We start from the raw sequence: 72,089 nt of genomic DNA, 5'->3' as shown, positions 1-72,089 counted from the left end.
AGAGATAAAGAAGGTCACTATATAATGATAAAGGGAGCAATTAAACAGGAAGATATAACTATTATAAATATCTACACACCTAATATAGGAGCACCTAAATATATAAAGCAGACTTTGATGGATATAAAAGGCGAGATCAACAGCAATACTATAATAGTAGGGGATTTCAATACCCCACTAACATCAGTAGATAGATCCTCAAGAAAGAAAATTAACAAAGAAACAGCAGACTTAAAGGACACACTAGATCAACTCGATTTAATAGATATCTTCAGAACCTTTTACCCTAAAGCAGGAGAATATACATTCTTTTCAAATGCTCATGGTACATTCTCTAGAATAGACCACATGTTAGGGCACAAAAGCGGTTTCAACCAATTTAAGAAGATTGAAATCATATCAAGCATTTTCTTTGATCACAATGGCAAGAAACTAGAAATCAACCACAACAGAAAAACTGAAAAATATTCAAACACTTGGAAACAAAATAGTATGCTACTAAATAACGAATGGGTTAACAATGAGATCAAAGAAGAAGTAAAAAAAAAATTTCTAGAAACAAATGATAATGAGCATACATCAACTCAAAATTTATGGGACACAGCAAAAGCAGTACTGAGAGGGAAGTTCATAGCATTACAGGCATACCTTAAGAAGCTAGAAAATGCTCAAATAAACAACTTGACCCTGTATCTAAAAGAACTAGAAAGAGAACAGCAAGTAAAGCCTACAGGTAGTATAAGGAAGGAAATAATAAAGATCAGAGTGGAAATAAATGACATAGAGGCTAAAGAAACAATACAGAGGATCAATGAAACCAGGAGCTGGTTCTTTGAAGAGGTAAACAAGATCAATGAACCTTTAACCAGACTCACCAAAAAAAGGAAAGAGGGCTCAAATAAATAAAATTAGAAATGAGAGTGTAGAAGTAACAACTGACACAGCAGAAATTCAAAGGATTGTAAAAAATACTATGATGAACTGTATGCCCCAAAATGGAACAACCTAGATGAAAAGGATAAATTCCTTGGAAAATATAATCATTCAAAAATCAATCTGGATGAATCAGAAAACCTAAACAGACTGATTACACCAAAAGAGATTGAAACAGTTATCAAAAAACACCCAACAAACAAAAGTCGTGAGCCTGATGGCTTCACAGGTGAATTTTACCAAATATTCAAAGAAGAACTAACTCCTATCCTTCTCAATCTATTCCAAAAAAATTGAGACCAGGGAGAACTTCCAAACTCCTTTCATGAGGCGAACATAATTCTCATTCCAAAACCAGGCAAAGAGACTAGGAAGAAAGAAAACTATGGGCCAATATCTCTGATGAACTTAGATGCTAAAATTCTCAACAAATTATTAGCAAATCAAATCCAGCAATACATGAAAAAAAATCATACATCATGATAAAATGGGATTTATTCTGGGGAAGCAAGGCGGGTACAATATATGCAAATCAATCAATGTCATTCATCACATAAACACAAGGAAGGATAAAAACCACATCATAATATCAATAAATGCAGAAAAATTATTTGATAAAATCCAACAGCCATTTATGATCAAAACTGTCAGCAAAGTGGGAATATAGGGAACAAACCTCAACATGATAAAAGCCACCCTATGACAAACCCACAGCCAACATCATAGTCAATGGGAAAAAATTAAAAGCACTCCCCTTAAGAACAGGAACAAGGCAGGGGTTCCCGCTTTCACCGCTCTTATTCAATATAGTTCTAGAAGTTCTAGCTACGGCAATCACACAACAAGAAAAAATAAATTTATCGAAATTGGAAAACAAGACGTAAAACTTTCATTATTTGCTGATGACTTGATACTGTATATAGAAAACCCTAAAGTCTGACTCAGAAAACTACTGGAACTGATAAATAAATTCAGCAAGGTGACAGGATATAAAATAAATATTTGGAAATCAGTGCCATTTATATACACCAACAATGAACTGTCTGAAAGAGAAATTAAGGAAACAATCTCCTTCACTATTGCAATAAAAAAAATAAAGTACTTAGGAGTAAACTTAACCAAGGAGGTTATAGACTTGTACTAGGAAAATTATAAAACATTAAGAAAAGAAATCAAGGAAGATACAAACAAGTGGAAGCATATACCATGTTCATGGATAAGAAGAATAAACATCATTAAAATGTCTATACTACCCAAAGTAATATATAAATTAAATGTAATTCCTATTAAAATACCAATGTCATAATTCAAAGATATAGAACAAATTTTCCAAAAATTTATATGGAACCAAAAAGAACACGAATAGCCTCAGCAAACTTGAGAAAGAAAAATAAATTGAGGGTATCACACTTCCTGATATCAAGTTATACTACAAGGCATTGTACTCAAAACAGCTTGGTACTGGCATAAGAACAGGCTAACAGATCAGTGGAATAGAAGAGAGAACCCAGAAATAAACCCACACCTTTATGGCCAATTGATATTTGACAAAGGAGGTAAGAGCACACGATGGAGAAAAGAGAGTCTCTTTAAAAAATGGTGCTGGGAAAAATGGACAAATGCATGCAAAAAAGTGAAACTAGACCACCAACTTACACCATTCACAAAAATAAACTCAAATGGATAAAAGACTTGAATGTAAGTCGTGAAACCAATGTCATCTTGAAAAGAAAAACACAAGCAGTAAGCTCACTGACATCTCTTGCAGCAATACATTTGCTGATTTAACTCCATGGGCAAGCGAAATAAAGGACAGGATGAACAAATGGGACTATATCAAACTAAAAAGCTTTTGCACAACAAAAGACACCATGAACAAAATAAAAAGACAACCCACACAAAGGAAGAACATATTTGCCAACACCAGGAAAGTAAACAATCCTATCAAAAATTGGGCAAAAGAACTGAATAGACAGTTCTCCAAAGAGGACATACAGATGGCCAAAGGGCATATGAAAATATTTTCAATGTCACTAATCATTAGAGAAATGCAAATCAAAACGACAATGAGACACTACCTTACATGGGTCAGAATGGCGCTCATTAACAAAACAACACATAACAAGTGCTGGTGAGGATGTGGAGAAAAGGGAACCCGCCTGCACTGCTGGTAGGAATGCGGACTGGTGAAGCCACTGTGGAAAACAATATGGAGATTTCTCAAAATTTAAATATGAAACTGCTTTTTGACCCAGCCATCCCACTTCTAGGAATATATCCTAAGAATACCAAATCACTGATTCAAAAGAAGAAATGCACGTCCATGTTTATTGCAGTATTGTTTACAATAACCAAGATCTGGAAACAGCCCAAGTGTTCGTCAGTGAATGAGTGGATTAAAAAGCAGTGGTACATATACACACTAGAACACTATGTGGCCATGAAAAAGAAGAAAATCTTACCCTTTGCAACAACATGGATGGACCAGGAGTCTAGTATGCTAAGTGAAATAAGGCAGGCATAAAAAGAAAAATATCATATGACCTCAATCATATGAAGAATCCAATGAACAATGTGAACTGAGGAACAGAAGCGAGGCAGCGCAGGGGTCAAAGAGTCCAGAGAGAAAGCGGTAAGAGGGAAAGGGGGTGAGAAGAGGGAATCAAAAAAAGAAAAAACATTAGTGAAATTATATACACATAACACAGAGAAATATAGGACAGCATATTAAATCATTGAGGGAAGAGGGGAGGGCTGTGGAGGGAGGGGTAGAGAGGGTATCAAGAAGAACACGAGGTGGGGAGGGAAGGAGATATATTCAGGGGAACACTTGTAACTATGTAAACAACAAATTAATATCAATTTTTAAAAAGTCTGTAACGTTGGAGTATATATTCTTTGAAAGGGTTCTGGGCTTGTGTGTACTTGTAGATATGCTAACTTCCTGATTAGGCTTTTGAGATTTTATCAATTTTATTGAGGTATAATTGGTATGCAATAAACTGCATATCTTTAAATTTTTAAGTGTGGTGAAGCATATAAAACATAACACTTGACATTTTTTAAATGTACAGTTTAGTGGCATTAAGTTCATTCACAATCTTGTTCAATCATCACTTTCTATTTCCAAAATGTTTTTATTATCCCCAAATGGAAACTCTGTTTCCATGGGAAACACTAACTCCCCATTTCCCTTCTACCCAGCCTCTTGTAACCTCCATTCTACTTTCTGTCTCTATGAATGTGCCTATTCTAGATACTTCACATAAATGGAATCATACAATATTTTTCATTTTGTAACTGGTTTATCTCACTTAGCATAATGTCCTCAAGTTGCATGTGTCACAACTTCATTCCTTTTTATGGCTTAATAATATTCCATCATATGTATTTTTGTTTGTTTTTTTATTTACTTGCCTATTGATGGGCACTTGGGTTGTTTCCACCTTTTGACTATTGGCAATAATGCAGCTGTGAATATGTGTACACAAGTACTGTCTGAGTATCTGCTTTCAATTCTTTTGGTATACAACTAGGAGTGGAATTCTCAGATCATACAATAATTCTATGTTTATCTTTTTGATGAAATGCCATACTATTTTTTTTTACAATGGCTACACCATTTTACCCTCCCACAACAATATGTGATGATTTCAATTTCTTCACATCCTTGCCAATACTTGTTAACTTTTATTTTAAAAAAATTATAGCTATCTTAGAAGGTATGAAGTGTTATCTCACTGTGATTTTAATTTGCACTTACCCAATGACTGATAATGTTTAGCATCCTTTCATGTGCTTATTGGCCATTCGTATATCATCCTTGGCGAAATATCTACTTGAGTCTTTTGCTATTTTTTGACAGTAATACATTTTTATTTTTTAACATTTATACATTTCTGCAATGAATTGTTTAATAAACAGTGTACAGAATTTTTTGGTGTTTTCTTTCAGTTAAAGTAACGTGTTAAGGGCACAGGGATATGATACTTTATTAAGAAATACACATTCAAGCTTGACTTGTGGTGGTGCAGTGGATAAAGCATTGACCTGGAACGCTGAGGTCGCCGGTTCAGAACCCGGGGCTTGCCCAGTCAAGGCACATAGGGGAGTTGATGCTTCCTGCTCCTCCTCCCTTCTCTCTCTCTCCCCTCTCTCTAAAAATGAATAAATAAAAAATCTAAAAAAAAAGAAATACACATTCAATGTTGTTAACACAGGTTAGAAAATTCCATTGAAATGCTGATGCAAATACATTAAAAAAATCATGAAAGGTACTTTTAACACAACAAAATACAACCATCCTATTGGTTGAAATAATTCACACAACCCTGAATTAAACATCAACAAAAGTGAAAAAGGTAGATGTTATAGTCATTAGACAATGTTGTTAGGAGGTTTACAAGAGAGTCAGTTTTCACCTTGTTTTGTCCCTTTATTTCTCCTATGACACTAAGGACAATAGGGTGTTCAAGTCCCCTACTATGACTGTATTACTGTTGATCTCTCTCATTATGCTGATCAAAATTTGCTATATATATTTACGTGATCTTATGTTGGGTACATAAATGTATTTAAAGGTTATATCCTCTTGTTGGATTTGCTTGCTTTATCATTATGTGATATACTTCTTTGTCTCTTACTATAGCATTAGTTTTAAAGTCTATTTTGTCTGATACAAGAATTGTTATGATAGCTATTTTATTTCCATTTGCATGAAACATCCTTTTCTATCCCTTTACTTTCATTCTGTGTATGTCTTTCGATCTGAAGTGGGTCTGTAATAGACAGCATAAGTGTGGGTTTTGATTTCTTATCCATTCAGCTACCCTATGTGTTTTGATTGCAGCACTTAATCCATTTGCATTTAAAGTAATTATTGACAGATATATAGTTATTGCCATTTTATTAGTCATATTTATCTTCTTTTCTCCTTTCTTCTTAAAAAAGCCCCTTTAACATTTCTTGTAATATTGATATGGTGATGATAAACTCCTTTAGCTTTTTCTTTATTTCTTCTTGAACTTTAAATGATTGCCTTGCTAGGTAGAGTAGTCTTGGTTGTAGTTTCTTGTTTTTCATCGAATATTTTCTGTCAGTCCCTCTGTTCTGAAATATTCCTGTTGAGAAATCAGATGACAGTCTTATGGTAGCTCCCTTGTAGGTTACTAACTGCCTTTCTATTGCCACTTTTAAGATTCTTACTTTGTCTTTAACGGTTGACATTTTAATTATGATGTGTCTTGTTGTGCATTTCTTTGGGTACATCTTCTTTGGGATTCTCTGTGCTTCCTGGGCTTGTATGTCTATTTCCTTCACCAGGTTAAGAAAGTTTTCAGTCATTATTTCTTCAAATAGATTCTCAATCCCTTGCTTTCTCTTTTCTCCTGGTATTCCTGTGATGCAAATGTTGCTACAGTTGATGTCCCAAAGGTTCCTTCAATTATCCTCATTATTTTTAAAAATATTTTTCCTTTCCTGACCAGGCAGTGGCTCAGTGGATAGAGCGTTGGATTGGGATGTGGCGGACCAAGGTTGGAGACCCCAAGTTCGCCAGCTTGAGCCCAAGGTCGCTGGCTCAAGCAAGGGGTCACTCAGTCTGCTGTAGCCCCCTGGTCAAGTCACATATGAGAAATCAATCACTGAACAACTAAGGAGCCGCAACGAAGAATTGATGTTTCTCATCTCTCTCCCTTCCTGTCTTTCTGTCTCTATCTGTCCCTCTCTCTGACTCTCTCGGTCTCTGCCATAAAGAAATAAAATAAAATATTTTTTCTTCTGTGGCTGCATTATCCTGATACACAAAGGTTATAAATTCAATTCCAGGTCAGGGCACATACAGAAACAGATTGATTTTTCTGTCTGTCTCTCTCTTCTTTCTCTCTCTCTAAAATCAATCAATAAATTTTAAAAGAGAATTTTTTTTTTTTTGCTTTACGGATTGTGTATTTTCTGCTACCTTGTCTTCCAAATCACTGATTCAGTCCTCTGCTTTATCCTACTGACTGTTTATTCTTTCTAGTGTATTCTTCATTTTAGATATTGTAACCTCCATTTGTAACTGGTTCTTTTTAAAATGATTTCTATGTCATTTTTTAATATTTTTTATCTCTTAATTGAAGTGCTCAATAAGTTCTTTGAGAATCTGTATAACCATGCTTTAAACTCTGTATCTGGTAGATTGCTTGCCTCCATTTAGTTTAGTTTTCTTCTGGAGTTTTTTCTTGTTCTTTTATTTGGGACACATTCCCTTTTCTCCTCATTTTTATTGCCTCTCTATGTTTATTTTTATGTATTAGGTGGATTTTCTATGTCTCCCAGTCTTGGCAGAATGGCCTTACATAGTAAATGTCCTGTTCACCCCAATGGTACAGTCTACTTGACCACCTGAGCTGGGTGCTACTACAGTTTCATTTGTGTGGGTTGTGTGTGCCATCCTGTTCTAGTGGAACCTTGACTGCTGTTGATACTTCAGTGGAGTTTACTCTCAGGCTGACTGGCTGTGAGTATTATCCTTGCCTACAGTGTATGAGATATTATGGCAGGAGTAGACCTTATTAGCAGGATTCACCCCAGTGGGCTCTGGTATCTTTGAATGTGCTGTGTATGTTGCTATTCAGGTGGTATTCTGTTGTGGTCTGAAGCCAGCCACTGGATGTGTTGGTTCTGGAGTTTCTAGAAGGGGCTTTGGTGCTGTCCAAGGCCTGCTACTATCTGAGACCAGCATGACACTAGTTGGTAGAATCTACAAGCTGATCTGAAGTTGGTGGCTGCCTGTGCTGGGCCTAGAGGCATATGGAAGAGGCCACACTGCAAACCAAGACTGGTGGCCACCAGTACCAGGCCATGGTTACTCAACAGAAGGTCCGGAACACCAAGAGGTCTACCATCACTTGTTGGCTGCCCATCAGGTTAGCCACTGATATAACCTCAGGAGGTAAGTGAGTTGTTGAGGTGAGATCTCAGGGAATCATCGGAAAAGGGGCATAAGATGTTCACGTTTTTAATGAAGGTTCATATTTGCTTGCGTAGGAGAAGGATTCAATACAGGGACATGGTGACTATCCCTCTAGTCCTCATCTTGAAGCCACACAACTCATTTTTCCTTCTATGTTTATGGCAACCACTGAGTCACTAATTTTCCTGGTGCACAGGGGGTAGTGTCTACAAGTGAGGCTGTGCCCAGCTTTTATTTTTTATACAGGTTGCCTGCATTTCCGGCAGCTTTCTGTATCACCTAGAAGGAAGGAATACAAACTGACTGTCACAGCCAGATGCTGTGGGGACTCCTATTCCTAGCACTGGTGCTCCAGACTGGGGAGCCTGGTGTGGACTGGGATGCCCAGTGTAGGCTGGGACATCTCACTCCTCAGTGGGGAACTCTGTAGCTGAGATATCCCTTCCAGTTCACAACTGCCACATGTGGGGCTAGTCTGTTTTGCATTTCCATTTTTCTTACGTTTTGATGTGACTTCTTTATATCCTTTGTTATAGGATTTCTATTCAGCTAATCTTCAGATGGTTCTCCAGGTTGATTGATCTAGAATTTAGCTGTAATTTTTATGTAGTCATGGGAAGAGATGAGCATAGTGCTTACCTATTCTGCCTTCTTGACTGGCACCTTGGATATGTTAACTTTTAAATTTTATATCACATAGTATTATTTAGTTTCCAGAATAGTTATTTTTTGAATTACTTTCATTTCATTAAATCTGTGATATACTAGCCATTTGTTTTCATAAAGGTGGCATGGATTACTTAAGTGGCGTGTTGAGATCTGAGCTACTCACTTTGGCTAGACACAGAAAAGTGAATTCAATTTCTAGTCTTCAAACACCTTAGAGCTTCATAATAGAATTTACACAGCATCTGATACACTTACGCCATAAACAATACACCTACAGAGAAATAAATCAGCTATACTAACTCCATATTTGAAAGGTTATTTTTCCTATCATTGTCAATGCAAAAATTAACTTTTATTCAATGAATATACCATATTTTGTGCAGTATAAAATTTACTGGATATGAAAAGGCCAGTAAAATGGGGTCCTTGTTGTCAAAGATCTCACAATCTTGTAAGAGGGCAAATACTAACAGGAAACCACTAACCACTATTGCTGCTGAATTTGAAGTTTATATAGAGTGGTGAGCAGTGAAGAAAAAAGAGAAAGAGGAGACAATGAAATAAACTGAGTGAGTGGCCAAAGAAGAAGGAAGAAAATGAGGATATATGTCACATTATGAATGTTAAAGCTCTAAATATACTTACTAATTTTATGAATCATTGAGTTTATATCTTGCATTCCGACCTTTAAGGAATGGCCCTGTCATGGTGCCCTGGTGCCCTTGCATGCATCCATATAGGCAAAGGCATTAACTACAGCTAATCTGAATCCTATAAGAACACCTTATAATTCTCATGGGACACAAGAGATCGCAAAATTGGTACAAAGCTGCTACAAGGATATCTCTTACTCACAGTCCTCTCTTCCGTAAGAGGCTGTCAGGGGAAAGTTTCTCATCTAGTCCTTGGTTCTAAGGAAATAGAAAGTCCCTTGGTCCTTAGAGTATAACTGTGGAATGTAAAATCACTTAACTTCTGTATAGATGTGGCTCCTCAGCAACAAGGTACCTCACAACTTGTGCTGTAGTCTTCTGGCCCTTTTTTTCTGTTACCCTTTCTGTGTGAGACAAAGAGTACATGTTGCTGACACATATTCACTGTCTATGTAGTAATAAACTGTCTAAATCTCTAAATAGTTTATCAAATCAGTTCTGGTCAAGTCCATCAAGCCTTGACCTTGTCCTTGACTTGTTTTTATTAGTGAGTTTGACAAATTCTATGTCTAATATGAGTTAGTAAATTTATGATGCCCTCTTAGAAAATATGGTGCTACACAGGCCAGATTAAGGCAGAAGATAGATTGCATGTTATCTGGTAGTACATACTCTAGTCTTTGTGGTGGCAAGAGGGGAAGTAGAGTCCTCCCACTAAGGGATTACACGGGCCATGTTAGGAAAGATAAGAATCCCCACATCTAGTAGGGCAGTCTTACCTAAGAGGTGAGAAGGAAGAGAGGATTAAGGGTCCATCCACAGGGGCTATGTGAGCCTGTCAGGGTACAAGACTCCTAGGGATCAGTACCTGTTGATAAACATTTGGAAATGAAGTGGCTAGAAGTCGTATTAAAACCAGTTTCTCAAATGATATTTTGTTTTCATTTAAAGTGCATTTGTGGTGTCCCAGTAAATGGCTCCTTAAAATCAAAATTAAATGTGAAGGTACACTTATAGTAAATTTCTCCCCCTGTGCTACCCTCTTCCCCTGTTCCCTAAGCTTCTAGCTACAGTGTAAGTCCCAAAGTACTTATGTTAACAGTCGTAGTTCTGGGCCCTGGCCATTTGCGTCAGTCGGTTAAGGATATCATCCTGAAATGGCAAGGTTGAAGGTTCAATCCCCAGTCAGGGCACACATAGGGTGCAACCAAAGAATGCATGAGTGAGTGGAACAAGACTGAGTGGAGCAATGAATGAATGCTTCCCTTTCCTCTCCCCTCTCCCACCTCTTTCTCTCTGTCTCTCTAAAAAAATTCAATAAAATTAAGCCTTGGCCTGATATGGAGCATCATCCCAGAGCACAGAGGTTGCTGGTTTGATTACCCTGTCAGGTCATATACTGAAACAGCTCAATGTTCCTCTCTCTCTCTTCTCACCCTGCCTCCCTTTCAAAAAAGGTCTCTGTTCTGTTTCTCCAAAAAATAAAAAAGTGTCTAGTACACTGTGGTAAAACTTTCCTTTTGAGAGAAAAAAAAGGTTAAATTAGCTTTTGAGTGAGATTCAAAATGATTATGCATTCAGTTATGAAATATATAATTGGTTTGAACTGTGACACAAGTTTGAAATTTGAATGTGTATAAAGTATTTAAATTACCATGATATTCATAATTTTTGCTCTATAATGATGCTTTGTTGGTTGGCAAATTAAAGGTCTCATTCTCAGTGTCCTTCGCTGCCCACCAGCAGCAGTGACTAATAAGCTCCAACAAAATTCAAGGCCTGTTTGCTAAGTAAAGTTCCTTGAAATAATGTGAGTTTCACTGAATTACTGTGAAAGTCAAAGATAATTTGTTGTCTTTTACAGACTTAAAAACAGTATGTTCCTGATAGCAAATTAGTAACACCTACAAAACTTGGCCAATTATCTCACAGTAAAAGAAGTTGATTACAGGAAACTTTGGCTGCACCTGTTTCTGACAGAGTCTATAGGATTGCAATGCCCTTTTAGAAAAAAGATATGTAAGATCCCTCAGGTTGACTAGCCAGGTATGGAATAAGATTTTGGAGAGAAGTAGCAGACCTAACTATTGAAATGTTCAGTGATAAGGGAGACAACTAGTCCTTGAACATTATCCTTGAAAACCTTGGTAAGTTGCATCAATAGCTATAGTTAGAGATAAGAGTAGGGGACACCATAAAGCCAAAAAAAAAAAAAAAAAAAAAAAAAAGTATTCCATGGTTGTTGCTCACCTTTCTGTGTCATTTAGAAAAGAAAATAGTACCCTTTGATAAATGATCATAAGCACAGATAAAATATTCCCTAGTAATCAAGAGTAGTTATTTACTGAGGGACATGCTAAGTTCTATTGTTACAATGACGAGGAAATGTGGGATATTAGGTAAGTTTGAGCAAAATCCCAGTGAGACTACAGAGGCTTAGCCATTCTGACTATCAGGTGAGGGAGTCATGCTAGATTTCATGGACTAACCCTAGGCCTTGGCCGGTTGGCTCAGCGGTAGAACGTCGGCCTGGCGTGTAGGAGTCCCGGGTTCGATTCCAGGCCAGGGCACACAGGAGAAGTGCCCATCTGCTTCTCCACTCCTCCCCCTTTCCTTTCTCTCTGTCGCTCTCTTCCCCTCCCACAGCTGAGGCTCCATTGGCGGAAAGATGGCCCAGGCGCTGGGGATGGCTCTGTGGCCTCTGCCTCAAGCGCTAGAATTGCTCTGGATGCAACAGAGCGACACCCCAGAGGGGCGAAGCGTCACCCCCTGGTGGGCATGCCGGGTGGATCTCGGTCAGGCGCATGTGGGAGTCTGTCTGACTGCCTCCCCCGTTTCCAGCTTCGGAAAAATGAAAAAAAAAAAAAAAAAAAAGACTAACCCTATATGCTGAGATGGCCACATGCACTTTGGCTGATGACATAAGCATGGAAGAGTAACATGTAACAACCAATCAGGGCTTGTTGCAGTAGGTTTTTACATTAATAATAAAACAGTGGTCTATCTGAGATGAGTTTCTGTCATCTAATAAACACATGGATGGAAGCAGGGAAAGCTATAACTTCCCTTCAGGCCATTGTAACCTGAGCTTGGATTTATAGTGGAGAACATGAGCACTCAGGAGATGAGACAGTCATACAAGGTCAGATTGACCGGTTTGTAGATGATACGACCATGCTATCAAAGATGATGAAATCTTCTCTTGTGGCACAGAGATAGTCTCCACATTCTGTCCAACAAACAGAATCGAAGCCTGGACACACACAACTGGGAAAATTTCCTTCTGGCTAATGAGGAGGGAAACAACAACAACAACAATTGACGTTCTAGACCATAGGACCATGTGGACCTGACTATTATGCCAGGGGGAGAGGTTCCAAAGAAGAGATTGGTCATTTGCCCATTGCCATGAACTGGGTGGCTTAAACAATAGAAATTTATTTCTTGCAGTTCTGGATATTGGGAAGTTCAAGATCAAAGTGCTACCACATTTGGAGTCTGGTAATATCCTGTTTCTTAGTTTATAGATGGCTAACTTCTTGCTATGTCTTCACACGGTGGAAGGGTCAAAGGAACTCTCTGGGGTCTCTTTTGTAAGGACACTAGTCCCATTCATGAGGGCTCTACTCTAATGACTTAATCACCTCCCCAAATCTTCACCTCTAAATGCTATCCTATTGAAGAGTAAGGATTTCAACATATGAATTTCATGGGGACATAACCATTCAGTTCATTGCATCCATGAAGATAACTCTATCAGACTAAGAAGGACTACCAAAATCAAAGATCCTGACTGTAGCAGGGAGAGATCCCTGGCCAACTTTGATATCTACTATGCACAAACAGGAGAATGACCAAGAGGACCTTGCTGAAGTCTGTGCTATTTAAATTAGTGATGATACAAGAGCTTCAACATCATCTTTTTATCTAGATCTTGTCCCATTCAAAAACAAAAAGGACTCAGACAGAGGCTGAGGACCTCCTTCCCTAAGAAGGACTAATACCTGGAGCACTGGTCAAGGTATCTTGGGGCCTTAATGGCAAGTAAGTTTGCCAAAACATTTCGACTCTTCTGAACATTGTCACGCAAGCCACTGCGGTATTGGGCAGCACCTGCTGGCATGCACAGTACGATATATATATATATAATGCTGATCTCCCCAAAGATGTTTACATCCTAATCCCTAGAACCTGTGAATACGGACTAAATCCGTTGTTTCAACTGAAAGATTCTCTTTTTTTATTTGATTAGAATTTGATTAATTTTATTGAATTTACCAGTATGACATTAGTTAATAAAATTATATATGTTCCAGGGGTACAATTCTACAACCTCATCTGTACATTGTATTGTGTGTTTACCACATAAAGTCAAGTAAGATTGAAGGATTCTGATGTGCAGTGTTGAATATTACTGATGCTTTCTTCAGCATTCTATTGGATCTATATGGTGAAAGCCAGTTTTCCTTCACGTGAGTCAAATTAAAATGTTACTGTGCTGCCACAGGCGATCTAAACTGTCCCATGGTTTCACACAATGGATAGGCTAAGACCTAAAAAAGACTGTAACCTCACCAGAAATATTCTAGTAACATTATATGGATTACGTTATTCTGATGGGAAGGGATAAGGACAGCATACGGACTGCCCTAAATGGATGATACAGTATGTAAGTAACCAGAGTTGAAGGATTAACCCTAACAAGAACCAGTGGCTAGAAACTCAGGTAATGTTTCTGGTAACCATGTAGGCTGATGCCTAGAGAAGATCTTTGAACCTGATAAAGAAAAGCTGATGACCTTAAAACCTCCAGCAAACAAAAAGGGGGCACAACATCTGATTGACTTGTTCTGTATTTGAGGTACATCCTACCTCACATGAGAACTCTGTTCAGCCCATTACCTAAGATCATTCAAAAGAAGTCATCTTTTAATGTGGCCTGACAAACAATAAGCCCAGAAACTATCTAGCAACCTGTACAAACTTCCACTTGGGCCATTCTGCTTTAAGGAGCCCTTTCAGCTATAAGTATCAGCAATTGACACTTATGCAGATTAGAGCTTGTGAAAAAATTACCTGGCTACCAGGCAGCAGAGCTGAACTTTTTGGACTCCTGATAGGCAGCAGGTGACTACTTGGTAAACCCCATTTAAGTGACTATTACTGCTTTGTTATTGGGTGCTGAGAGACTCAGAGACTTGCAAAGCAACAGCTGTATTGTTAGAAACTGATACTCCTAACAAGGGATGGGTCAAAATGAGAACATCAACAGAGTGGAGGTTATCCAACAAGCATCCGTTATTAAATGAATGTGGTAGACATTAGGGAGTCTCACAGTTTCATGAAGTGAAACTGTGACTGGTCACCCTCTAGATGAGACTGTCTCACACATGTGGTCTGGGTCAGCACCATGGTATATTTGGGGGTTCGAGTACGTGTAAGGTTTCTGAGGATACCTGACCTGGTTCACAGATGGGTCATCTAAGTTCAAAGCCAATTTAGTGTACTCGTCCACTGTTGCTGTGCAGTCCCAGTGAAAACTGTACTATAACTGCCCTCGGAAGAGGGAACTCTGTTCAGTAGTGTATTTTCACGGTGCTCATGAGGAAAACACTCCTCAGATCCACCCTGTTATCTGTTCTTGATTCATGGGCAAAAGCCCACAAAAGGGCAAGTGATGCCAGGCAGTAAAATGACTAGATGATCAAGTCTCAGCTTCTGTAGGGAGAAGCTACCGCAAACTGCACAAGACCTACCACCCCTGTTGGTGACCCACATACAAATAACTATCTAACCATATAACGTCTATATTTGGCCTGTGCAAAAGACAAATGAATCTTGGAGAATCACAGTGAATCACTGTAAGCTTAATGACTTCAATTCCATTTCAGTTCTTTTTGGGTGTACCACACTTGTTCATGGGTCATACATTGTTCCTGATCATTAGGGGCCTTCTGATACCTGATTCTAGTTATAGGTCTAGGATCAAAGACGGGTAGTGGGAATAGGTCTTTATGATAATCAGAGTCTGAATGGCAACTGCCTTGAATGAAGCCATTATAGGTGGCTTAGGTAATGCAAGGTTAATCTCCACAGATTGGGGTGGAAGGGCGAGGATCAATGGGAATAGGAAAGCTACTACCACTGAAGGTGAGGTGGGCACTTCCATTGTAGATGGGGAGGTTGATTTCACTGGCAAAGCAGATTCATCAGAATTTCGGGAATTTATGATCCAATTTTATCAAGATCTTCCCATATGTTTCCATCCCAATTTATAAGACTCCCTTCTTTCTTACTCAGTGTCCTCACTTTAATACTGATGCCCTGTGAAGCTGGGAGTTCTATTTATGTTAAATTTAGCTAGTCACTGGGTGAGATTCTCTGTTTGATTTTCAGCGATCTCAGCCCTGCAGCTGTGGGAGATAAGGGCCTTCTTCAGAGCATGTCTAGAAACTTTCAGATAATTTACATGCTACTTGAGGTATAAATTCAAATCCATGAACCTACCCTAATGTTTCACCACTTTATTCAGTGACATTAGGAGTAACCAGTCAACATCAGTATATTCAATAATTTTTAAAAATGCTCGAAGGTAACATATATAGCCTGAACAGGCGGTGGTGTAGTGAATAGAGTATGGGACTGGGATGCAGAGGACCCAGATTTGAAACCCCGAGGTTGCTGGCTTGAGTGTGGGATCATAGAAATGACTCCATGGTCGCTGACTTAAGACCAAGGTCACTGGTTTGAGCAATGGGTCACTTACTCTGCTGTAGCTCCCTGGTCAAGGCACATGTAAGAAAGCAGTCAATGAACAACTAAAGAGCCTTAACGAAAAATTGATGGTTCTCATCTCTCTCCCTTCCTGTTTGTCTGTTCCAATCTGTCCTTCTCTCTGCCTGTCTCTATGTCTCTGTTACCAAAAAAAGTATCATATACACAGTGACCCAGCATCTTATAAGTAGTTGATTAGGAATATACAATACAGATATTTTGCATAATTGTATTGCCAGATCACAACATGTTTTTTTGTGTACTCTTTATTACTAGAAATAGTCATTAGCATCTTTAAATTGAATAAGTATACAGCGATAACTAGAAACTCTGGACCAATTCAGAAAACTAATTCTTAACATCTATTCCTGTAGAACCACTTTCAGTACCAAAATCTGTATTAGCCAGGGTTCTCCAGAGAAACAGAACTAATAGGATATTAATTTATTTATGCATTCATTTATTATGAAGTGTTGGCTCATGTGATTATGAAGGTTAAGAAGTCCCATAATCTGATATCTGCAAGATGAAGTCCTATGAAATATCTGAAGGCCTGAATACCAGGGGGAGCTGTTGGTACAAATCTCTGTCTGAGGGCAGGAGAAGCCTGATGTCTGAGCTCAACCAGTAAGGTGGTTAGGGAACAATGGAACAACTTCTCCCTCATTCTGATTTTATCTATTCAGGCTCTCAAGAGATTGGATGATGCACACTTAGACTGAGGAAGATAACATATTTTAGTTAGTCTACCAATTCAAACATTAATCTCATTCAGAAACATTCTCACAGATACATCAGAGATATTATTTAGCCACATATCTGGGTACCCTGTGATCCAGTCAAGTTGACACATAAAATTAACCACCACATTGATCAAATTTTCAATATGAGAATGGAACATGTAGATACAGCATTTATCTGAATATAGCATCACACAGGGTGTGATAATGTATCTACAATTCAGGACTGGGCCCAAAAATCAAGGCCTAGTAATTCTAATACATAAAGGCAAGAAGCCTGGAAAATGTACCCAGACTGCCAGTTATATAGTTGAGTGGCAAAGGGAGCATTTGGAACCTAGCAAGTCTTAGCAAATAGACTATATAGCCCCCTTACGCTCCCCTTGAGAATATTTTTAGACATCAACTTCATAGACATCTTTTCAGGGTATGGCATTGCGATTCCCATCTACTTAGCAAATGGGGACCATACTATTGAATGCTTAGATGGATGTTACATATTTTGATTCTCTAAACATGTGATTAGACATTGTTATTGTCTTTATAGTGAGAAATAATAAGCAGTGGGCCGCTATATAAACATCCTTTGGAGTTTTTATGTCCCATGTCATCCCCAGGCAGCACGGATTGAAAGATAAAATAGACTCTTCAAGGAGAAAATGAAAAAAGATAATAGGATAACTAAGGTTCAGTTCCCAGTGGAATACACAACTAAGATAGGGAGTTTGGGCTTTAAATGTGGCCATTCCTTAAAAGGGTGGCTCCCAATTAAATAAAAATGCTTAATTATGTGATTGGGTAGGTGAGTGGAGTCCCATACTGGCTGTATTAAAATCCGTCCCATATAATTTACTCTTATTGCTCTACTGTTTTCACTCCTACACCAACTCCCAGGATATCAGGTAACTAGAACTTTCAAGAAGAAGAAGATGTAGGGGTGGGAGACTCTAACCCAGGGGTCGGGAAGCTTTTTGGCTGAGAGAGCCATGAACGCCACATATTTTAAAATGTAATTTCGTGAGAGCCATACAACAATGAGTGTACCTTACGCATTGTCCAATAAAAATTTGGTGTTGACCTGGAGGACAGCTGTGATTGGCTTCAGCCACCCGCAACCATGAATATGAGTGGTAGGAAATGAATGGATTGTAATACATGAGAATGTTTTATATTTTTAACGTTATTATTTTTTTATTAAAGATTTGTCTGTGAGCCAGATGCAGCCATCAGAAGAGCCACATCTGGCTTGCGAGCCATAGGTTCCTGACCCCTGCTCAAATTAATCCTTATTTGTTCATTTTCTAAATTTGTGCAATTGCAAATATTGATGATACAAATCATAAATGTGAGGTGATAATCCCTAAGGTGGTCCTGATATGGCCCAAATGCCAAGGGTAAGATATAATTTCAAATGGTACAAGAAATATAAAGAAGAAATTTTTGAAACACATAGGTATGAGATCAGGGATATGGTTTAGGTAAGACATTGGAATGATTGGAAAAAATGTTGAAGTAATTGCTGTGAGAATAGGTCATGCCAAGAATATAAAAGAGAGTAACAACTTTGGCTGCTATGGAAAGGAAATCCTTGAACCTGGGTGGTCAAGTGTGGAGGGAGAGATGATTAATTTCTTTCTTTCTCATTTCTTACTCCCAGCACATTGGGCTAAAATAGACTGTCACCACCATTTATAACTTAATTGCCAACCAAAAAAATCTTAATCGAAGAACTTTTAGAAACCTCCCAACATCCATTGACTCCAGATAGAACAACCTTCACTTAAAACAAAGAACAAGATGAACATTCTGGATGCTGACATAACTCCCTATAATCTTATGATGTTACTGTTGTACTATTTTCTATGATTTTACATATTTAACTGGTTGAGGTCTAATCTCCAAATAGTTTCAGTTACCATAGTAGGAATTATTGTCATGATCACTCTTGTTCAATACTACCTAAGTCAAACAGGATAGATTTGGTATAAGGCCCTATAAGTACAATTAACTGAGATATCTAATTGGGTTGTATAATAGAGTCTGATTCCATTTCTTATATTTTTGTTGATTAACAACAGTTGTGAAGCCCCACCCTTCCCTCTTCATCTGCTCTCATTTGTGAAAGGTGATAAGAAACTTGAGTGCACCCTCTATTGAAGCTGATGGCAGGTTTAATTATTATATTTAAGGCCCTGCTCATGCAAGGGGATGCTTACCATGGCCGCATGTCTTACCTTGATAAAAACTTCCAGCCAATCGCTTTTCCCTGCACTTGCAAGACACATTTCAACCTAATTGAAAAGCCTGCCTTGCCCTACCTCAAAAATCCTCATATATGAATAATAAACATTTGCATACTCTCTTGGTGTTTGCACAGCATCATTGAAATTTAATTTCATGTGGGAGTTCATCCTGTGTCTTCAGGGTGGGTATAACTATTGGCAATGTGAGCAGGATAGTCTAGACCAGGGGTAGTCAACCTTTTTTATACCTACCGCCCACTTTTGTATCTCTGTTAGTAATAAAATTTTCTAACCGCCCACCGGTTCCACAGTAATGGGGATTTATAAAGTAGGGAAGTAACTTTACTTTATAAAATTCATAAATGAATGGGACCACATCAGACTAAGAAGTTTTTGCACAGCAAGAGAAACTGACAACAAAATAAATGGACAGCCACCTAAATGGGAGATGATACTTTCAAACAACAGCTCAGATAAGGGCTTAATATCCAAAATATACAAAGAACTCATAAAACTCAACAAGAAGCCCTGGCCGGTTGGCTCAGCGGTAGAGCGTCGGCCTAGCGTGCGGAGGACCCGGGTTCGATTCCCGGCCAGGGCACATAGGAGAAGCGCCCATTTGCTTCTCCACCCCTCCGCCGTGCTTTCCTCTCTATCTCTCTCTTCCCCTCCCGCAGCCAAGGCTCCATTGGAGCAAAGATGGCCCGGGCGCTGGGCATGGCTCTGTGGCCTCTGCCTCAGGCGCTAGAGTGGCTCTGGTCGCAACATGGCGACGCCCAGGATGGGCAGAGCATCGCCCCCTGGGGGGCAGAGCACCACCCCTGGTGGGCGTGCCGGGTGGATCCCGGTCGGGCGCATGCGGGAGTCTGTCTGACTGTCTCTCCCTGTTTCCAGCTTCAGAAAAATGAAAAAAAAGAAAAAAAAAAAACTCAACAACTAACATACAAACAATCCAATAAAAAAATGGGAGCAGGACATGAACAGACACTTCTGCCAGGAAGAAATAAAAATGGCCAACAAATATATGAAAAGATGCTCATCTTCATTAGCTATTGGATAAATGCAAATCAAAACTACAATGAGATACCACCTCACACCTGTTAGATTAGCTGTTATCAACAAGACAGTAACAAGTATTGGAGAGGCTGTGGAGAAAAAGGAACCCTCATCCACTGCTGGAGGGAATGCAATGTAGTACAACCACTATTGAAGAAAGTATGGTGATTCTTCAAAAAATTGAAAATAGAACTACCATATGACCCAGCAATCCCTCTACTGGGAATATACCCACATAACTAAAAAACACTGGTATGTAAAGACACATGCTGCCCCTTGTTCATTGCAGCATTGTTCACAGTGGCCAAGACATGGAAACAACCAAAAAGCCCTACAATAGATGACTGGATAAAGAAGATGTGGTACATATATACTATGGAATACTACTTAGCCATAAGAAATGATGACATTGGATCATTTACAACAAAATGAGTGGATCTTGATAACATTATACGGAGTGAAATAGGTAAATCAGAAAAAGCTAGGAACTGCATGATTCCATACTTAGGTGGGATATTAAAACGAGATTAAGAGACATGGACAATAATATGGTAGTTATGGGGGAGGGAGGGAGAGAGGGGAAGGGAGGGGCACAAAAAAACAGATAGATGGTGACGGAGGACAATTTGACATTGGGTGATGGGTATGCATCATAATTGAATGACAAGATAACCTAGAGATGTTTTTCTTTGAACATATGTACCCTGATTTATTAATGTCACCCCATTAAAATTAATAAAAAATAAAAAAAAATTTATAAAGTCGAGTTACAGCAAGTTAAAGCACATGATAATAATTACTTACCAAGAACTTTATGTCGGATTTTTGCTAAGTTTGGCAGAATAAATCTTTATAAAACAACATACTATAGTTAAGTCTATCTTTTTATTTATACTTTGGGTGCTCTGCTATTGCCCAACATGAAAGCTGGAATGCCCACTAGTGGGTGGTAGGGACCAGGTTGACTACCACTGGTCTACATCAGTGGTCCCCAACCACGGGTCGCGGACCGGTACCGTCCGTGGGCCATTTGGTACCAGTCCGATAAAAAAGAATAAATAATTTACATTATTTCTGTTTTATTTATATTTAAGTCTGAACAATGTTTTATTTTTTTAAAATGACCAGGTTCCCTCTGTTTCATCCGTCTAAGTCTCACTCTTGATGCTAGTCTCGGTCACGTGATACATTTATCCGTCCCACCCTAAAGGCCAGTCCGTGAAAATATTTTCTGACAATAAACCGGTCCATGACTCAAAAAAGGTTGGGGACCACTGGTCTAGATGATGGTCAACACTACTGGTGGTCTTTTTTCTCTTGACCTGGCTTGCTAAGAGTTTTTGCTGTCTGATGAAAAGTATGCAGTATGAGCTAATACTTATTGGCTGTTTTCCCTTTTGAGTTGTTCTTTGTATTGCATTTTCTAAGATCTACCAAGTTTTGTTGTAGGTTTAACTAAACTAAGTTAGAAGTTTTGATAAATCATTGGAATTTAGGGACTGGAATATGAGATTCATACCCTCTTTAAATTAGTGTTGAGTCATTTGTCTACCCATTTATGTATCTTAGAATGAACAGTGTGTCTCAAATACAGAATAAGCTGTGGATGACACTAAGCTCAAAGGGAATAACATTTACCTGTGACCGATTGGCTGTGTATCTTAACCAGGCATTATTTCCCAATTCTCTAGAGCCCTCAGGGGGAAGACTACACCATGTTCAATGGAATATATGCAGTATACGGGTTGGTCAGTGTTACATCCTGGCGAGATAGGCCACAGCAGACACAAAGTGAATTTTATAAGTTTTATTGCAGACCTGCACAGGGACTGCAGGCAACCCATGCAAGGGAGCACTGAAGCCCCCCAAACCTGCACAGGGACTGCAGGTAACCCACACAGGGGAACACTGCAGCCCCCCAAACCTGCACAGGGATGCAGGTAACCCACACAGGGGAACACTGCAGCCCCCCAAACCTGCGCAGGGACTGCAGGCAACCAACGCCTCCGAAGAGACTAGAGCACTGCAGCCCCCCAAACCTGCGCAGGGACTGCAGGCAACCCACACCTCCGAAGAGACTGGAGCACTGCAGCCACGAGCTTCTAAAATGGCTCCTTTTTATAGGGTGGCTATCTAGGATGAGCAAGCATCATACAGAAGCTGATGTGGCTGATAGTCATTGGCTAGGGAGGTTGTGCGCAGTTACAGGGGGCGGGGTATTACTCAGTGGAGAATTTCAAACATAAACTTCTGATAAGGGTCTCTGACTCAGTGCAGGATGTTGCTGAACTCTTTGTTCTCAGCGTCACAGGGACCTTGTACACTCTTGGCAGCCCCAGCATGCCAGTACTCCTTGAATCTAACATTCCCCCATCTCTTTTGGACATAAATCAAATCCTTGATTCTTCATCAGTGGGGAGAATGGTATAAGGTTGAGGCTCTTGAGAATTTTCTACTTTAGCTGTAGCTATAAGCTAATTAGGTTAGAGGTCCTCCCTAGTATGTGCTGGTATGCTGATAGTGTGCCCATAGTACTACAAGCTTTACGGACTAATTTCTTTCTGCCTTGCATTTTTCTTCTCTGTACTAACTTCTTACAACTTGCACAAACCTTCTATAACTTACATAAACCTTCAACTTACACAAACCTTCTGCAACTTACATAAACCTTCAACTTTTTTGCACTTTCTTATCCAGGAATAACTGGCCTTCATAACAACTTGCTTTTCCTTTTCTTTTCAAAAGTACCTCTACACCTTATTCCTTCTACTATCAAAACCATACAATTCCTTTCTAATTTATTAGAATTCTTAATTCCTAAAAACCTTAACCTTCAGCAAAGACTAAGTTAGTACTAAGTAATCCTCTTTTAAAGATTGCTTTTGGAGGTGTCCTTTTCATAAGTAGCCTATTGGACACATGACCAATATTCACAGATTATTCTATAGTGGTAGCTATGAGCACATACATAACTTTCATTTACCTTGTAGCTTCTCTCTCAGCCAAAGGACTTACACCCCTTTCTGTATGACTTATAGCAGTACATGCATCAAACCTTAAGATGACTTACTTGGCTTTCCTTTACCTTAGTTTCCCTCCCTCCCCAAAGTCTCCATGTGTGGACCAGTTAACTTCTGGTTTGTGGCAGACGCAGGGCATGCTGTCCTTCTCAGGGTCAGCTTACAAGGGTTGGCGGGGTCAATCTTCGCTGTCCACAAAGGTGTTTCTGCTGGGACTGCAAGCTTCAGCCCGCTGCAGTGGATCCAGGCGGGTATGCCTTCTACCTTGACAGTAGTGGGAGTGGTCAGGGTCATGGTGTCTGGACCCGTCTACGTGGGAGTCAGTCCTTGGGTGGTGTACTGCTAGAAGTGCCTCTTGGACAGTCTTTGAACAGTTTGCTGAGTAACCTATAAAACTTGTAAGTACTTAAGGAAAGGGTGTTACATTTCTACACTTTGCAGTTAGAATTTAAGTCCTAGTGACCACTGCTTCTAGCTGGAATTAACAACAGGTCCCAGCCTATAATAGGATTATATTTCTCCATCATTGAGATAAGAGAAATAAAGGAGATACTAAACATAAAGCAATAAAATCAGACTGTCAATACCCACAGTAGAGATCTTTGAGGAATAAATAAAACTTAAATATTCAAGCAAGGCATAGTAGATGGCCCTTGTGTTATTAGCTTATCTGCTACTTGGAAGACATACCTTAGGCTCGTGAACGATGTCCTTAGGCCTTCAGTGGCAATTCCCAGCACGCTGGGCAAGGTCAGGTCACAGGTAGCTGGAGCAGGGCTAGAAGAGACTGAACCCTCCCTCCATGGAGCAAGGGGGAAGCTTACCTTCTCGTGTCCCTCTTTCCACAGCACAGACGTGTCCCTTGATGGGGCCTGGAAGCCTGGCAGGCTTCAGTTCAATGACCTTTCTTTCCACTCTGGAGCAGGACCTTGATAAAGCCCCTTAGGGCGCTGGAGCCAAAAGTTGGTATTTCCTGACTTTTTTTGGGCCTTATTTGCCTTTTCTGTTACTTCCTTCATCATTATAGACCTTAAAAGCCATGCTCAGAAGATCTCACTGAGGGGCTTGACTAAGAGAGCAAAACTGGGTATCCTGTATTTAAAGAAGCCTAAAGCAGTGGATTTAGAAGGGGCTGTATTCCCTAAATCTTTTCCTCGGGTCTGGCTCCAGATAGGAGGTGGGGATTCCCCGGAGCCAAAGCAGAGGAGGGCAGGGGCTGTAGCAAGGTGATGATAACCTCTAGCTTACTGCACTGTTATCTTTTGCCTGACTAAGCAGTGGCTCAGCCCTTGAGCTGGTGCCCAAGGGGGAGGGGCAAGTGCCTGAAACTGTGAGGGGAGCCTGCCGCTTCTCCTGCAGCCAGCTGCAGCCTGGCTGCCTTTTCTTTCTCTACCTCTGCTGCTATACTGGCTGCATACTGACCGTGCTACCTGCCTGCAGGTGAGTGCTGGTGATAGTATGCTAGACTCTCTATGTTTTCTATGAGTCTAGCAATCCTTGGCTTGGGCAGTCTGCTCTTAAGTTGGCCATTCTAGTAGCAGACAAACAAACCAAATATGCACACAAAACAAACAAAACTTCTAAACCAAAACCAAAGGGAGAAGGCAGCGTCCTGCATTCCCTGACTGACCAACCAGGTGGGGAGAAATCAGGTGGCATCCCGCCTGCTCCACTACACCCTTTTCTAACCAGAGCTCTGTTTCCAAATATTCAAAGAGGAAGCTTCCTTACCAAACAGTCTCAAGACTCCAAATGTTTCGAATCAGCCAAATTCAGTTTCCAAACAGCAACTGCCAGAGGCTGGCCAGCTACCAACGTCTGCTGCAGCCCACTCCATGAGGAGGGGTCTTACATGGCCAATCTCGCTGGGGCCTCCATCTGTTACATCCTAGCGAGAAAGACTACAGCAGACCCAAAGTAAATTTTATAAGTTTTATTGCAGACCTGCACAGGGACTGCAGGCAACCCATGCAAGGGAGCACTGAAGCCCCCCAAACCTGCACAGGGACTGCAGGTAACCCACACAGGGGAACACTGCAGCCCCCCAAACCTGTGCAGGGATGCAGGTAACCCACACAGGGGAACACTGCAGCCCCCCAAACCTGCACAGGGACTGCAGGCAACTCACACCTCCAAAGAGACTGGAGCACTGCAGCCCCGCAAACATGCGCAGGGACTGCAGGCAAACAACGCCTCCGAAGAGACTGGAGCACTGCAGCCACGAGCTTCTAAAATGGCTCCTTTTTATAGGGTGGCTATCTAGGATGAGCAAGCATCATACAGAAGCTGATGTGGCTGATAGTCATTGGCTAGGGAGGTTGTGCGCAGTTACGGGGGGGTATTACTCAGTGGAGAATTTCAAACATAAACTTCTGATAAGGGTCTCTGACTCAGTGCAGGATGTTGCTGAACTCTTTGTTCTCAGCGTTACAGGGACCTTGTACACTCTTGGCAGCCCCAGCATGTCAGTACTCCTTGAATCTAACAGTCAGGTGGTTACCTGAAGAACAATCAATATTTGGAGATCAGTTGCTGTTTGAAAATTTGAATTGTTGAGGTCTATAAGTCTAAGCATGGGTGGTTCACTGGGATTCTAGAAAATGCTTTTGTTACTGTTGCTGTCTATGTCTGTCACACAAAATAATAATAATAATAATAATAATAATAATAATAAAAAAGATCCCGATCCCTGGGATGAAATAAAAAAAACTTCCAATGACATTCTTGTAACATACCAAGAAGTGAATTCAAATCCAACTTAAGCCCAGGGTTTTTAAACCCTAAAATGCAAATATTGTTATATAGCAGGCCCTTAACCTTAATGATAACAATTTCATGCTTTCTGAAAGAAGAAATTTCTAAATAAATTAAGTAGGTAGAATGCCACCAAGTATATGGAGGGAGAAAGTGAGGAAAGATGGGAGGGGAAGGAAGAGAGAGAGAGAAAAAGACAGGAAGAGAGAGAGAGAGAGAGAGAGAGAACTTGATATAAGTGAAGAAAAATAACTGAATCAAAATTCCAGAATTTGCCCAATTGGAAACCAAACATTTGCTAAATAAATTCACACACACACAAAAGGTAAAGAGGCGCTAATTGTCTATTGTGCTTCTATAACATAGATACAAGTTGACTTTAACAGCTGTTGAAATACAAACTAGTTTAAACTTCATGTTGTCAATCAATTCTGGGGCTCAATTAGCAGTTATATTTGGGAATCACACTAAATTTATACATGGCATGCTGGATAATTTCATGTGTCAGATTATAGGTTATTCTGGGGTGAGTTTAATATGTAAAGCAGTGAGTGAACTTTGAGTAAGCAGACTGTTATTCATAATGTGAGTGGACCTTATCCAATCACTTGAAGGTCTAAATGGAACAAAGAGACTACCCTCTTTGAACAAGAAGGAATTATCCAACAGACCTGCTGAATTTCATCTGCACCATTAGCTTCCTTAGGTCTCAAGGCTTCAGATCCATACTGCAAGTTTTGGACCCTGTAATCTTACAAGGAGATTCCTCATGATAAATCTCTTCATATATATATAAATATATCGTACTGCTTCTGTTTGTCTGGAGAACTAGGACTAATACAGATTTTGATATGGAGTGGTTCTAGAAGAACATAATCTCAAGCATGAATCTTCTGAATTCATTCTGGGGTTTCTGACATTAGCTTTCTAATCCAGTTAGTTTTAAAGGCACTAATGACTATTTCTGGGAGAAAGGGAGGAGTGATAGTTTATGGCATAATCTGACAATACAGATAAGCAAAATATCAACATTGTATACTCATAATAAAATATTTATAAGAATCAGTAAACCAGGCCCTGGCCAGTTGCCTCAATAGTAGAGCATCAGCCCGGTGTGTGAAAGTCCTGGGTTCATTTCGAGTCAGGACAAACAGAAGAAGTGACCATCTGCTTCTCCTTACCTCCCCCTCTCTCTTCTCTCTCGCTTTCTCTCTATTTTCCTCCCACAGCCAAGGCTCAGTTGAATCAAGTTGGCCCAGGGCACTAAGGATAGCTCCATGACCTCAACTCAGGCACTAAAAGAGTTTGGTTGTTGAGCAATAGAGCAATGCCTCAGATGGGTAGAGCATTGCCCCATAGGAGGCTTGTTGCATTGATCCCAGTTGGGGCACATGTGGGAGTCTGTCTCTCTGCCTCCAGTTCTCTCACATAAGCAAAACTTTAAAAAGGAAGCAATAAACCATATATTGGGCCACAAAACTAAACCCAACAAATTTAAGATGGAAATTATATCAAGCATATGCTCTGACCATAAGATTTTGAAATTAGAATTCAATTACAAAAAGGAAGTAGAGAAACTCACATAAATGTGAATATTATACAACATACTTCTAAAAATGACTGGGACAAAGAAGAAATAAAAGCAGAGATCAAAAGATATATACAGACAAATGAGAATGACAATATGACATTTCAAAACTTCTGGGATGCAGCAAAAGCAGTAGTAAGAAGGAAGGTTATATCATTACAGGCTCATATCTAGAAACAGGAGCGATCTGAAGTAAACAATGTAACTTCACGTCTAAAAGAACTAAAAGAAGATGAACAAAGGCAACCCAAAGTAAGCAGAAGAAAAGAAATAGTAAAAATTAGGGTAGAATTAAATGAAATGGAAAACGAAAAACAAAACTATAGAAAAAATTAATACAGTAAAGAGATAGTTCTTTGAAAAAATCAATAAAATCGACCAATCCCTGGCTAGACTCACTAAGTAAAAAAGAGAAATGACTCATAACCAAAATCTGAAATGAAAGAGGAGAATTTACCAAAGACATCACAGATATACAAAGGATCATACTAGGATACTATGAAAGGTTTATATGCAACCAAAATCAACACTTTAGATAACTTCTTAGAACTATACAATCTTCCTAGCCTATGTCACAAAGAAGTAGAAAACCTAAATAGACCTATAAGCAGGGAGGAGATACAAATGACTATCAAAATCTTCCAACAAAATTAGAGTTGAGGACCAGATAGCTAAACTAGTGAATTTTAACCAACATTCGAAGAAGATTTGGTACCTATCCTTCTCAAAGTCTTTCAAAAAGTAGAAGAAGCAATACTGTCTAACATATTTTATGAGACCAACATAACCCTGATACGAAAACCTTGCAAAGACAATGCAAAGAAAGAAAACTACAGACCAATAACTCTAATGAATACAGATGTAAAAATCCTAAGCAAAATAAATACTAGCAAATTGAATTCAACAATACATTACAAAAATAATACATCACAATTAAGTGAGATTCATTCCAGGAACAAGGATGGATCATCATATGCAAATCTGTCAATGTAATACACCACAACAACAAAACAAAGGATAAAAATCATATGATCCTATTAATAGATGCAGAAGGGGGAATCGATAAGATACAACATACATTTATGTTTAAAACACTTAATAAAATAGGTGTAAAAGGAAAGTATCTCAACATAATAAAAGCCATAGATGACAAACCATCAGCCAATATCATACTAAATGGTTAAAAAAAATTTTCTATGAAATCAGGAACAAGACAAGGATGCCCACTCTTTACACTCTTATTTGACATAGTACTGGAAGTCCTAGTGAGAGCAATCAGGCAAGAGAAAGAAATAGAAGGCCTCTACATTGGGAAAGAAGAAGTAAAGGTATCACTTTATGCAGATGAGATGATCTTCTATATAGAAAATCCCAAAGCCTCCACTGAAAAACTATTAGAAACAATAAATAAGTACTGTAAATTTGCAGGATAAAAAGTCAATAAGTATAAAGCGTTATTAAAATAAATTAAAAATAACACAATGAAATGGGAAAAAATTCCATGATCATAGATCAGAATATTCAACATAGTTACAATGGCCATAATACCCAAAGCAATATACACATTTAATGCAATCCCCATTTAAATCTCAGTCATTATTTAACAAATAGAACAAAAAATGGTCAGATTTGTATTTTTTTTGTATCTTTCTGAAGCTGGAAAAGGGGAGAGACAGTCAGACAGACTCCCGCATGCACCTGACCGGGATGCACCCGGTACGCCCACCAGGGGGCGACGCTCTGCCCCTCCGGGGGGTCGCTCTAGCGTCTGGGGCAGAGGCCAAGGAGCCATCCCCAGTGCCCGGACCATCTTTGCTCCAATGGAGCCTCGGCTGCAGGAGGGGAAGAGAGAGACAGAGAGGAAGGAGAGGGGGAGGGGTGGAGAAGCAGATGGGTGCTTCTCCTGTGTGCCCTGGCGGGAATCAAACCTGGGACTTCTGCACGAAAGACCGAAACTCTACCACTGAGCAAACCAGCCAGGGCGGTCAGATTTGTATTGAATCATAAAAGACTCTGAATAGCCAAAGTAATCCTGAGAAAAAAAAATGGGGCTGGACGTATCACATTGCCCATTTTCAAGTTATACTATAGAGCCACGATAATCAAAACAGCATGATACTGACAGAAAAACAAGCATACAGATCAATGGAAGAGAATTTAGAGCCCATAAATATAGCCATATATATGTGGATAAATCAACCTCAACAAAGGAGCCAAAAACACACAATGGAGAAAAGAAGTCTCTTCAATAAATTGTGCAGGAAAAATTGAAAAGTCACATGTAAAAGAATGAAACTTGACTACAAAGTCAATATCCAAGACCTAAATATAATATCTGAAGCAATAAATTACATAGAAGAAAACATAGGTACTAAACATATAAACCATAAACCTTGGCTGTAGAGAACAATATGAATTTGACAGCCTAGACAAGGGAAGTAAAGGCAAAAGTAAATGAATAGGACTGTATCAAACTAAAAAGCCTCTGCAGAGTAAAAGAAACTGAGAACAAAACGAAAAGGAAGCCAACCAAAGATAGATGATATTCACAAACAACAGCTCTGATAAGGGGTTAATATACAAATTATATATAAAGTACTCACAAAAATCAGCAATACTCAAGCACCAGTCCAATCAAAAATTGGGGAAAGGATCTGAACACATACTTCTCCAAAGAAGACATACAAAATACCAATATATATATATATATATATATATATATATATATATATATATATATATATATATATGAAGAGATGCTCATCTTCACTAGCTAGTAGAGAAATGCAAATCAAAACTACAATGAGATACCACCTCATACCTGTTAGGTTGGCTGTTATCAACAGGACAGGTAATAACAAGTATTGGAGAGGTTGTGAAGAAAAGGGAACCCTCTTTCAAGGTTGGTGGGAATGTAAACTGACATAGCCATTATGGAAAACAGTATCATGGTTTCTCAAAACACTAATAATAGAATTACCCTATGACCAGCAATCCCTCTACTTGGTATCTACCCCCCAAACTCGAAAACATTAGTACTCAAAGACACATGCCACTCTTAAGTTTATCACAGCATAATTCATGATGGCTAAGTCAGGGAAACAACCAAGGTGTCCCTTGATAGAGGATTCATTAAAGAAGATGTGGTTCATATATACAATAAAATACTACTCTGCTGTATGAAATGATGATATGTTGTCATTTATAACAACATGGATGGACCTTGAGGACATTATACTAAGTGAAATAAGGAAATTAGAAAAAGCTAAGAACGATATTTTTCACACATGGACAGATATAAAACTGAGACTCATGAACATCGATAAAAGTGAAGTGGTTACCAGGGGAAAGGGCTGAGAGGGATGGGAGTAAAGAGGGACATATATATCCCATACATAGGTGGTATATTAAACTGAGACTCATAGATACAGATAAAGGTGAAGTGGTTCCCAGGGGAAGGGAGATGTGGGGCAGGGAGTAAAGAGAGCCAAATATATGGTGATGGAAAATGATTTGACTTTGGGTGATGGGCACACAACACAATGAACAACAGTTCAAATGCTTTAGATATGTTCACCTGAAACCTATATACTTTTACTAGTCAATGTCATTCCATAAAATTTAATTTCTAAATAAAAGCAAAACTAGATGAAATTGTATATGATATTTTCAAATATTTTATCAAACTAACAAGTATAATAATATTGGTTGACAGCTTTAATATTGCTGGCTGAAATAGGGAAAGAAAAGAATGCATGTAAGAATTCAAATTCCTAGCTCAAGCACTACATAAGTGATCTGAAAACCCCTAAAGGTAAAATAAAAGTATGAGCCATGAGGAGGTATACTACACTCCAAAGGAACTACTTGAGTTTTCTAACTCATATAAGCAGAAATCTGGGAAACATATGTGGGAATGGATACTGAGCATGTGGGATAATGATGAGAGGAACCCAAAATTGGGTCAAGTTTATTGCTATGTGCTCACTAAGCAGAGATTCTGCATTTAACATTGTGGCTTGAGGAGTTAACAAGGACTTTAAAAGTTTGGTTTGTTGGCTGAGACATGATCCAATAGGAGGCCCACAGTGAATGAACTGGAAATTGTGAACCTACCTTTGTTCAATGTAGATGAAAGTATTCAAAGACTTAGGGAAATTGGAATGTTAGTCATTTAAGACCTATTCACCCACACTGAGTAGGTCCTGAACCCATAAATTTCACCAATAGTGTGAGAAATAAATTTGGGAGAGGAGCCCCAGATTCCTTGAGGAGAAGAGCTCTATGATTGCTCTTCTCTGTGGGGCAGACCTCACAGTAAGAACTGCAGCAAGTGAATTGGAAAACCTAAATGCAATGGGAATAATTGGATCCAGGGATATCAGAGGCCAAAGTGGTGCCACTCATCCACCAAAGGTAAAATGGATATGGTTAATGTAATGGACAGCAAAGTCAAAAAACAGTCAGAATAGTCTGACTCATACAGACTATGGCATTGGCTAGTTCAGCATTGTGTTCCTACCAGTGAAATTGATAAAGACGATGACGTTTATTACAACATGGATGGACCTTGAGAACATTATACTGAGTGAAATGAGTAAATCAGAAAAAGCTAAGAACTAAATGAATTTACACATAGGTGGGATGTAGAAGTGAGACTCATGAACATAGATAAAAGTGAAGTGGTTACTGCAGGGGGAGGGAGCATGGGGGAGGGGGAAGGGAATGTGGACCAGGGGGACTTAAGTGAATGGGGAGGAGAGTGGGGGTATGGGAAAGGGTATAGTGAGGGACAAATACAAGGTGATGGAAATTTATTTAACTTTGGGTAATGGGTATCGAACAATAATCAACAGTTCAAATGCTATAGAAGTATTCACCTGAAACCTATGAGTTCTTATTGATCAATGTCAGTCTCTTGAAGTTAATTTTCTAAATAAAATTATAAAAAAGAAAGGTCACTGAATCTTATTTGATTTTTTTAAATAAATTTTTATTAATGTTAATGGGATGACATTAATAAATCAGGGTACATATGTTCAAAGAAAGCATGTCTAGGTTATCTTGTCATTAAATTATGTTGCATACCCCTCGCCCAGAGTCAGATTGTCCTCCATCACCCTCTATCTAGATTTCTCTGTGCCCCTCCCCCTCCCCCTAACTCTCTCCCTCCCTCCCTTCTGTGTCCTCCCTCCCCCCACCCCTGGTAACCACCACACTCTTGTCCATGTCTCTTAGTCTCGTTTTTATGTTCCACCAATGTATGGAATCATGTAGTTCTTGTTTTTTTCTGATTTACTTATTTCACTTCGTATAATGTTATCAAGATCCCACCATTTTGTTGTAAATGATCCGATGTCATCATTTCTTATGACTGAGTAGTATTCCATAGTGTATATGTGCCACATCTTCTTTATCCAGTCTTCTATTGAAGGGCTTTTTGGATGTTTCCATGTCTTGGCCACTGTGAACAGTGCTGCAATGAACATGGGGCTACATGTGTCTTTACGTATCAATGTTTCTGAGGTTTTGGGGTATATACCCAGTAGAGGGATTGCTGGGTCATAAGGTAGTTCTATTTTCAGTTTTTTGAGGAACCACCATACTTTCTTCCATAATGGTTGTACTACTTTACAGTCCCACCAACAGTGGATGAGAGTTCCCTTTTCTCCGCAGCCTCTCCAACATTTGTTATTACCCGTCTTGTTGATAATAGCTAATCTAACAGGGGTGAGGTGATATCTCATTGTAGTTTTGATTTGCATTTCTCTAATAACTAATGAAGCTGAGCATCTTTTCATATATCTGTTGGCCATTTGTATTTCTTCCTGAGAGAAGTGTCTGTTCATGTCCTCTTCCCATTTTTTTATTGGATTGTTTGTTTGTTTGTTGTTGAGTTTTATGAGTTCTTTGTAAATTTTGGATATTAGGCCCTTATCTGAGCTGTTGTTTGAAAATAACATTTCCCATTTAGTTGGCTGTCTGTTTATTTTGATATCAGTTTCTCTTGCTGAGCAAAAATTTTTTATTCTGATGTAGTCCCATTCATTTATCTTTGCCTTCACTTCTCTTGCCATTGGAGTCAAGTTCATAAAATGTTCTTTAAAACCCAGGTCAATGAGTTTAGTACCTATGTCTTCTTCCATTTACTTTATTGTTTCAGGTCTTATATTTAGGTCTTTGATCCATTTTGAATTAATTTTAGTACACGGGGACAGGCTGTAGTAGAGTTTCATTCTTTTGCATGTGGATTTCCAGTTTTCCCAACACCATTTGTTGAAGAGGCTTTCTTTTTTCCATTGTGTGTTGTTGGCCCCTTTATCAAAGATTATTTGACCATATATATGTGGTTTTATTTTTCGGCTTTCTATTGTGTTCCATTGGTCTGAGTGTCTATTTTTCTGCCAATACCATGCTGTTTTGATTATCGTGGCCCTATAATATAGTTTAAAGTCAGGTATTGTAATGCCCCCAGCTTCATTCTTTTTCCTTAGGATTGCTTTGGCTATTCGGGGTTTTTTATAGTTCCATATAAATCTGATGATTTTTTGTTCCATTTCTTTAAAAAATGTCATAGTAATTTTGATGGGAATTGCATTAAATTTATATATTGCTTTGAGTAATATGGCCATTTTAATTATATTTATTCTTCCTATCCAAGAACAAGGAATATTTTTCCATCTCATTGTGTCTTTTTCTATTTCTCTTAACAATGCCTTGTAGTTTTCGTTATATAGGTCCTTTACATTCTTTGTTATGTTTATTCCTAGGTATTTTATTTTTTTTGTTGCAATCGTGAAGGGGATTATTTTTTGTTTGTTTTCTAATATTTCATTGTTGGCATATAAAAAGGCTATGGACTTTTGTATGTTAATTTTGTATCCTGCGACCTTACTGTATTGGTTTATTGTTTCTAGTAATCTTTTTGTGGAGTCCTTTGGGTTTTCGATATATAGGATCATATCATCAGCAAAAAGTGATACCTTTACTTCTTCTTTTCCGATATGGATGCCTTTTATTTCTTTGTCTTGTCTGATTGCTCTGGCCAGAACTTCTAGCACCACGTTAAATAAGAGTGGAGAGAGTGGACAACCCTGTCTTGTTCCTGATTTAAGGTGGAGTCCTCAGTTTTATGTCATTTAATATGATGTTGGCTGATGGTTTATCATATATGACCTTTATCATGTTGAGATATTTTCCTTCTATACCCATTTTGTTGAGCGTCTTAAACATAAAATCGTGTTGTCTTTTATCAAAAGCCTTTTCTGCATCTTTTGATAAGATCATGTGGTTTTTGTTCTTTGTTTTGTTGATTTATTTGATTTTTTATAAGCAGAAATGTTTCAGGGCAAGTGAACAAAAGTCTAATCTGGATCATAAAACAACAAAAAAAAAAAAAACCCAAAACAAACAAACAAAAAACCAGAAGGTCATGACTCCTCAATCAATTTCTAGTTTAAAGGTCTAAAACCTCTTGGACTAAGGGGAGACTGAGTCTTCTTGAGAAAGTGACCTGTTACACTGCTAAAAACTTATTCTGTTAATCTTTCTTCCATCCTTCCCTACATACCTAGACTCCTTTATCAGATTAACTGTGCATTGTAGAAAAGAAAATATTCAGACCTCTCAGGGACTACTGACACTGAGTCTAAGATGTCTCAGTAACCCACGTGCCAAAGTAGGGACTTATAGATGTCAGGTGATCAATGGAGTTTGGCTCAGCTATGTCTTATATTGGGGCCATTGGGCCCTCAAACCTATCCTGAGGTTATTTTCCCAGTTCCAGAGTGAATAATTTAAATAGATGTTAGCTGCAGTTAGGAGAATCCCCACATTGGTTTCCTGACCTGTGGAGAATGCTATTATGATGAGATGGGCCAAATGGAAGCCACTGAACTATTTCTACCTAAGAAAGTAATAAGGCAAAAGCAATTGTACATTCCTGGAAGGATTGCAGAGATTAGTGCTACCTTCAAGGACTTGAATGATGCAGTGGTGGTGATTCCTGTAACGTCCCTATTCAATTTGCCTATTTGACCTGTGCAGAAGACACACAGATGGCTCTTGGAGGATGACAGCTGATTATCATTAAGCTTAATCAGGTGGTGCTTCCAATAGCAACTGGTGTACCAGATGTGGTTTCATTGTCTGAGCAAAGTGGTATGTAGCTATTGATCTGGCTTTTTCTTCACAGATGTAAATAAGCTTCTTCAGAAGCAGTTTACTTTAGATGGAAAGACCAGCAATACACCTTCACTGTTCTACTTCAGAACTATATCAACTCCAGCTCTATTTGTAATTTATTTACCTGGAATCTTATTCACGTTTTTCTTCCACAAGGTATACTAGTCCATTATATTGATGACATTGTGTTTATTGGACTTGTGAGCAAGAAGTAACAACTACTATAGACTTAATGGTTAGATATTTGTGTGCCAAGAGGTGTAAAATAAATCTGACAAAAATGAAACGGTTTTCTACATCAGTGAAATTTCTAAGGGTCGAGTGGTATTGAGCATGTTGGAATATCCCTTCTAAGGTGAAGGGTAAGATGTTGCATCTGGCCCATCTTATAACCAAGAAAGGGGCACAATGCTCAGTGGACCTCTTCAGATTTTAGAGGCAGAATATTCCTCATTTGAGTGTATTACTCTGGCCCATTTTCTGAATGGCTCCAAAAGCTGCTATTTTTGAGTGGTGCCCAGAATAAGAGAAGGCTCTGCAATGGATTCAGCAATAGAAGGCTGCTGTGAAAGCTCTTTTGCCATAATTAAGACAAATGATCTAGCAGATCCAATGGTGCCAAAAGTGTCAGTAACAGATAGGAATGTTGTTTGGAGCCTTTAGCAGGCCCCTCTAGAGGAGTCATTGCACAGGCCCTTAGAATCGAGAAACAGCTGTTGGCCTGCTACTAAGCCTTAGGAAAGAGTCAAGATATTTATGTCTCATGTGAATTCTCACCAAAGAGTGAAATCAGCAAAGGAGAACTTTTATAATCAAGTGGATAGGATGACCCCTTCTGTGAATACCAGTCAGACTTTTCCCTCAGTCACCTCATCATCATTCAATGGGCTTACAAACAGAGGTAGCCTTGGTGGCAGAATGGAGGTTCTGTATGAACTCCACAACAAATGGAGCTCCATTTACTAACACTCACCTGCAATGGCTACTGCTGATGTCCAATGTGGAAGCTATAAAAACCAAACAAACCTCACAATGAGTTCTTAATATGACATCATTCCCCAGGGTGATTAATCAGCTACTTCCTGTCAGGTGATTCCATCAGACAGCCTCCATCATGGTAGAGGCAGTGTTTTAATATTATTTTTCTAGGTGCTTACTCTGGATATAGATTTGTTTTCTCTGCATACAGGTTTTCTATCTCTACATGCAACATTTCTTCAAAACCACCATCCATGGTTTTACAGAATGCCTTGCCACCATCATGGTCTTCCATATAGTGTTTCTTCTGATCAAGAAACTCATTTTATAGCAATAGAAGTGCAGCAATGGGGCCATGCTCATGGAATTTACTGGTTTACCATGGTTCCTACCGTCTTAAAGCAGCTGGCTTGATAGAACTGTGGAATGGACTTTGCAAGACTCAGTTACATAGTCAGTGAGGTGACAATAACTTGAAGGGCTCGGCAAAATTCTCCAGGAGGCTATAAGTGCTCTGAATCAGCATATGGTATACAGTGTTGCTTCTCCCATAGCCAGAACTCATGGATTCAGAAATCAAAGAGGGAAAATGGCACCAGCACTACTCACTGTTTCTCCTAATGACCTGCTAGCAGACTTTTTGTTTCCTGTTCCTGCAGTCTTGTGCTCAGCTAGCCTAGAGGTCTTAGTTCCAAGGGGAAAATTACTTCTTCCTCCAAGAGCTATGATAATAATTCTATTGAACTGGAAGTTAAGGCTGCAACCTGTTCATTTTGGACTCCTTTATTCCTCTGAATCAATAGGCAAAGAAGGGAGTTCCTGTGTTGACTAGGGTGATTGATCCTGACTACTAAGTGGAAATTAGATTGCTACTCCACAATGAACAGAAGAAAGAGCATGGGTAGAATACAGGATATCCCTTAGGGCACCGCTTATTACCATGTCCTTGATTAAAGTAAATAGAAAACTACAACAACTTAATGCAGGCAAGTCTACTAATGGCCCAGACCCTTCAGGAATGAAGGTTTGAGTCAACAAAGAAGTCAAGAACCACAACTAGCTGAGATGCTTATTGAAGGCAAAGAGAGTATGGAATAGGTAAAAGAAGAAGGTATTTATCAATACCAGCTGTGATCATGTGATTAATTACAGAATAAAAAATATATAATGGTTATGAATATGTATATGTATAATATATATCTCTATCAGTATCTATCTATCTATATCTATCTATAATTTCCATTCTTTTCTTCCCTTTGTTAATCCCTTATCATGAAAGATACAATATACTCACTTTATATTATACTATTTAAATATTGTTAGATTTGCTGTTATGAACAAGACAGTTAATAACAAGTGTTGGAGAGGCTGTGGAAGAAAAGAAACCTTCATTCACTGCTATAGGAATGCAAATTAGTACACGTATTATGGAAAAAAGTACGGTTGTTCCTCAAAAAATGAAGAATAGAACTAATTTATGACCCAGCAATCCCTCCATTAGGTATCTACCCCAAAAGCTTGAAAACATTGGTATGTAAAGACACATGCATCCCCATGGTCATCGTGGCATTATTCACAGTGGCCAAGACAGGAAAACAACCAAAGTGGACATAGATAAAACTGAAGTGGTTACCAGTGGGAGAGGGATATGGGGCAGGGGGACAGGAGGAGGAGGTGGGAAGAATGTAGAAAGGGACAAATATAAGGTGAGGGAAAATGATTTGACTTTGGGTGATGGGTATACAACATAATCAACTGTTCAAATGCTATAGATATATTCACCTGAAACCTATGTACCCTTATTGATCAATGTCACCCTGTTAAATTGAAATTTCTAAATAAAATTTAAAAAATAAATGAATATTGTTAACTTTGCAACATAATATCTAAGTTATGGAATTTGAGAAGAAGGGAACACATCATTTAAGGACTTTGCATCTTCTTCTGTGGAATGGGTTAGTGGGTTTTTCGCTGCTCCCAGGAGAGTTGAATCAAGTTAGGTTAAAGGATAACCTTATTATTGTTTTTATTTGGAGATTAAGTAAGGTTTAAGGAGATGTGTATGGATGCCAAGCTGACAAGGGGTAGATTTGTGATGATTAATTTTATGTGTCAACTTGTAGGGTGTTTTTGGATAAACTTCAGTGAAATTTGTGTAAGAAGATGCCCTCTATGAAGTAACCAGGCCGCATCCAAATAGTTGAAGTCTGAATAGGACAAAAAGACATATACACAGGAGAAATTCTCGGCAGATGACCTGCAGATCTCATAACGTACCATCAGCTCTTCTTGGACTTTAGGCTGCCAACCTTCAGGCTGTAACTGCAACATTGGCCTTCCTTCATCTTCAGGTTGCCAGCCCACTTTGCAGATTTTGGATTTATTATTCTTCATAACATATAAGCTAATTCTAAATCTCCTTCTATGTAAATATCCTTTGCGTTCTATTCTTCTGGAGAAACCTGAATAGCCAATATGGTAACCCCTATGATCTTAGGGTGATTATTTTTTTTCTTTTTTTTTCTGAAGCTGGAAACGGGGAGAGACAGTCAGACAGACTCCCTCATGCGCCCGACCAAGATCCACCCGGCACACCCACCAGGGGCGACGCTCTGCCCACCAGGGGGCCATGCTCTGCCCCTCCGGGAAGTCACTCTGTCGCGACCAGAGCCACTCTAGCGCCTGGGGCAGAGGCCAAGGAGTCATCCCCAGCACCCGGGCCATCTTTGCTCCAATGGCGCCTCGGCTGCCGGAGGGGAAGGAGAGGGCGAGGGGTGGAGAAGCAGATGGGTGCCTCTCCTGTGTGCCCTGGCTGGGAATCGAACCCAAGACTTCTGCACGCCAGGCCAACGCTCTACCACTGAGCCAACCGGCCAGGGCCTTAGGGTGATTATTGAATATAACTAGAGGACAAATAGGATGCCTTCCATTAACCATCATAAATATTGACTTGAATAAACATCATTAAAATGTCTATATACACAAAGCAATATATAAATTAAATGTAATTCCTATTAAAATACCAATGATATATTTCAAAGATATAGAACAAATTTTCCAAAAATTTATATGGAACCAAAAAGAACACGAATAGCCTCAGCAATCTTGAGAAAGAAAATTAAATTGAGCGTATCACAATCCTGATATCAAGTTATAGTACAAGACCATTGTACTCAAAACAGCTTGGTACTGGCATAAGAACAGGTTAACAGATCAGTGGAATAGAAGAGAGAACCCAGAAATAAACCCACACCTTTATGGCCAATTGATATTTGACAAAGGAAATAAGAGCACACAATGGAGTAAAGAGAGTTTCTTTAACAAATGGTGCTGGGAAAATTGGACAAATGCATGCAAAAAATGAAACTAGACCACCAACTTACACCATTCACAAAAATAAACTCAAATGGATAAAAGACTTGAATGTAAGTCATGAAACCAATGTCATCTTGAAAAAAAAACCTAGGCAGTAAGCACTCTTACATCTCTTGCAGCAATATATTTGCTGATTTAACTCCATGGTCAAGTGAAATAAAGGACAGGATGAACAAATGGGACTATATCAAACTAAAAAGCTTTGCACAACAAAAGACACCATGAACAAAATAAAAAGAAAACCCACACAATGGAAGAACATATTTGCCAACACCAGGAAAGTAAACAATCCTATCAAAAACTGGGCAAAGGAACTGAATAGACAGTTCTCCAAAGAGGACATACAGATGGCCAAAGGGCATATGAAAATATTTTTAATGTCACTAATTATTAGAGAAATGCAAATCAAAACGACAATGAGATACTACCTTACATGGGTCAGAATGGCGCTCATTAACAAAACAACACATAACAAGTGCTGGCGAGGGTGTAGAGGAAAGGGAACCCTCCTGCATAGCTTGCTGGTAGGAATGCGGACTGGTGCAGCCACTGTGGAAAACAATATGGAGATTTCTCAAAATTTAAATATCAAACTGCCTTTTGACCCAGCCATCCCACTTCTAGGAATATATCCTAAGAATACCAAATCACTGATTCAAAAGAAGAAATGCACGCCCATGTTTATTGCAGCATTGTTTACAATAACCAAGATCTGGAAACAGCCCAAGTGTTCGTCAATGAATGAGTGGATTAAAAAGCGGTGGTACATATACACACTGGAATACTATGTGGCCATGAAAAAGAAGAAAATCTTACCCTTTGCAACAACATGGATGGACCTGGAGTCTATTATGCTAAGCAAAATAAGGCAGGCATAGAAAGAAAAATATCATATGACTTCAATCATATGAGGAATCCAATGAACAATGTGAACTGAGGAACAGAAGCGAGGCAGAGAAGGGGTCAAAGAGTCCAGACGGAAAGCAGTAAGAGGGAAAGGGGGTGAGAGGAGGGGATCAAAGAAAGGAAAGACATTAGTGAAAGTATATACACATAACACAGAGAAATATAGGACAGCATATTAAATCATTGAGGGAAGAGGGGAGGGGTAGAGAGGGTATCAAGAAGAACACGAGGTAGGGAGGGAAGGAGATATATTCAGGGGAACACTTGTAACTATGTAAACAACAAGTTAAAATCAATTTATAAAAAGTCTGTAATGTTGGAGTATATATTCTTTGAAAGGGTTCTGGGCTTGTGTATACTTGTAGATATGCTAACTTTCTGTTTAGGCTTTTGAGATTTTATCAATTTTATTGAGGTTTAATTGGTATGCAATAAACTGCATATCTTTAAATTTTTAAGTGTGGTGAAGCATATAAAACATAACACTTGACATTTTTTAAATGTACAGTTTAGTGGCATTAAGTACATTCACAATCTTGTTCAATCATCACTTTCTATTTCCAAAATGTTTTTATTATCCCCAAATGGAAACTCTGTTTCCATGGGAAACACTAACTCCCCATTTCCCTTCTACCCAGCCTCTTGTAACCTCCATTCTACTTTCTGTCTCTATGAATGTGCCTATTCTAGATACTTCACATAAATGGAATCATACAATATTTTTCATTTTTTAACTGGTTTATCTCACTTAGCATAATGTCCTCAAGTTGCATGTGTCACAACTTCATTCCTTTTTATGGCTTAATAATATTCCATCATATGTATTTTTGTTTGTTTTTTTATTTACTTGCCTATTGATGGGCACTTGGGTTGTTTCCACCTTTTGACTATTGGCAATAATGCAGCTGTGAATATGTGTACACAAGTACTGTCTGAGTATCTGTTTTCAATTCTTTTGGTATACAACTAGGAGTGGAATTCTCAGATCATACAGTAATTCTATGTTTAGCTTTTTGATGAAATGCCATACTACTTTTTTTTACAATGGCTACACCATTTTATCTTCCCACAACAATATGTGATGATTTCAATTTCTTCACATCCTTGTCAATACTTCTGAACTTTTATTTTAAAAAATTATAGCTATATTAGAAGGTGTGAAGTGTTATCTCACTGTGATTTTAATTTGCACTTACCCAATGACTGATAATGTTTAGCATCGTTTCATGTGCTTATTGGCCATTCGTATATCATCCTTGGCGAAATATTTACTTGAGTCTTGTGCTATTTTTTGACAGTAATACACTTTTATTTTTGTAACATTTATACATTTCTGCAATGAATTGTTTAATAAACAGTGTACAGAATTTTTTGGTGTTTCCTTTCAGTTAAAGTAATATGTTAAGGGCACAGGGATATGATACTTTCTTAAGAAATACACATTCAAGGTTATTATCACAGGCTAGAAAATTCCATTGAAATACTGAAGCAAATACATTAAAAAATCATGTCAGGTACTTTAACACAACAAAATACAACCATCCTGTTGGTTGAAATAATTCACACAACCCTGAATTAAACATCAACAAAGGTGAAAAAGGCAGATGTTATATTCATCAGACAATTTTGTTAGGACAGCTCTCTAAGTTTACAAGAGAGTCAGTTTTCACCTTGTTTTGCCCCTTTATTTCTTCTATGACACTAAGGACAATAGGGTGTTCAAGTCCCCTACTATGACTGTATTACTGTTGTTTTCTCCCATTATGCCGATCAAAATTTGCTATATATATTTACATGATCTTATATTGGGTACATAAATATTTTTAAAGGTTATATCCTCTTGTTGGATTTGCTTGCTTTATCATTATGTGATATGCTTCTTTGTCAATTACTATAGCATTAGTTTTAAAGTCTATTTTGTCTGATACAAGAATTGTTATGATAGCTATTTTGTTTCCCTTTGCATGAAACATCATTTTCTATCCCTTTACTTTCATTCTGTGTATGTCTTTCGATCTGAAGTGGGTCTGTAATAGACAGCATAAGTGTGAGTTTTGATTTCTTATCCATTCAGCTACCCTATGTGTTTTGATTGCAGCACTTAATCCATTTGCATTTAAAGTAGTTATTGACAGATATATAGTTATTGCCATTTTATTAGTCATATTTATCTTCTTTTCTCCTTTCTTCTTAAAAAAGCCCCTTTAACATTTCTTGTAATATTGATTTGGTGATGAAAAACTCCTTTAGCTTTTTCTTTATTTCTTCTTGAACTTTAAATAATTGTCTTGCTAGGTAGAGTAGTCTTGGTTGTAGTTTCTTGTTTTTCATCGAATATTTCCTGTCAATCCCTCTGTTCTGAAATATTCCTGTTGAGAAATCAGATGACAGTCTTATGGTAGCTCCCTTGTAGGTTACTAACTGCCTTTCTATTGCCACTTTTAAGATTCTTACTTTGTCTTTAATGGTTGACATTTTAATTATGATGTGTCTTGTTGTGCACTTCTTTGGGTACATCTTCTTTGGGATTCTCTGTGCTTCCTGGGCTTGTATGTCTATTTCCTTCACCTGGTTAAAAAAGTTTTCAGTCATTATTTCTTCAAATAGATTCTCAATCCCTTGCTTTCTATTTTCTCCTGGTATTCCTGTGATGCAAATGTTGCTACAGTTGATGTCCCAAAGGTTCCTTCAATTATCCTCATTATTTTTAAAAATATTTTTCCTTTCCTGACCAGGCAGTGGCTCAGTGGATAGAGCGTTGGATTGGGATGTGGCGGACCAAGGTTCAAGACCCCAAGTTCACCAACTTGAGCCCAAGGTTGCTGACTCAAGCAAGGGGGTCACTCAGTTTGCTGTAGCCCCCCGGTCAAGTCACATATGAGAAATCAATCACTGAACAACTAAGGAGCCACAACGAAGAATTGATGTTTCTCATCTCCTATCTTCCTGTCTGTCTGTCCCTATCTATCCCTCTCTCTGATTCTCACAGTCTCTGCCATAAAAAAATAAAAAAAAATTTTTTTCTTCCGTGGATGCATTATCCTGACAGACAAAGGTTATAAGTTCAATCCCAGGTAAGGGCACATACAGATTGATTTTTCTGTCTGTCTCTCTCTTCTTTCTCTCTCTCTAAAATCAATCAATAAATTTTAAAAGAGAATTTTTTTTTTTTTGCTTTATGGATTGTGTATTTTCTGCTACCTTGTCTTCCAAATCACTGATTCAGTCCTCTGCTTTATCCTACTGACTGTTTATTCTTTCTAGTGTATTCTTCATTTTAGATATTGTAACCTCCATTTGTAACTGGTTCTTTTTAAAATGATTTCTATGTCATTTTTTAATATTTTCTATCTCTTAAATGAAGTGCTCAACAAGTTCTTTGAGAATCTGTATAACCATGCTTTATACTCTGTATCTGGTAGATTGCTTGCCTCCATTTAGTTTAGTTCTCTTCTGGAGTTTTTTCTTGTTCTTTTATTTGGGACACATTCCCTTTTCTCCTCATTTTAATTGCCTCTCTATGTTTATTTTTATGTATTAGGTGGATTTTCTATGTCTCCCAGTCTTGGCAGAATGGCCTTACATAGTAAATGTCCTGTTCACCCCAATGGTACAGTCTACTTGACCACTTGAGCTGGGTGCTACTACAGTTTCACTTGTGTGGGTTGTGTGTGCCATCCTGTTCTAGAGGAACCTTGACTGCTGTTGATACTTCAGTGGAGTTTACTCTCAGGCTGACTGGCTGTGAGTATTATCCTTGCCTACAGTGCATGAGATATTATGGCAGGAGTAGACCTTATTAGCAGGATTCACCCCAGTGGGCTCTGGTATCTTTGAATGTGCTGTGTGTGTTGCTATTCAGGTGGTACTCTGTTGTGGTCTGAAGCCAGCCACTGGATGTGTTGGTTCTGGAGTTTCTAGAAGGGGCTTTGGTGCTGTCCAAGGCCTGCTACTATCTGAGACCAGCATGACACTAGTTGGTAGAATCTACAAGCTGATCTGAAGTTGGTGGCTGCCTGTGCTGAGCCTAGAGGCATATGGAAGAGGCCACACTGCAAACCAAGACTGGGGCTTGTACCAGTAGCAGGCCTGGGGCTACTCAAGAAAAGGTCTAGAGCACCAAGAGATCTACCATCACTTGTTGGCTGCCCATCAGGTTAGCCACTGATATAGCCTCAGGAAGTAAGTGAGTTGTTGAGGTGAGATCTCAGGGAATCATCGGAAAAGGGGCATGAGATGTTCACGTTCTTAATGAAGGTTCATATTTGGTTGTGTAGGAGGAGGATTCAATACAGGGACATGGTGACTATCCCTATAGCCCTCTTCTTGAAGCCACACAACTCATTTTTTCCTTGTATTTTTATGGTAACCACTGCGTCACTAATTTTCCTGGAGCACAGGAAAGTCTGTGTCCAGCTTTTATTTTTTTATAGGTTGCCTGCATTTCCAGCAGCTTTCTGTATCACTTAGAAGGAAGGAATACAAACTGACTGTCACAGCCAGATGCTGTGGGGAATCCTATTCCTAGCACTGGTGCTCTAGACTGGGGAGCCTGGTGTGGACTGGGATGCCCAGTGTAGGCTGGGACATCTCACTCCTCAGTGGAGACCTCTGCAGCTGAGATATCCCTTCCAGTTCACAACTGCCACATGTGGGTATGGGGCTAGTCTGTTTTGCATCTCTATTTTTCTTACGTCTTGATGTGACTTCTTTATATCCTTTGTTATAGGGTTTGGATTCAGCTAGTCTTCAGGTGGTTCTCCAGGTTGATTGTTCTAGAATTTAGCTGTAATTTTTATGTAGTCATGGGAAGAGATGAGCACAGTGCTTACCTATTCTGCCTTCTTGACTGGCACCTTGGATATGTTAACTTTTAAATTTTATATCACATAGTATTATTTAGTTTCCAGAATAGTTATTTTTTGAATTACTTTCATTTCATTAAATCTGTGATATACTATCCACGTGTTTTCATAAAGGTGGCATGGATTACTTAATTGGCGTGTTGAGATCTGAGCTACTCACTTTGGCTAGACACAGAAAAATGAATTCAATTTCTAGTCTTCAAACACCTTAGAGCTTCATAATAGAATTACACAGCATCTGATACACTTAAGCCATAAACAATACACCTACAGAGAAATAAATCAGCTATACTAACTCCATATTTGAAAGGTTATTTTTCCTATCATTGTCAATGCAAAAATTAACTTTTATTCAATGAATATACCATATTTTGTGCAGTATAAAATTTACTGGATATGAAAAGGCCAGTAAAATGGGGTCCTTGTTGTCAAAGATCTCACAATCTTGTAAGAGGGCAAATACTAACAGGAAACCACTAACCACTATTGCTGCTGAATTTGAAGTTTATATAGAGTGGTGAGCAGTGAAGAAAAAAGAGAAAGAGGAGACAATGAAATAAACTGAGTGAGTGGCCAAAGAAGAAGGAAGAAAATGAGGATATATGTCACATTATGAATGTTAAAGCTCTAAATATGCTTATTAATTTTATGAATCATTGAGTTTACATCTTGCATTCCGACCTCTAAGGAATGGCCCTGTCATGGTGCCCTGGTGCCCTTGCATGCATCCATATAGGCAAAGGCATTAGCTACAGCTAATCTGAATCCTATAAGAACACCTTATAATTCTCATGGGACACAAGAGATCCCAAAATTGGAACAAAGCTGCTGCAAGGATATCTCTTACTCACAGTCCTCTCTTCCCTAAGAGGCTGTCAGGGGAAAGTTTCTCATCTAGTCCTTGGTTCTAAGGAAATAGAAAGTCCCTTGGTCCTTAGAGTATAACTGTGGAATGTAAAAATCACTCAACTTCAGTATAGATGTGGCTCCTTAGCAACAAGGTACCTCACAACTTGTGCTGTAGTCTTCTGGCCCTTTTTTTTTTTTTTTTTTTTTTTTTTTTTGTATTTTTCTGACGCTAGAAATGGGGAGAGACAGTCAGACAGACTCCGGCATTCGCCCGACCAGGATCCACCTGACACGCCCACCAGGGGCGAAGCTCTGCCCATGAGGGTGCGATGCTCTGCCCCTCTGGGGCGTTGCTCTGTTGTGACCAGAGCCACTCCCGCGCCTGGGGCAGAGGCCGAAGAGTCATTCCCAGCGCCCGGGCCATCCTTGCTCCAATGTAGCCTCGGCTGTGGGAGGGGAAGAGAGAGACAGAGAGGAAGGAGAGGGGGAGGGGTGGAGAAGCAGATGGGCGCTTCTCCTGTGTGCCCTGGCCGTGAATCGAACCCAGGACTTCTGCATGCCAGGCCGACGCTCTACCATTGAGCCAACCGGCCAGGGCTTTCTGGCCCTTTTTTTCTGTTACCCTTTCTGTGTGAGACAAAGAGTACATGTTGCTTACACATATTCACTGTCTATGTAGTAATAAACTGTCTAAATCTCTAAAAAGTTTATCGCATCAGTTCTGATCAAGTCCATCAAGCCTTGACCTTGTCCTTGACTTGTTTTTATTAGTGAGTTTGACAAATTCTGTGCCTAATGTGAGTCTAGTAAATTTATGATGCCCTCTTAGAAAATATGGTGCTACACAGGCCAGATTAAGGCAGACGATAAATTGCATGTTATCTGGTAGCACATACTGTAGTCTTTGTGGTGGCAAGAGGGGAAGTAGAGTCCTCCCACTAAGGGATTACACGGGCCATGTTAGGAAAGATAAGAATTCCCACATTTGGTAGGGCAGTATTACCTAAGAGATGAGAAAGAAGAGAGGATTAAGGGTTCTTCCACAGGGGCTATGTGAGCCTGTCAGGGTACAAGACTCCTAGGGATCAGTACCTGTTGATAAACATTTGGAAATGAAGTTGCTAGAAGTAGGATCAAAACTAGTTTCTCAAATGATATTTTGTTTTCATTTAAAGTGCATTTGTGGTGTCCCAGTACATGGCCACTTAAAATCAAAATTAAATGTGAAGATACACTTATAGTACAAATTTCTCCCCCTGTGCCACTCTCTTCCCCTGTTCCCTAAGCTTCCAGCTACAGTGTAACTCCCAAAGTACTTATTTTAAAAGTCGTAGTTCTGGGCCCTGGCCATTTCCCTCAGTCGGTTAAGGGTATCATCCTGAAATGGCAAGGTTGAAGGTTCAATCCCCAGTCAGGGCACACATAGGGTGCAACCAAAGAATGCATGAGTGAGTAGAACAAGACTGAGTGGAGCAATGAATGAATGCTTCCCTTTCCTCTCCCCTCTCCCACCTCTTTCTCTCTGTCTCTCTAAAAAAAATCAATAAAATTAAGCCTTGGCCTGATATGGAGCATCATCCCAGAGCACAGAGGTTGCTGGTTTGATTACCCTGTCAGGTCATATACAGGAACAGCTCAATGTTCTTTTCTCTCTCTCACCCTGCCTCTCTCTCAAAAAAAGTCTTTGCTCTGTGTTTCTCCAAAAAATAAAAAAGTATCTAGTACACTGTGGTAAAACTTTCCTTTGGAGAGAAAAAAAAAGGTTAAATTAGCTTTTGGGTGAGATTCAAAATGATTATGCATTCAGTTATGAAATGTATAATTGGTTTGAACTGTGACACATGTTTGAAATTTGAATGTGTATAAAGTATTTAAATTACCATGATATTCAAAATTTTTGCTGTATAATGATGCTTTGTTGGTTGGCAAATTAAAGGTCTCATTCTCAGTGGCCTTCGCTGCCCACCAGCAACAATGACTAATAAGCTTCAACAAAATTCAAAGCCTGTTTACCAAGTAAAGTTCCTTGAAAAAATGTGAGCTTCACTGAATTACTGTGAAATTCAAAGATAAATTGTTGTCTTTTACAGACTTAAAAACAATATGTTCCTGATAGGAAATTAGTAACGCCTACAAAACTTGGCCAATTATCTCACAGTAAAAGAAGTTGATTACAGGAAAATTTGGCTGCACCTGTTTCTGACAGATTTTATAGGATTGCAATGCCCTTTTAGAAAAAAGATATGTAAGGTCCTTCAGGTTGACTAGCCAGGTATGGAATTAAATCTTGGATATAAGTAGCAGACCTAACTATTGAAATGTTCAGTGATAAGGGAGACAACTAGTCTTTGAACATTATCCTTGAAAACCCTGGCGAGTTGCATCAATAGTTATAGTTAGAGATAAGAGTAGGGGACACCATAAAGCAAAAAAAAAAAAAAGTATTCCATGGTTGTTGCTCAGCTTTCTGTGTCATTTAGAAAAGAAAACTAGTACCCTTTGATGAATGGCCATAAGCACAGATAAAATATTCCCTAGTAATCAAGAGTAGTTATTTACTCAGGGACATGCTAAGTTCTATTGTTACAATGACCAGGAAATGTGGGATATTAGGTAGGTTTGAGCAAAATCCCAGTGAGAGTACAGAGGCTTAGTCATTCTGACTATCAAGTGAGGGAGTCATGCTAGATTTCATGGATGAAAAGGAATAGACATCACTGTGTTACCTAAAGACTAACCCCATATGCGGAGCAAGCACGGCCACATGCACTTTGGCTGATGACATAAGCATGGAAGAGTAACATGTAACAACCAATCAGGGCTTGTTGCAGTAGGTTTTTACATTAATAATAAAACAGTGGTCTATCTGAGATGAGTTTCTGTCATCTAATAAACACATGGATGAAAGCAGGGAAAGCTATAACTTCCCTTCAGGCCATTGTAACCTGAGCTTGGATTTATAGTGGAGAACATGAGCACTCAGGAGATGAGACAGTCATACAAGGTCAGATTGACCGGTTTGTAGATGATACGACCATGCTATCAAAGATGATGAAATCTTCTCTTGTGGCACAGAGATAGTCTCCACATTCTGTCCAACAAACTGTCAGAATCGAAGCCTGGACACAGAACTGGGAAAATTTCCTTCTGGCTAATGAGGAGGGAAACAACAACAACAACAATTGACGTTCTAGACCATAGGACCATGTGGACCTGACTATTATGCCAGGGGGAGAGGTTCCAAAGAAGAGATTGGTCATTTGCCCATTGCCATGAACTGGGTGGCTTAGGCAATAGAAATTTATTTCTTGCCGTTCTGGATATTGGGAAGTTCAATATCAAAGTGCTACCGTATTTGGAGTCCGGTAATATCCTGTTTCTTAGTTTATAGGTGGCTAACTTCTTGCTATGTCTTCACACGGAGGAAGGGTCAAAAGAACTCTCTGGGGTTTCTTTTGTAAGGACACTAGTCCCATTCATGAGGGCTCTACTCTAATGACTTAATCACCTTCCCAAATCTTCACCTCTAAATGCTATCCTATTGAAGAGTTAGGATTTCAACATATGAATTTCATGGGGACATAACCATTCAGTTCATTGCACCCATGAAGATAACTCTATCAGACTAAGAAGGACTACCAAAATTAAAGATCCTGACTGTAGCAGGGAGAGATCCCTGGCCAACTTTGATATCTACTATGCACAAACAGGAGAATGACCAAGAGGACCTTGCTGAAGTCTGTGCTATTTAAATTAGTGATGATACAGGAGCTTCAACATCATCTTTTTTTTTTTTTTTTTTTTTGTATTTTTCTGAAGCTGGAAACGGGGAGAGACAGTCAGACAGACTCCCGCATGCGCCCGACCGGGATCCACCTGGCACGCCCACCAGGGGGCGAAGCTCTGCCCACCAGGGGGCGATGATCTGTCCCTCTGGGGCGTCGCTTTGCCGTGACCAGAGCCACTCTAGCGCCTGGGGTAGAGGCCAAGGAGCCATCCCCAGCGCCCGGGCCATCCCTGCTCCAATGGAGCCTCGGCTGCAGGAGGGGAAGAGAGAGACAGAGCGGAAGGAGGGGTGGGGGTGGAGAAGCAAATGGGCGCCTCTCCTATGTGCCCTGGCCGGGAATCAAAACCGGGTCCCCCGCACGCCAGGCCGACGCTCTACCGCTGAGCCATCCGGCCAGGAACATCATCTTTTTATCTAGATCTTGTCCCATTCAAAAACAAAAAGGACTCAGACAGAGGCTGAGGACCTCCTTCCCTAAGAAGGACTAATACCTGGAGCACTGGTCAAGGTATCTTGGGGCCTTAATGGCAAGTAAGTTTGCCAAAACTTTTCGACTCTTCTGAACATTGTCACGCAAGCCACTGCGGTATTGGGCAGCACCCACTGGCATGAACAGTACGATATATATATATAATGCTGATCTCCCCAAAGATGTTTACATCCTAATCCCTAGAACCTGTGAATACGGACTAAATCCACTGTTTCAACTGAAAGATTCTCTTTTTTTATTTGATTAGAATTTGATTAATTTTATTGAATTCACCAGTATGACATTAGTTAATAAAATTATATATGTTCCAGGGGTACAATTCTACAACCTCATCTGTACATTGTATTGTGTGTTTACCACATAAAGTCTAGTAAGATTGAAGGATTCTGATGTGCAGTGTTGAACGTTACTGATGCTTTCTTCAGCATTCTATTGGATCTATATGGTGAAAGCCAGTTTTCCTTCATGTGAGTCAAATTAAAATGTTTACTGTGCTGCCACAGGCAATCTAAACTGTCCCATGGTTTCACACAATAGATAGGCTAAGACCTAAAAAAGACTGTAACCTCACCAGAAATATTCTAATAACATTATATGGATTACGTTATTCTGATTGGAAGGGCTAAGGACAGCATATGGACTGCCCTAAATGGATGATACCGTATGTAAGTAACCAGAGTTGAAGGATTAACCCTAGCAAGAACCAGTGGCTAGAAACTCAGGTAATGTTTCTGGTAACCATGTAGGCTGATGCCTAGAGAAGATCTTTGAACCTGATAAAGAAAAGCCGATGACCTTAAAACCTCCAGCAAATGATAAGGGGGCACAACATCTGATTGACTTGTTCTGTATTTGAGGTACATCCTACCTCACATGAGAACTCTGTTCAGCCCATTACCTAAGATTATTCAAAAGAAGTCATCTTTTAATGTGGCCTGACAAACAACAAGCCCAGAAACTATCTAGCAACCTGTACAAACTTCCACTTGGGCCATTCTGCTTTAATGAGCCCTTTGAGGTATAAGTATCAGCAATTGACACTTGTGCAGATTGGAGCTTGTGACAAAAAATACCTGGCTACCAGGCAGCAGAGCTGAACTTTTTGGACTCCTGATAGGCAGCAGGTGACTACTTGGTAAACCCCATTTAAGTGACTATTACTGCTTTGTTATTGGGTGCTGAGAGACTCAGAGACTTGCAAAGCAACAGCTGTATTGTTAGAAACTGATACTCCTACCAAGGGATGAGTCAAAATGAGAACATCAACAGAGTGGAGGTTATCCAACAAGCATCTGTTATTAAATGAATGTGGTGTATTCAGGGAAAAAAAGATAAGGTAGACATTAGGGAGTCTCACAGTTTCATGAAGTGAAACTGTGACTGGTCACCCTCTAGATGAGACTGTCTCACACATGTGGTCTGGGTCAGCACCATGGTATATTTGGGGGTTCGAGTACATGGAAAGTTTCTGAGGATACCTGACCTGGTTCACAGATGGGTCATCTAAGTTCAAAGCCAATTTAGTGTACTCGTCCACTGTTGCTGTGCAGTCCCAATGAAAACTGTACTATAACTGCCCTCGGAAGAGGGAACTCTGTTCAGTAGTGTATTTTCACGGTGCTCATGAGGAAAACACTCCTCAGATCCACCCTGTTATCTGTTCTTGATTCATGGGCAAAAGCCCACAAAAGGGCAAGTGATGCCAGGCAGTAAAATGACTAGATGATCAAGTCTCAGCTTCTGTAGGGAGAAGCATTATATGGCCGCAAACTGCACAAGACCTACAACCCTTGTTGGTGACCCACATACAAATAACTATCTAACCATATAACTTCTATATTTGGCCTGTGCAAAAGACAAATGAATCTTGGAAAATCACAGTTAATCACTGTAAACTTAATGACTTCAATTGCATTTCAGTTCTTTTTGAGTGTAGCACACTTGTTCATGGGTCATACATTGTTCCTCACCATTAGGGGACTTCTGAGACCTGATTTTAGTTATAGGTCTAGAATCAAAGACGGGTAGTGGGAATAGGTCTTTAGGATAATCAGAGTCTGAATGGCAACTGCCTTGGATGAAGCCATTATAGGTGGCTTAGGTAATGCAAGGTTAATCTCCACAGATTGGGGTGGAAGGGCGAGGATCAATGGGAATAGGAAAGCTACTACCACTGAAGGTGAGGTGGGTACTTCCATTGTAGATGGGGAGGTTGATTTCACTGGCAAACAGATTCATCAGAATTTCGGGCTTTTATGATTCAATTTTATCAAGATCGTCCCATATGTTTCCATCCCAATTTATAAGACCCCATTCTTTCTTATTCAGTGTCCTCACTTTAATACTGATGCCCTGTGAAGCTGGGAGTTCTATTTATGTTAAATTTAGCTAGTCACTGGGTGAGATTCTCTGTTTGATTTTCAGCGATCTCAGCCCTGCAGCTGTAGGAGATAAGGGCCTTCTTCAGAGCATGTCTAGAAACTTTCAGATAATTTACATGCTACTTGAGCTGTGAATTCAAATCCATGAACCTACCCTAATGTTTTACCACTTTATTCAGTGACATTAGGAGTAACCAGTCAACATCAGTATATTCACTAATTTTTAAAATGCTGGAAGGTAACATATATAGCCTGAACAGGCGGTGATGTAGTGAATAGAGTATGGGATTGGGATGCAGAGGACCCAGGTTTGAAACCCCGAGGTTGCTGGCTTGAGTGTGGGATCACAGAGATGACTCCATTGTCTCTTGCTTAAGCCCAAGGTCACTGACTTGAGCAATGGGTCACTTGCTCTGCTGTAGCTCCCTGGTCAAGGCACATGTAAGAAAGCAGTCAATGAACAACTAAGGAGCCTTAACGAAGAATTGATGGTTCTCATCTCTCTCCCTTCCTGTTTGTCTGTTCCTATCTGTCCTTCTCTCTGCCTGTCTCTATGTCTCTGTTACCAAAAAAAAGTATCATATATACAGTCACCCAGCATCTTATAAGTAGTTGATTAGGAATATACAATACAGATATTTTGCATAATTATATTGCCAGATCACACCATATTTTTTTGTGTACTCTTTATCACTAGAAATAGTCATTAGTATCTTTAAATTGTATAAGTATAGAGAGATAACTCTAGAAACTTTGTAACAATTCAGAAAACTAATCCTTAACATCTATTCCTCTAGAAACACTTTCAGCACCAAAATCTGTATTAGCCAGGGTTCTCCAGAGAAACAGAACTAATAGGATATTAATTTATTTATGCATTCATTTATTATGAAGAGTTGGCTCATATGATTATGAAGGTTAAGAAGTCCCATAATCTGATATCTGCAAGCTTAAGTCCCATGAAATATCTGAAGGCCTGAATACCAGGGGGAGCTGTTGGTACAAATCTCTGTCTGAGGGCAGGAGTAGTCTGATGTCTGAGCTCAACCAGTAAGGTGGTTAGGGAACAATGGAACAACTTCTCCCTCATTCTGATTTTCTCTATTCAGGCTCTCAAGAGATTGGATGATGCACACTTAGATTGGGGAAGATAATATATTTTACTTAGTCTACCAACTCAAACATTAATCTCATTCAGAAATATTCTCACAGATACATCAGAGATAATATTTAGCCACATATCTGGGTACCCCATGATCCAGGCAAGTTGACACATAAAATTAACCACCACATTGATCAAATTTGCAGTATGAGAATGGAACATGTAGATACAGCATTTATCTGAATATAGCATCACACAGGGTGTGATAATGTATCTACAATTCAGGACTGGGCCCAAAAATCAAGGTCTAGTATTTCTAATGCATAAAGGCAAGAAGCCTGGAAAATGTACCCAGACTGCCAGTGACACAGTTGAGTGGCAAATGGAGCTTTTGAAACCTAGCCAGTATTAGCAAATAGACTATATAACCCCCTTAAGCTCCCCTTGAGAATATTGTTAGACATCAACCTCATAGACATCTTTTCAGGGTATGGCATTGCGATTCCCATCTACTTAGCAAATGGGGACCATACTATTGAATGCTTAGATGGATGTTACATATTTTGATTCTCTAAACATGTGATTAGACATTGTTATTGTCTTTTTAGTGAGAAATAATAAGCAGTGGGCAGCTATATAAACATCCTTTGGAGTTTTTATGTCCCATGTCATCCCCAGGCAGTACGGATTGAAAGATAAAATAGATTCTTCAAGGAGAAAATGAAAAAAGATAATAGGATAACTAAGGTTCAGTTCCCAGTGGAATAAACAACCAAGAAGGTAGTTTGGGCTCTATATATGGCCATTCCTTAAAAGGGTGCCTTCCATTTAAATAAAAATGCTTAATTATGAGATTGGGTAGGTGAGTGGAATCCCATACTGGCTGTAATAAAATCCAACCCATATAATTTACTCTTATTGCTCTACTGTTTTCACTCCTACACCAACTCCCAGGATATCAGGTAACTAGAACTTTCAAGAAGAAGAAGATGTAGGGGTGGGAGACTCTAACCCAGGGGTCGGGAAGCTTTTTGGCTGAGAGAGCCATGAACGCCACATATTTTAAAATGTAATTTCGTGAGAGCCATACAACAATGAGTGTACCTTACGCATTGTCCAATAAAAATTTGGTGCTGTCCCGGAGGACAGCTGTGATTGGCTTCAGCCACCCGCAATCATGAATATGAGTGGTAGGAAATGAATGGATTGTAATACATGAGAATGTTTTATATTTTTAACGTGATTTTTTTTATTAAAGATTTGTCTATGAGCCAGATGCAGCCATCAGAAGAGCCATATCTGGCTCACGAGGCATAGGTACCTGACCCCTGCTCTAACCTGATACTTATTCAGTTGCTTGCTGAATTTGTGCAATTGTAAATAATGATGATAGAAATCATAAATGTGACTTGATAATCCCTAAGGTGGTCCTGACATGGCCCAAATGTCAAGGGTAAGAGATAATTTCAGATGGTACAAGAAATATAAAGAAGAAATTTTTGAAACACATAGGTATGAGATCAGGGATATGGTTTAGGTAAGACATTGGAATGATTAGAAAAATGGTGAAGTAATTGCTGTGGGAATAGGTCATGCCAAGATTATGGAAGAGAATAACAACTTTGACTGGTATGGAGAGAAAATTTCTGAACATGGGTGGTCAAGTGTGGAGGGAGAGATGATTAATTTCTTTCTTTCTCATTTCTTACTCCCAGCACATTGGGCTAAAATAGACTGTCACCACCATTTATAACTTAATTGGTGACCAAGAAAAATCTCAATCTAAGAACTTTTAGAAACCTCCCAACATCCATTGACTCCAGATAGAACAACCTTCACTTAAAACAAAGAACAAGATGAACATTCGGGATGCTGACATAACTCCGTATAATCTTATGCTGTTACTGTTGTACTATTTTCTATGATTTTACATATTTAACTGGTTGAGGTCTAATCTCCAAATAGTTTCAGTTATCATAGTAGGAATTATTGTCATGATCACTCTTGTTCAATACTACCTAAGTCAAACAGGATAGATTTGGTATAAGGCCCTATAAGTACAATTAACTGAGATATCTGATTGGGTGATATAATAGAGTCTGATTCCATTTTTTATATTTTTGTTGATTACCAACAGTTGTTAAGCCCCACCCTTCCCTCTTCATCCGCTCACATTTGGGCAAGCTGATAAGAAACTTGAGTACACCCTCCATTGAAGCTGATGGCAGTTTCAATTATTTAAGGCCTTGCTTATGCATGTGGATGCTTACCCTGGCCCCATGTCTTACCTTGATAAAAACTTCAAGCCAATCGATTTTCCCTGCACTTGCAAGACACATTTCACCCTAATTGAAAAGCCTGCCTTGCCCTACCTCAAAAATCCTCATATATGAATAATAAACATTTGCATACTCTCTTGGTGTTTGCACAGCATCATTGAAACCTAATTTCAGGTGGGAGTTCATCCTGTGTCTTCAAGGTGGGCACAACTATTGGCAATGTGAGCAGGATAGTCTAGACCAGGGGTAGTCAACTTTTTTATACCTACTAACCACTTTTGTATCTCTGTTAGTAGTAAAATTTTCTAACCGCCCACCGGTTCCACAGTAATGGTGATTTATAAAATAGGGAAGTAACTTTACTTTATAAAATTCATAAATGAATGGGACCACATCAGACTAAGAAGTTTTTGCACAGCAAGAGAAACTGACAACAAAATAAACAGACAGTCAACTAAATGGGAGATGATATTTTCAAACAACAGCTCAGATAAGGGCCTAATATCCAAAATATACAAAGAACTCATAAAACTCCACAACAAACAAACAAACAATCCAATAAAAAAATGGGAGTAGGACATGAACAGACACTTCTCCCAGGAAGAAGTACAAATGTCCAACAGATATATAAAAAGATGCTCATCTTCATTAGCTATTGGAGAAATGCAAATCAAAACTACAATGAGATACCACCTCACACCTGTTAGATTAGCTGTTATCAACAAGACAGTAACAAGTATTGGAGAGGCTGTGGAGAAAAAGAAACCCTCATCCACTGCTGGAGGGAATGCAAAGTAGTACAACCACTATTGAAGAAAGTATGGTGGTTCCTCAAAAAATTGAAAATAGAACTACCATATGACCCAGCAATCCCTCTACTGGGAATATACCCACATAACTAAAAAACACTGGTATGTAAAGACACATGCTTTCCCATGTTCATTGCAGCATTGTTTACAGTGGCCAAGGCATGGAAACAACCAAAAAACCCTACAATAGATGACTGGATAAAGAAGGTGTGGTACATATATACTATGGAATACTACTCAGCCATAACAAATGATGTCATCGGATCATTTACAACAAAATGGATGGATGTTGAAATAGGTAAATCAGAAAAAGCTAGGAACTGCATGATTCCATACTTAGGTGGGATATAAAAACGAGATTAAGAGACATGGACAAGAGTGTGGTGGTTATGGGAGGGGGAGGGAGAGAGGGAAAGGGAGGGGCACAAAAAAAAACAGATAGAAGGTGACATGGGATAATTTGACTTTGGGTGATGGGTATGCAACATAATTGAATGACAAGATAACCTAGAGATGTTTTTCTTTGAACATATGTACCCTGATTTATTAATGTTACTCCATTAAAATTAATAAAAAATAAAAAAATTTATAAAGCCGAGTTACAGCAATTTAAATCATATGATAATAATTACTTACCAAGTACTTTATGTCGGATTTTTGCCAAGTTTGGCAGAATAAATCTTTATAAAAAAAACGTACTATAGTTAAATATATCTTTTTATTTATATTTTGGTTGCTCTGCTACTGCTCACCATGAAAGCTGGAACGCCCACTAGTGGGTGGTAGGGACCAGGTTGACTACCAGTGGTCTAGATCAGTGGTCCCCAATCCCAGGCCGTGGACCGGTACCGGTCCGTGGGCCATTTGGTACTGGTCTGCAGAGAAAGAATAAATAATTTACATTATTTCCGTTTTATTTATATTTAAGTCTGAACAATGTTTTAGTTTTTTAAAAATGACCAGATTCCCTCTGTTACATCGTCTAAGACTCACTCTTGATGCTTGTCTCAGTCACATGATACATTTATCCGTCCCACCCTAAAGGCCTGTCTGTGAAAATATTTTCTGACATTAAACCAGTCTGTGGCCCAAAAAAGGTTGGGAACCACTGGTCTAGATGATGGTCAACACTACTGGTGGTCTTTTTTCTCTTGACCTGGCTTTCTAAGAGGTTTTTCTGTCTGATGAAAAGTATGCAGTATGAGCTACTATTAATTGGCTTTTTTCCCTTTTGAGTTGTTCTTCTTTGTATTGCGTTTTCTAAGTTCTATGAAGTTTTGTTGTAGGTTTAACTAAACTAAGTTAGAAGTTTTGATAAATCATTGGAATTTAGGGACTAGAATATGGGATTCATACCCTCTTTAAATTAGTCTTGAGTCATTTGTCTACCCATCTATGTGACATAGAATGAACAATGTGTCTCAAATACAGAATAAGCTGTGGATGGAACTTAGCTCAAAGGGAATAACATTTACCTGTGACCGATTGGCTGTGTATCTCAACCAGGCATTGTTCCTCAATTCTCTAGAGTCCTCAGGGGTAAGAGTACACCATGTGCAATGTAATACATGCAATATATGGATTGGTCAGGTGGTTACCTGAAAAACAGTCAATATTTGGAGATCAGTTGCTGTTTGAAATTTGAATTGTTAAGGTCTATAACCCTAAGCATGGGTGGTTCACTGGGATTCTAGAAAATGCTTTTGTTACTGTTGCTGCCTATGCCTGTCACACAAAAGAATAATAATAATAATAATCATCATCATCCCAATCCCTGGGATGAAATAAAAAAATTCCAATGACATTCTTGTAACATACCAAGAAGTGAATTCAAACTCAACTTAAGCCCAGGGTTTTTAAACCTTAAAATGCAAATATTGTTATATGGGAGGCCCTTAACCTTAATGATAAGAATTTGAAGCTTTCTGAAAAAAGAAATTTCTAAATAAATTAAGTAGATAGAATGCCACCAAGTATATGGAGGGAGGGAGGGAGGAAAGCAGGGAGGGGAAAGGAAGGAGAGAGAGAAAGAGAGAGAAAGAGAGAGAGAGAGAGAGAGAGTGAACTTGATATAGGTGAAGGAAAATAACTGAAACAAAGTTCCAGAATTTGCCCAATTGGAAACCAAACATTTGCTAAATAAATTCACACACACAAAAAAGGTAAAGAGGCACTAATTGTCTATTGTGCTTCTAAAACATAGATACAAGTTGACTTTAACAGCTGTTCAAATGCAAACTAGTTTAAACTTCATGTTGTCAATCAATTCTGGGGCTCAATTCGCAGTTATATTTGGGGATCACACTAAATTTATACATGGCATGCTGTATAATTTTATGTGTCAGATTATAGGTTATTCTGGAATGAGTTTAATATGTAAAGCAGTGAACTTTGAGTAAGTAGACTGCTATGCATAATGTGAGTGGACGTTATCTAATCACTTGAAGGCCTCAATAGAACAAAGAGACTACCCACTTTGAACAAGAGGGAATTATCCAACAGACCTGCTGTTGAATTTCATCTGCACCATCAGCTTCCCTGTGTCTCAAGGCTTCAGATCCATACTGCAAGTTTTGGACCCTGTAATCTTACAAGGAGATTCCTCATGATAAATCTCTTCATATATATATAAATATATCGTACTGCTTCTGTTTGTCTGGAGAACTAGGACTAATACAGATTTTGATATGGAGTGGTTCTAGAAGAACATAATTTCAAGCATGAATCTTCTGAATTCATTCTGGGGTTTCTGATATTGGCTTTCTAATCCAGTTAGCTTTAAAGGCACTAATGACTATTTCTGGGAGAAGAGAGGAGTGATAGTCTATGGCCTAATCTGACAATACAGATAAGCAAAATATCAACATTGGATACTCATAATAAAATATTTATAAGAAGCAGTAAACCAGGCCCTGGCCAGTTGCCTCAATAGTAGAGCATCAGCCCGACGTGTGAAAGTCCTGGGTTCATTCCGAGTCAGGGCAAACATAAGAAGTAACCATCTGCTTCTCCTTACCTCCCCCTCTCTCTTCTCTCTCGCTTTCTCTCTATTTTCCTCCCATAGCCAAGGCTCAGTTGAAGCAATTTGACCCTGGGCACTAAGGATGGCTCCATGACCTCAACTGAGACACTAAAATAGTTTGGTTGCTGAGCAATAGTGCAATGCCCCAGTTGGGTAGAGCATTGCCCCATAGGAGGCTTGTTGCATTGATCCCAGTTGGGGCACATGTGGGAGTCTGTAACTCTGCCTCCAATCGTCTCACATAAGCAAAATTTTAAAAATGAAGCAATAAACCATATATTGGGCCACAAAACTAAACCAAACAAATTCAAGATGGAAATTATATCAAGCATATGCTCTGACCATAAGATTTTGAAATTAGAATTCAACTACAAAAGGAAGTAGAGAAACTCACATATATGTGAATATTATACAACATACTTCTAAAAATGACTGGGTCAAAGAAGAAATAAAAGCAGAGATCAAAAGATATATACAGACAAATGAGAATGACAATATGACATTTCAAAACTTCTGGGATGCAGTGAAAGCAGTCATAAGAAGGAAGGTTATATCATTTCAGGCTCATATCTAGAAACAAGAAAGATCCCAAGCAAACAATGTAACTTCACATCTGAAAGAACTAAAAAAAAGAAGAAGAAAGGCAACCCAAAGTAAGCAGAAGAAAAGAAATAGTAAAAATTAGGGTAGAACTAAATGAAATGGAAAAAAAAAAACAAAAAAAACTATCAAAAAAATTAATACAGTAAAGAGCTAGTTCTTTGAAAAAAATCAATAAAATTGACAAACCCCTGGCTAGACTCATTAAGTAAAAAGAGAAATGACTCATAAGCAAAATCTGAAATGAAAGAGGAGAATTTACCAAAGACATCACAGATATACAAAGGATCATACTAGAATACTATGAAAGGTTTATATGCCACCGAAATCAACACACTAGAAGAAATAGATAACTTCCTAGAACGAAACAATCTTCCTAGCCTAAGTCACAAAGAAGTGGAAAACCTAAATAGACCTATAAGCAGGGAGGAGATAGAAATGACTATAAAAAATCTTCCAACAAAATCAAAGTTCAGGACCAGATGGCTAAACTAGTGAATTTTACCCAACATTCGAAGAAGATTTGGTACCTATCCTTCTCAAAGTCTTTCAAAAAGTAGAAGAAGCGATACTGTCTAACATATATTATGAGGCCAACATAACCCTGATACGAAAACCTTGCAAAGACAATACAAAAAAAGAAAACTACAGACCAATATCTCTAATGAATACAGATGTAAAAATCCTAATCAAAATAAATACTAGCAAATTGAATACAACAATATATTAGAAAAATGATACATCACAATCAAGTGAGATTCATTCCAGGAGCAAGGATGGCTCATCATATGCAAATCTGTCAATGTAATACACCACCACAACAAAACAAAGGATAAAAATCATATGATCCTATTAATAGATGCAGAAGGGGAGAATCGATAAGATACAACATACATTTATGTTTAAAACACTTAATAAAATGGGTGTAAAAGGAAAGTATCTCAACATAATAAAAGCCATAGATGACAAACCATCAGCCAATATCATACTAAATGGTTAAAAAAAATTTCTCTAAAATCAGGAACAAGACAAGGATGCCCACTCTTTACACTCTTATTTGACATAGTACTGGAAGTCCTAGTGAGAGCAATCAGGCAAGAGAAAGAAATAGAAGGCCTCTATATTGAAAAAGAAGAAGTAAAAGTATCACTTTTTGCAAATGAGATGTACTTGTATATAGAAAAACCCAAAGATTCCACTGAAAAACTATTAGAAACAATAAATAAGTACTGTAAATTTGCAGGATAAAAAGTCAATAAGTATAAAGCATTATTAAAATAAATTGAAAAAACCACAATGAAATGGAAAAAAATTCTATGATCATAGATCAGAATATTCAACATAGTTACAATGCCATATTAACCAAAGCAATATACACATTTAAATGCAATCCCCATTTAAATCTCAGTCATTATTTAAGAAATAGAACAAAAAATGGTCAGATTTGTATTGAATCATAAAAGACCCTGAATACCCAAAGCAATCCTGAGAAAAAAAAATGGAGCTGGATATATCACATTGCCCATCTTAAAGTTATACTATAGAGCCACGATAATCAAAACAGCATGATACTGACAGAAAAACAGGCATACAGACCAATGAAAGAGAATCTAGAGCCCATAAATATAGTCATATATATGTGGATAAATCAATCTCAACAAAGGAGACAAAAACACACAATGGAGAAAAGAAAGCCTCTTCAATAAATTGTGCTGGAAAAATTGAAAAGTCACATGTAAAAGAATGAAACTTGACTACAAAGTCAATATCCAAGACCTAAATATGATATATGAAACAATAAATTACATAGAAAAAAACATAGGTACTAAACATATAAACCATAAACCTTGGTTGTAGAGAACAATTTATGAATTTGACAGCCTAGACAAGGGAAGTAAAGGCAAAAGTAAATGAATAGGACTGTATCAAACTAAAAAGCCTCTGCAGAGTAAAAGAAACAGAGAACAAAACAAAAAGGAAGCCAATCAAAGATAGATGATATTCACAAACAACAGCTCTGATAAGGGGTTAATATCCAAAATATATAAAGTACTCACAAAAATCAGCAACAATCAAGCACCAATCCAATCAAAAATGGGGAGAGGATCTGAACACATACTTCTCCAAAGAAGACATACAAAAGACCAACAGATATATAAATAGATGCTCATCTTCACTAGCTAGTAGAGAAATGCAAATCAAAACTACAACGAGATACCACCTCACACCTGTTAGATTGGCTGTTATCAACAGGACAGGTAATAACAAGTATTGGAGAGGTTGTAAAGAAAAGGGAACCCTCTTTCAAGGTTGGTGGGAATGTAATCTGACATAGCCATTATGGAAAACAGTATCATGGTTTCTCAAAACACTAATAATAGAATTACCCTATGACCAGCAATCCCTCTACTTGGTATCTACCCCCCAAACTCGAAAACATTAGTACTCAAAGACACATGCCACTCTTAAGTTTATCACAGCATTATTCATGATGGCTAAGTCAGGAAACAACCAAAGTGTCCCTTGATAGAGGATTCGATAAAGAAGATGTGGTTCATATATACAATAAAATACTACTCTGCTGTATGAAATGATGATATGTTGTCATTTATAACAACATGGATGGACCTTGAGGACATTATACTAAGTGAAATAAGGAAATTAGAAAAAGCTAAGAATGATATTTTTCACACATGGGGGATATAAAACTGAGACTCATGAACATCGATAAAAGTGAACTGGTTACCAGAGGAAAGGGGCTGGGAGGGATGGGAGTACAGAGGGACATATATATCCCATACATAGGTGGTATATTAAACTGAGACTCATAGACACAGATAAAGGTGAAGTGGTTCTCAGGGGGAGGGAGATGTGGGGCAGGGAGTAAAGAGGGCCAAATATATGGTGATGGAAAATGATTTGACTTTGGGTGATGGGCACACAACACAATGAACAGCAGTTCAAATGCTTTAGATATGTTCACCTGAAACCTATGTACTTTTACTAGTCAATGTCATTCCATAAAATTTAATTTCTAAATAAAAGCAAAACTAGATGAAATTGTATATGATATTTTCAAATATTTTATCAAACTAACAAGTATAATAATATTGGTTGACAGCTTTAATATTGCTGGATGAAATCGGGAAAGAAAAGAATGCATGTAAGAATTCAAATTCTTTCTTTGAATATATGTACCCTGATTTATTAATATCATCCCATTAACATTAATATAAAAAACAACAACAACAACAAAAAAAAGAATTCAAATTCCTAGCTCAAGCTCTACATAAGTGATATGAAAACCCCTAAAGGTAAAATACAAAGTATGAGCCATGAGGAGGTATACTATACTCCAAAAGAACTACTTGAGTTTTCTACCTCATATAAGCAGAAATCTGGGAAACATATGTGGGAATGGATACTGAGCATGTTGGATAATGATTAGAGGAACCCAAAATTCAGTCAAATTTATTTGCTATGGGCTCACTAAGCTGAGATTCTGCATTAAACATTGTGGCTTGAGGGGTTAGCAAGGACTTTAAAAGTTTGGTTTGTTGACTGAGACATGGTCCATTAGGAGGCCCACAGTGAATGAACTGGAAATTATGAACCTACCTTTGTTCAATGTAGATGAAAGTATTCAAAGACTTAGGGAAATTGGAATGTTAGTCATTTAAGACCTATTCACCCACACTGAGTAGGTCCTGAACCCATAAATTTCACCAATAGTGTGAGAAATAAATTTGGGAGAGGAGCCCCAGATTCCTTGAGGAGAAGAGCTCTATGATTGCTCTTCTCTGTGGGGCAGACCTCACAGTAAAAACTGCAGCAAGTGAATTGGAAAACCTAAATGCAATGGGAATAATTGGATCCAGGGATATCAGAGGCCAAAGTGGTGCCACTCATCCACCAAAGGTAAAATGGGTATGGTTAATGTAATGGACAGCAAAGTCAAAAAACAGTCAGAATAGTCTGACTCATACAGACTATGGCATTGGCTAGTTCAGCATTGTGTTCCTACCAGTGAAATTGATAAAGACGATGACGTTTATTACAACATGGATGGACCTTGAGAACATTATACTGAGTGAAATGAGTAAATCAGAAAAAGCTAAGAACTAAATGAATTTACACATAGGTGGGATGTAGAAGTGAGACTCATGAACATAGATAAAAGTGAAGTGGTTACTGCAGGGGGAGGGAGCATGGGGGAGGGGGAGGGAATGTGGACCAGGGGGACTTAAGTGAATGGGGATGAGGGTAGGGGTGTGGGAAAGGGTATAGTGAGGGACAAATACAAGGTGATGGAAATTTATTTGACTTTGGATGATGGGTATAGAACATATCAACAGTCCAATGCTATAGAAGTATTCAGCTGAAAGCTATGAGTTCTTATTGATCAATGTCAGCCTGTTAAAGTTAATTTTCTAAATAAAATTATAAAAAAGAAAGGTCACTGAATCTTATTTGATTTTTTATAAGCAGAAATGTTCCAGGGCAAGTGAACAAAAGTCTAATGTGGATCATAAAAAAACAATAACCCCCCCCTCCCAAAACAAACAAACAAGCAAAAAACCAGAAGGTCATGACTCCTCAATCAATTTCTAGTTTAAAGGTCTAAAACCTCTTGGACTAAGGGGAGACTGAGTCCTCTTGAGAAAGTGACCTGTTACACTGCTAAAAACTTATTCTGTTAATCTTTCTTCCATCCTTGCCTACATACCTAGACTCCTTTATCAGATTAACTGTGCATTGTAGAAAAGAAAATATTCAGACCTCTCAGGGACTACTGACACTGAGTCTAAGATGTCTCAGTAACCCACGTGCCAAAGTAGGGACTTATAGATGTCAGGTGATCAATGGAGTTTGGCTCAGCTATGTCTTATATTGGGGCCATTGGGCCCTCAAACCTATCCTGAGGTTATTTTCCCAGTTCCAGAGTGAATAATTTAAATAGATGTTAGCTGCAGTTAGGAGAATCCCCACATTGGTTTCCTGACCTGTGGAGAATGCTATTATGATGAGATGGGCCAAATGGAAGCCACTGAACTATTTCTACCTAAGAAAGTAATAAGGCAAAAGCAATTGTACATTCCTGGAAGGATTGCAGAGATTAGTGCTACCTTCAAGGACTTGAATGATGCAGTGGTGGTGATTCCTGTAACGTCCCTATTCAATTTGCCTATTTGACCTGTGCAGAAGACACACAGATGGCTCTTGGAGGATGACAGCTGATTATCATTAAGCTTAATCAGGTGGTGCTTCCAATAGCAACTGGTGTACCAGATGTGGTTTCATTGTCTGAGCAAAGTGGTATGTAGCTATTGATCTGGCTTTTTCTTCACAGATGTAAATAAGCTTCTTCAGAAGCAGTTTACTTTAGATGGAAAGACCAGCAATACACCTTCACTGTTCTACTTCAGAACTATATCAACTCCAGCTCTATTTGTAATTTATTTACCTGGAATCTTATTCACGTTTTTCTTCCACAAGGTATACTAGTCCATTATATTGATAACATTGTGTTTTTTGGACCTTGTGAGCAAGAAGTAACAACTACTATAGACTTAGTGGTTAGATATTTGTGTTCCAAGAGGTGTGAAATAAATCTGACAAAAATTAAATGGTTTTCTACATCAGTGAAATTTCTAAGGGTCCAGTGGTATTGGGCATGTTGGAATATCCCTTCTAAGGTGAAGGGTAAGATGTTGCATCTGGCCCATCTTATAACCAAGAAAGGGGCACAATGCTCAGTGGACCTCTTCAGATTTTAGAGGCAGAATATTCCTCATTTGAGTGTATTACTCTGGCCCATTTTCTGAATGGCTCCAAAAGCTGCTATTTTTGAGTGGTGCCCAGAATAAGAGAAGGCTCTGCAATGGATTCAGCAATAGAAGGCTGCTGTGAAAGCTCTTTTGCCATAATTAAGACAAATGATCTAGCAGATCCAATGGTGCCGAAAGTGTCAGTAACAGATAGGAATGTTGTTTGGAGCCTTTAGCAGGCCCCTCTAGAGGAGTCATTGCACAGGCCCTTAGAATCGAGAAACAGCTGTTGGCCTGCTACTAAGCCTTAGGAAAGAGTCAAGATATTTATGTCTCATGTGAATTCTCACCAAAGAGTGAAATCAGCAAAGGAGAACTTTTATAATCAAGTGGATAGGATGACCCCTTCTGTGAATACCAGTCAGACTTTTCCCCCAGTCACCTCATCATCATTCAATGGGCTTACAAACAGAGGTAGCCATGGTGGCAGAATGGAGGTTCTGTATGAGCTCCACAACAAATGGAGCTCCATTTACTAACACTCACCTGCAATGGCTACTGCTGATGTCCAATGTGGAAGCTATAAAAACCAAACAAACCTCACAATGAGTTCTTAATATGACATCATTCCCCAGGGTGATTAATCAGCTACTTCCTGTCAGGTGATTCCATCAGACAGCCTCCATCATGGTAGAGGCAGTGTTTTAATATTATTTTTCTAGATGCTTACTCTGGATATAGATTTGTTTTCTCTGCATACAGGTTTGCTTTCTCTACATGCAGCATTTCTTTCAAAACCACCATCCATGGTTTTACAGAATGCCTTGCCACCATCATGGTCCTCCGTATAGTGTTTCTTCTGATCAAGGAACTCATTTTATAGCAAAAGAAGTGCAGCAATGGGGCCATGCTCATGGAATTTACTGGTTTACCATGGTTCCTACCATCTTAAAGCAGCTGGCTTGATAGAACTGTGGAATGGACTTTACAAGACTCAGTTACATAGTCAGTGAGGTGATAATAACTTGCAGGGCTGGGCAAGATTCTCCAGGAGTCTATAAGTGCTCTGAATCAGCATATAGTATATGGTGTTGCTTCTCCCATAGCCAGAACTCATGGATTCAGAAATCAAAGAGGGAAAATGGCACCAGCACTACTAACTGTTTCTCCTAATGACCTGCTAGCAGACTTTTTGTTTCCTGTTCCTGCAGTCTTGTGCTCTGCTAGCCTAGAGGTCTTAGTTCCAAGGGGAAAATTACTTCTTCCTCCAAGAGCTATGATAATAATTCTATTGAACTGGAAGTTAAGGCTGCAACCTGTTCATTTTGGACTCCTTTATTCCTCTGAATCAATAGGCAAAGAAGGGAGTTCCTGTGTTGACTAGGGTGATTGATCCTGACTACTAAGGGGAAATTAGATTGCTACTCCACAATGAACAGAAGAAAGAGCATGGGTAGAATACAGGATATCCCTTAGGGCACCATTTATTACCATGTCCTTGATTAAAGTAAATAGAAAACTACAACAACTTAATGCAGGCAAGTCTACTAATGGCCCAGACCCTTCAGGAATGAAGGTTTGAGTCAACAAAGAAGTCAAGAACCACAACTAGCTGAGATGCTTATTGAAGGCAAAGAGAGTATGAAATAGGTAAAGGAAGAAGGTATTTATCAATACCAGCTGTGATCATGTGATTAATTACAGAATAAAAGAAATGTAATTGCTATGAATATGTATATGCATAATATATATCTCTATCAGTATCTACAATATCTATCTATATCTATCTATAATTTCCATTCTTTTCTTCCCTTTGTTAATCCCTTATCATGAAAGATACAATATACTCACTTTATATTATACTGTTTAAATATTGTTAGATTGGCTGTTATGAACAAGACAGTTAATAACAAGTGTTGGAGAGGCTGTGGAGAAAAAGGAACCTTCATTCACTGCTATAGGAATGCAAGTTAGTACACGTATTATGGAAGAAAGTATGGTTGTTCTTCAAAAAATTAAGAATAGAACTACTATATGACCCAACAATCCCTCTACTGGGTAACTACCCCCAAAACTTGAGAACATGGGTATGTAAAGACACATGCACCCCCATGGTCATCGTGGCATTATTCACAGTAGCCAAAACAGGGAAAAAACCAAAGTGTCCCTCAACAGCAAATTGGATAAAGAAGATGTGGTGCATATATACCATAGAATACTACTCAGCCATAAGAAATAATGACACAGTGACATTTACGTCAACATGGATGGCCCTGAGAACAATATACTGAGTGAAATAATAAAAAAGCTAAGAACTGTATGATTTCACACATATGTGGATATAAAACTGAGACTAATGGACATAGATAAAAGTGAAGTGGTTACCAGTGGGAGAGGGACATGGGGCAGTGGGACAGGAGGAGGAGGTGAGAAGAATGTAGAAAGGGACAAACATAAAGGGAGGGAAAATGATTTGACTTTGGGTGATGGGTATACAACATAATCAACTGTTCAAATGCTATAGATATATTCACCTGAAACCTATGTACCCTTATTGATCAATGTCACCCTGTTAAATTGAATTTTCTAAATAAAATTTAAAAAATAAATGAATATTATTAACTTTGCAACATAGTATTTAAGTGATAGAATTTGAGTAGAAGGGAACACATCATTTAAGGACTTTGCATCTTCTTCTGTGGAATGGATTAGTGGGTTTTTCGCTGCTCCCAGGAGAGTTGAATCAAGTTAGGTTAAAGGATAACCTTATTATTGTTTTTATTTGGAGATTAAGTAAGGTTTAAGGAGATGTGTATGGATGCCAAGCTGACAAGGGGTAGATTTGTGATGATTAATTTTATGTTGTCAACTTGGAGGGTGTTTTTGGATGAACTTCAGTGAAATTTGTGTAAGAAGATGCCCTCTATGAAGTAACCAGGCCGCATCCAAATAGTTGAAGTCTGAATAGGACAAAAAGACATACACACAGGAGAAATTCTCGGCAGACAACCTGCAGATCTCATAACGTACCATCAGCTCTTCTTGGACTTTAGGCTGCCAACCTTCAGGCTGCAATTGCAACATTGGCTTTCCTTCATCTCCAGGTTGCCAGCCCACATTGCAGATTTTGGATTTATTATTCTTCATAACATATAAGCTAATTCTAAATCTCCTTCTATATAAATATGCTTTGAGTTCTGTTCTTCTGAAGAAACCTGAATAGCCAATATGGTAACCCCTATGATCTTAGGGTGATTATTGAATATAAATAGAGGACAAATAAGATGCCTTTCCTTAACCATCATAAATATTGCCTTGATTAAATTCACCATGGTCATAGTACCCATTGTCTTAAAATAGCCAATAGTAGGCATGAACTCTATGATTCAGTAAATAAGAAATCAAAATAAAATTAAATGTTTAAGTACAAACTGAGTTGAAGAAATGGGACCCCACAGACACCCTCCATACCTTTTTCTAATTCATACAGCCCAAGATAAATTAAAACAAAGCCTTCAAGGATTTAAATCCATTATATAAGACTTGTTTAGAGAAGAAGTGATTATTATTCCCACTGTCCTCTAACAGCCTAATTTGTCCTGTTCTTCAACCTGCAAAGAATGAATGAGACTTCACAATGGATTTCCTCAGCTTTGATTCTAGGGCTTTACTCATTAAGGTTTCCATAACTAATATTATGGAAATTATTGTTTCTATCCAATTAGCAATTAGAGATGCCTATCTTTGACACTGTGAAGAAACTGCTACTGACCCTCTCAGGAACTTTATTAAAACAAGCCCAACATCTTTTAGAGCCTTTTGAGTTCTGGAAGCAACATATTTTTCAGTTAAAAATTTTATTTTAGACCATTTATGCTGTTACTTGAAAGAAGCCCTCCTTTAATGGGTCTCACCCCAACAAAAGGTTTTAGGACTTTTTTCAAATTGTCCTACTACTAGTGTCACTGCTATTAGTGTCAGGGCCATCTATGATTTTCCTAAGTTGATTATGGCTTCTGATGCATGAAACTGCCCTACTATACCCCATGCTTTACAGGCATACCTTGGAGATATTGTGAGTTTGGTTCTAGACCCCTGCAATAAACTGAGTATTGCAATGAAGCGAGTTGTAATCTTTTTGCTGGTGAAGGATCTTGCTTTCAATTTGTACAAAACATGTCTGGTAAGTGCAGTCAAGTGAAGAACAATAAAATGAGGAATGCCTGTATGTCATTAGAGTGGCAATTACTGCCTACATACTAGGGTCTCCTGGAAATAGAGGGTCTCTCAGGCTCTGAGTTTATGATCTGCCATATTCAGCTAGTTATGCCTTGGACCTTAGAAGAAGCATCCTATAAACTCATCACAGTCACCAAAACCTCCTTGCTATAGTATGCAGCAAAACCTAGGTCCTCTGGCATATCACATTTGCAGGTAGGGATGGCATTCCCTGTCTTCAGTTCCTTGCCAGATGTCATGGGGCTGGAATAGGCCACCCCTGGGCTACCTAGGTACCCTCTTGGCATCAACTGAGTGGATAGCAGTGAAAATTTGTATAGTGTATAAATTCAATGCCATAATCATAATTGTTGCTGCTTTCACAATTGTCCAAACTTCAGGCAGTCATCTTTGCACTGGATACCCAGGCCAATGTTTGCCCCGCCTCTGCAAAGTTTAGACTCTAGGCCATTGTCAATGGCCTGGTTATCTTGACATAAATTCCTTATCCAAGATTGTCCCTTTTTTGGTAAAGACTCTGGGAATCTCTTGCCTCATAGGTAAGAAAATAGAAATCAATGTCACATATGCCTTTACATATACTCAAGCTACAATACAAGGCTTCATAAAGACAGTTCTTATCCCCTTCAGAATCCCAGACATTGTTGATTGCAACTAATGCATTCATTTAACTTCTCAGAATACACAATAGTGGACACTCATTTGATGGAACTTAAACTTTCCTTACAGACTTCAGGCTACAGACCTCACAAAGTAACTTAATGGCTTATTAAACCTGTTCAAGTTCAATTAAAGTAATATGGTAGCCTGAACTGTGGTGGCTCAGCGGATAAAGTGTCGACCTAGAACACTGAGGTCGCCTGTTCAAAACCCTAGGCTTGCCTGGTCAAGGCACAAAGAGGACTTGATTCTTCCTTCTTATCCCACCTTCTCTCTCTCTCTCCTGTCTAAAATAAAAAAAGAAATACTGTTTATTTTAGCAACCAAACAAGAGGGATGAATAGTAAACTGTCTGTCTCCAATTGTCTTTTTGATGTTTGTCTGCTGACAGCTTTTAACCCTTCCTT

Source organism: Saccopteryx bilineata, chromosome X (genome assembly GCF_036850765.1).
Source record: "Saccopteryx bilineata isolate mSacBil1 chromosome X, mSacBil1_pri_phased_curated, whole genome shotgun sequence".
NCBI lineage: Eukaryota > Metazoa > Chordata > Mammalia > Chiroptera > Emballonuridae > Saccopteryx > Saccopteryx bilineata.
The sequence above is the reverse complement of the archived record's forward strand: the minus strand, read 5'-3'. Positions refer to the sequence as shown.